This window comes from Papaver somniferum, unplaced genomic scaffold (genome assembly GCF_003573695.1).
Source record: "Papaver somniferum cultivar HN1 unplaced genomic scaffold, ASM357369v1 unplaced-scaffold_10, whole genome shotgun sequence".
NCBI classification, from domain to species: Eukaryota; Viridiplantae; Streptophyta; class Magnoliopsida; order Ranunculales; family Papaveraceae; genus Papaver; species Papaver somniferum.
In genome coordinates this window covers 9,499,945-9,572,033 of record NW_020618825.1, presented here as the reverse complement: position 1 = coordinate 9,572,033, position 72,089 = coordinate 9,499,945, and the positions used below count along the sequence as shown (strand labels likewise).

Below are 72,089 nucleotides of genomic sequence, written 5' to 3'. Positions count from 1 at the left end.
CATCCTTTCTCACGTCTGTGTACATGGTTCATAACCTTGGTGCTAAAGCACCTATGAAATCCTACTTTCCTTTTGTGGGTCGCGGTTCAGAATCGGGTCCAAGCCTATTATTGGATATAAAATAGAGCGGAACCCGTACCTTCTTCCTCCTCCCATCCTGTCCGCGTATGTGAACATTCTAGGGTTCATGTATTTCCTCCATTAAAACTCCTTTTGGAAAAATAAGAGAAAGGGGTTTTCAAGGTCCACTCCAAGTAAGTATTCTCTACCAATTTCTAGATCTCGTGATGAATTTCAAGGCTTCAAAAGGAATTTCAAAAAATTTAGGTTTTTCATCTTCTAGCATGAACTTGTCTATAGATCAAAATTCTCTTAGGATTAGATTTGTCATTGATTCGTGTGCTGAAGTTTTTGAACGAATTTCATCTAATGGTTTCATTCTAGAAAAAAAAATGGATTTCACTAGTTGACATAAGGAAGATTTAAGTTGTTTTGAAAAATTTAATCTTGGAAACATCTTTGATGGTCTTGGCGAAGGTTTGACACTCTTACTAGAATCTTCTATGCAAACATCCATGATGTTGATTGTAATGACATGGAATTCAAGACCATGGTTAATAGGCAAAAGGATTCATTTGACAAGAGAGTTAATTTCAAGAATTACTAATATTCTCCTTGAGAATTTTCGCCTTCCAATACCTTTTCATGAACGTCCTTCTTATGAAACCATCTTCATGGGTCTATGTGGAAAGAGTGTTGTTTGGAATGAAGGAAAATTTCCTACTAATGATCTTAGTCTTGCTTTGATGTCCTTTGGTAAACTTGGAATATCTAATCTTTGTCCCTCCATGATAGACACATTTTTGTGTCCGATTTGTCTCGATTCTATATATTATTATGGCTCATTTTTGTACTTATTTATGGTGTTTTATTTATTTGTAGGTATTTTTGGCTAATAAACATTTTTGGAAAAAATTGGCTCGAAAAGTTGACGGAAAGCACCTGAAGGAAACCTGCTATTCGGACCCCCTGCTTGGATTAGGGGAACCCCCAGGACACCCCTTAAAGCAGCTGCTAAAGGCACCCCTACTCTGGATTGGCGGGAAATATTTGGCAGTTTTGGCAATCCTGATTTGGAGGAGTTTGAGGTCGATTAAACCTATGATTTTCATAGGATAGACTCCTTATGGGTCTAGGAATCTGATATGGGTGTTTAAATCGATTAAACTGGGCTCAATTGATAGATTTTTATCACAACAGAAAATATGGAAAGTCACGTGTGTGACCTGTTTTAGGGAATTTTAGAGAGATTAAAGTGTTGTAAACTATCCCAAAGATTTGTATCTATCCAAGGAAGAGTTTAGAATAAAAAGGAAAGCTCAGAAACGCGTAGAAATTCTAAAACAAGAAATTGCCGCAACTTGGCCGTGAAGAGAAGGAAACAGATTTTGGAAGATTTGGGAGAGATTTAATCGGTATTTTTGATATAAATAGATGGCTTGGGTCATATAGAAGTGGTGTCAAGAGTTTGGGGACCTAAGGAGATCCAGAGAAGAAGAAATCAGAGCTTTACCAAACTCTGTTTCTGCTGCTGCTGCTGCTGAAGAGGAAGAACGCGAAGAACATTGACGCACGGGAAACAGTCGCAGAACAGTGTCGTGTTTAACAGCTGAAGAACATTAAGCTGTGCAGGACAATCGTATTCTAGGGTCTTAAATTTCTGATCCTGTAACAGTTGATTAGCAACGTATATCTTCAGTATTGCAACACAAATTGTAACAGTGACTTCTGTAACATCTATACACCGTTGCAGATCTGTTGTTTTATATATTCTCTTCAATAAAACCACCTTTTGAGCCATGATTTATTATTTTGAACCTGTTTTTGATATGAGGAGATAAACCCCATTGCTGAGGCGATAGAGGAAGCTATTTTTTCCAACAAAAAGCGGTACAATCTATTTAATTTAATTTATTGCAATTATTATTATGATTATTTGCCTTGGATTATTATTGAATATGATTTTTATTTGAGTGATTGTGATCTATTTTGATGGAGTATGCTTAGTTTATAGACTCTTGATGCTTCATGCTTGGTATTTACAATTATTTCTTTAGAAAATCTACTTGTTGCAACGGTAAGAATCAAATTGAACAAGAAAATTGCATGAATATAAATATTAGATTAAATCACTTTGAATTTGGAAAATAGTGGAATCTTAGCCTCAGTGTTCTTCTAATATTGATATCAACTTTGATTGAGTTTGCTATAATTTTTAGTGAGTTTTCTGTTTTAATATTAGAATTTAAGTCTAATTAATATGCTTCACAAGTCTGAGAATCGAACCACTTTTACCACTATATACAAATCACATTAATTTTTTGGCGCCGCCGACGCGGACTTGTTTTTAGGGTTTTAGATTTTTTTTTTTTTTTTTTTTTTTTTTTTTTTTTTTTTTTTTTTTTTGGGTATTTATCTTGTGTCTACAGGTTCTGGATCATAAAGAAAATTGAGCCAATTTTTTTTAGACAATTTTAGTTTGGGGTTTGTTTATTTTCTTTTAAAAAAAAAGAACTGTATTAGGGTTTATTATTTTTGTAATTTTTCTTTATTTTTTTGGACTTTTGGACTTTTGGACTTTGGGACATTATTTTTTTTTATTACCCCACGGAAGGGTACTTTAAATATAAACTGTTTGCAGAGAAGGAGGACAATTACGATATTTTCTCTGCACCTTGGGTTCGTACACTAGACATCGGAGTCAGTGGCCCGAGTCGACTACAACCGATTCGTCCCCCGTCTGGAACGGGAGGTAAGATTCTAAACACTTGCGAATCCCCTGTCAGCGAGTTACTGGACTCCTTCGTATGCATATATGTTGAGGACTGAATACAAATATTTATTTTTCTAGTAAAGGGCAAGGCCTTTCCATACAAGTTAAGGGTTCGGATTTCATTATTGTTCTCTTCTTGCCCGCTTTAGGAACACGTAACCTACGCGAACCTAAGACTAAAATTTTGACTAGAACGAGACCGATAGGGTAACGAGCTTAACAGGAAAGTCATTCGAAAAATATTGGTTACTCTTTTAAGCATACTTCGAAGTTCTTGACGGTTTCTGTAAGTTGAATGCGTGACTGCGCCGCCTTGTAATACCGGTGAGGCCTTGGGTATCAAAGCTCCACCGAGATTCCCTCGCCTCTATTCAACTTACGTTAACTCGGATTGATTCCAGAGGGGTTTGCTTAAATTGTAACGAATTCCCGTTCGAAGGATTAGAAGCTGGTCTAGAAACAATCTAAGTGGAGCCATCATGCTTTTTTTGCTAGAAATCAATAGGTTTGATTTGGTTGAGTCGGCCTTGATCTGTGTTTGCTTACCCTTCCAATTTAGAAAATTCTATTGTATGCCTGAACGTAAAAGAGACGCACTAGGTAGATTTGTTAAAGAGAAACCTAGTAGTTCGAAGCGTCTCGATTACCTTAATCTAGAAAGTCCGACTTTTTGAAGAGTCTTTTTGAACGTCCTTTGACTGAGGAGAGAATCCTGTTGCTCCGATAGCGCCAGAAATGGAAACTTTGAAAGCTTTGTTGAATCCAACTAGGACTACTCGTCCTTCGTGTATTAAGTTAGCTGAAACGGAGGCACCCTATGAACTGAAACCTGGGACCTTACAGATGCTCCCAATCTTTTTAGGGAAAGAAAATGAAAACCCTTATTACCATGTTAGGGATTTTGAGGAAATTTGTAGTACTCTAAGAATTAGAGGCTTAGATGATGATGCTTTGAAACTTAGGTTATTCCCATTTTCCCTGAAAGATAAGGCCAAGTCGTGGTGTATAGTTTGGACTCCGAGTCAATTGAGACATATGAACAACTTACATCTGCCTTTTTCAATAAGTTTTTCCCTAGGCACAAAACATCGTCTATTAGGACGCAAATATGCACATTTTCACAACAAGAGGGAGAATCTTTATATAGGTATTTGGAAAGGTTCAATGATTTATTATCCCAGTGTCCTCATCATGGTTTAGAAAAGGTTAGGCTAGTTCAGATCCTTTATGAGGGTTTAGATTATTCCACAACGACCATGGTTGAGTCTTATGCACTGGTGGATTTGAAAACCAAACTGTTGATGCGGCGATGGAATTTTTAATGAAATCGCCAAAAAAACCCAGCAATGGGAAAATAGTAGGGCACCCCAGAAAACAATTCTTTTAAGTAGAGGAAACGTTAATAGGGTAGAAGGAGGCTATGAATCAGATGCCAAAATTGCTGCTATAGCAAAAAGGTTAGAAGCCTTAGAAGTGGGCCAGACTAGTGGTAGAGTGGAGCCTTTTTGGGAAGGCCAGAATATTGAAGAGCAGGCCAATGCTCTTTATAATAACACTAGATTTGATAACCGTCAAAGATTGACCCATATTCAGAAACCTATAATCCTGGTTGGAGAAACCATCCGAACCTTTCGTGGTCTAAGGGCCAAAGTCAAGGTCAGTTTAGTAATTCTAATGCTCCCCCAGGTTTTGGCTATACTAAGAATCCTTCAGGACTAGCTCAGTTTCAGAATCAGTCAGATAAGAAAATCCTAAGTTTAGAGGAATCTCTCGCCTTGTTAACTCAGCAAACTGCAAAATTCCAGTTATCCGTAGAACAGAGTCTACAAGCTAGTAACAGGATAGGACAAGAAAATAGTCAGGCTATTTCCGAGTTAAAAACCCAGGTTGGTCTGATAAGTGATTCTTTGAGAGAAAAAGGTAAGTTTCCTAGTCAAACACAACCCAACCCTAGAGGAGTTCATGAATTAGGTGCAAAACCATCGAATCAATTGAATGCTGTTAGAACCCTTAGAAGTGGTAGAGTTGTAGACAATAAGGTAACCATGCCCAATAGTGAACATACTGTAGTTCACCCCTCAGGATCTCACCTCTCAGGACCAGTAGCTGAAGAGACTGATAAAGTTTCTGATGATGTGAATTCGGTTCCTGAAAGGTCTGATTTTAGGCCTAGAGCCCCATTTCCTCAGCTATTAGTACCAACAAAGAAGGAATCGAACTTTATTGACATAGTGGAGGTTTTTAAGCAAGTTACCATAAACCTTTCCTTATTAGATGCAATTAGGCAAATTCCTGCGTATGCCAAGTTCCTTAAGGATATGTGTATGCGAAAGCGAAAACTTAGCGTCCATAAGAAAGAATTTTTAGCTAGTCACGTAAGTTCAATCATTCAGAACACCACAACTCCAAAGTACAAAGACCCAGGTTCTCCTACCATTGCTTGCACAATAGCTAACTTCCGGGTAGAAAAATCTTTACTTGACTTAGGAGCCACTGTGAACTTACTTCCATTCCATGTATACTTACAGCTAGGACTTGGTGAAATGAATCCTACTCAGATGACACTGCAGCTAGCTGATAGATCTGTTAAAATCCCTCGAGGTGTTATCGAGGATGTTCTTATTGAGGTCGACAAGTTTATTTATCCAGTGGATTTCATGGTCCTAGATACCCAACCTGTCCCTGACCCATAGAACCAGATACCTGTGATTTTAGGTCGCCCATTTTTAGCTACGTCTAATGCGATCATTAACTGTCGAAATGGTGCGATGAGTTTATATTTTGGTAATATGACTATGGAGATGAACATTTTTAATGTCAATAAGAAACCTCATGAGCTAGATGACACATGTATTAAGGAGGTGAACATGATAGAAGCCTTAGTTCAGGAGTCATTACCAAACATCTTGTCTGAAGACCCATTAGAAAGTTGTCTATCCCATTTTGGTTTAGATTTTGACGACGATAGCACTATTGAACATGTGAATGCTCTATTATATTCCACCCATGTGTTAGTGATAGACGCATTTATGTGTCTAATATGTCTCAATTGTATGTATTGTTAGTGCTCGATTTTGTATTTATTTTGTTATTTTATGTCTTTGTAGGTATTTATAGAGAAATAAGCTCTTGTAGCAAAAATTGGCTCGAAAAGTGGTGTTTTACACCCCAGGATAAAGTACTAAAGGCACCCCAGAAATGCACCAGAAGCACCCCAAAAATGTGCCGGAGAAACCCCAGAAAAATTACTATTTACGCCCAAAAATTACTATTTGCACCCCATAAGGCAAGTGCTAAAGGAAAACCCGTACAAGATTAGGGGAGGATATCTTCTTCTCAAATTCAAAACCAATTTTGGCGGGAAAACATTTTACTTCACTGGAAGAATTTCGATCGAATGTTTGCAGGAGTTTTTGTGTGATTCAATCGCTGAAACTTCATGGGTAGTTGTGATATGTCCTAACAGAGCTATTATGGGTGTTTGTTTCGATCAAATTTGGCTGGATAACTTGGTTTAATCCAAACAGGGAGTTGGAGGAAAAACGTGAGCTTGCACGAGTTGTGAGGAATTTAAACGTGTACTGCACGTGTTTGGAAGAGTTGATCGATATTCTGGAGCGTGAAGAAGGTATAGAAGGAAAGAAATACAGCTGCAGACGCGTAGGAAAACGATATTTGGAAACAATATATTTTCGAGAATAAAAAAAATAATGGGATTAAATAAAGAGATTTTGGGAGATTCAATGTCACAATGATGTATAAATAGGTTCCTATGATCACATAGAAGGGGAGGGGACAGTTTGGGGTCGAGAGGAGAGCTCAGGAAGCGTGAATCAAGAGTTTTCAGAACTCTGTTGCTGCTGCTCGTGAAGAACAGGGAAACAGCGACGGTTTCTTCATCTGTCGTAACGGTTTCTTCAAATGCTTGTCACAGTTTGTTCAACTGGTTTGCAACATTTATCTTTATTGTAAAAGTTTTTCATCCTCTTCTGCAACATTTATCTTCATATTTGTAATGGTTATCTTCATCATAACAGTTGAGAATTGAAACAGTCGGTCTGCAACGCGCATGTGCTGTTGCAGATTTCCTATTTCACTATTTTCTCTTCTTGTAAACACTTTTTGAGCCATGAATACATATTTTGAGTGTGTTTCCAACATGATGAGCTAAACCCAATGTTCTGGGCGGTGGAGGAAGCCATTCTTCCAAAATTTATGTGGTAAAATTTATTTGAATTTATTTATGCAATTCTTTTATGATTATTTGCACCGAATGAAAATTGAGTAATGATTTTTATTAATTAGTTGTGTTTTCTCTTAATGAAGTATGCTTAGTTTAGGGCTTTTGATACTTCATTCTTGCGATTAACAATTGATGTTTTGAAAATCTAATTTAGGCAATGATTAGAATCACAATTTCTTTTGATTGGAGTTATATTGTCTAGAATTGCATGATAAAAATTAACATTAAATTACATGAATTTTGGTGAATGGTGAAATCTTGAACCCCGGTCTCTCTAATATAATCAGTTTTAATTTTCTTTATTTTCTTTAGTTTTAAAATTTAAATATAAAAGCACAACCTTCACAAGTCTTGAACGAACTCTATTATTTATTACTACAACAACTTTGAAATTACATCAAATTTTTGGCGCCGCTGCCGGGGACTTGTCTTTAGGCTAGAGTTTTTAGATTTTTTTTTTTAGGTTTTTATTTTTATTTGTTCTTCTTTATGTTTTTGGGTTTTTGTCTTTTTCTTTCAGATATTGGAATTTGGAGCGAAAGAAAATTTTGCCAAGGCTTTTGGTGAATACTTATAGACTGGAGTAAAAGGCAAAGCGAAAGGAGAAGATTTTTTTTTATAAAAAAAAGATAGACATTTTTATTTTTGTAGATTTTTTTAGACTTTCTTTTTCTTTTGCACTTTATATTTTTGGACTTTGGACTTTAAATTTTGGGACATTATTTTTTTAAACCCTACGGAAGGGTGGTTTATATATAAACTGTTTGCAGAGAAGGACGGTGATTACGATATCACCTCGGACCCTCGGGTTCGTACATGACATAGGAGTCGTGGCCCGAGTCGACTACAAAGGTTCATCCCCCGTCTGGTACGGGAGGTAAGTTTGTCGAAACACTCGCGAATCCCCTGTAAGCGAGTTACTGTCTTCCTTCGTATGCATATATGTTGAGGAATTGAAAACGGCTGCTTTAATTTCCTAGTAAAGGGCAAGGACTGGCCATACAAGATAAGGGTTCGGATTTCATCACCGTTCTCTTCTTGCCCGCCTTAGGAAAACGACACCAAACGCGAACCTAAGCCTAAAATTTTGACTAGAACGAGACCGATAGGGTAACGAGCTTAACAGGAAAGTCATTCGAAAAATATTGGTTACTCTTTTAAGCATACTTCGAAGTTCTTGACGGTTTCTGTAAGTTGAATGCGTGACTGCGCCGCCTTGTAATACCGGTGAGGCCTTGGGTATCAAAGCTCCACCGAGCTTCCCTCGCCTCTATTCAACTTACTTTGACTCGGATTGATTCCAGAGGGGTTTGCTTAAATTGTAACGAATTCCCGTTCGAAGGATTAGAAGCTGGTCTAGAAACAATCTAAGTGGAGCCATCATGCTTTTTGTTTGCTAGAAATCAGTAGGTTTGTGTGGTGGAGTCAGCCTTGTTTGTGTTTGCATAGAACATCCCTTCCGTTTTAGGACTTTTCTTTTTGATTTTGTTTTTCTAGTGTATGCCCGAAGTTTTTAAACGGGCTTGGAAAAGAAACACTCTAGGTCGTTTGATTAGTGACAAACCTAGTAGTTCTTCTTGTGAAGGCGGGGAGCTCGAAGACTCTTCTTTTGAGAGCCCCGTTTTTGGAAACTTCAGTTTTGAGAATCTGTCTCTTCGTGAGGAAAGTACCCCTAGTACTCCTAGTCCTTTGGTAGTGCCAGAAATGGCAACTTTGAAAGCTTTGCTAAACCCAACTAGGACCTCTCGTCCGTCTTGTATCAAGTTAGCTGAAACCGAGGCAAATTATGAACTGAAACCTGGGACTTTACAGATGCTCCCAATGTTTTTAGGGAAGGAGAATGAGAACCCCTATTTTCATGTTAGGGAATTTGAGGAAGTTTGTAGTACTCTGAAAATTAAAAACCTAAGTGATGATGCGTTGAAACTTAGGTTATTCCCCTTTTCCTTAAAAGATAAAGCCAAATCTTGGTGTATAGTTTGGACTCTGAGTCAATTGAAACCTATGACCAACTTACTTCTGCCTTTATACATAAGTTTTTCCCAAGGCATAAAACATCGTCTATTAGGACACAAATATGTACTTTTGCCCAACAAGAGGGAGAATCTTTATATAGGTACTTAGAAAGGTTCAATGACTTGATATCTCAATGTCCTCATCATGGTTTGGAGAAGGTTAGGTTAGTTCAGATCCTCTACGAGGGTTTAGATTATTCAACAACAACCATGGTTGAGTCCTTATGCACAGGTGGGTTTGAGAATAAAACTGTTGATGAAGCGATGACATTTTTGAATGAAATCGCCGATAAGACCCAAAATGGGAAAATAGTAGGGAACCCCAGAAAACAATTCTTCTAAGTAGAGGAAATGTTAATAGGGTAGAAGGATCTCATGAGTCAGATGCCAAAATAGCAGCTATAGCCAAAAGGTTAGAAGCCTTAGAATTAGGTCATTCTAGTGGTAGTAGTGGAAGAAATGAGCCTTTTTGGGAAGGCCATGCTGTTGAAGAGCAAGCCAATGCTCTTTATAACAACACTAGGTTTGATAACCGACAGAAGTTTGACCCATATTCAGAAACCTATAACCCTGGGGAGAAACCATCCAAACCTTTCTTGGTCCAAGGGCCAGAATCAAGGTCAGTCTAGTAATGCTCAGGTTCCCCCAGGTTTTGGCTATACTAAGAATCCTTCAGCTCCGGCACAGTTTCAGAACCCTTCGGATAAGAAGATTATGAGTTTAGAAGAGTCTCTTGCTTTGTTAACTCGTAACACTGTGCAGTTTCAGCAATCTGTTGCTCAAGGTTTAGAAGAAAATAAGAGAATAGGTCAGGCTAACTCTCAGGCTATTTCCGAGTTGAAAAACCAGGTTAGTCAGATAAATGAGTCTTTAAGAGAAAGAGGTAAGTTTCCTAGTCAGACTCAACCCAACCCTAGAGGAATTAATGAAATAGGTGAAAGACCATCTGATCATGTGAATGCTATTAAAACCCTTAGGAGTGGTAGAGAGATAGACAACAAGGTTTCCATGCCTGATAGTGAACATGCTGTAGTTCACCCTTCTGAACCAGAAACTGAGGAGACTGATAGAGTCTCTAAAGAGACCAATGAGGGTCATATTGAGCCCGGCTTTGTCCCTAGAGCCCCATTCCCACAGCTGCTAGTTCCAACTAAGAGGGAGTCCAATTTTAATGATATATTGGAGGTTTTTAAGCAGGTAACTATCAACCTTCCACTACTAGATGCAATTAAGCAGATTCCCTCTTATGCCAAGTTTCTCAAGGATATGTGTACGCGAAAGCGAAAGCTTAATGTCCAGAAGAAAGCCTTTCTAGCTAGTCACGTGAGTTCTATTATTCAGAATACCACTACTCCTAAGTATAAAGACCCAGGGTCCCCTACCATTTCTTGCACAATAGGTAAATACCGTGTTGAGAAAGCGTTGCTTGACTTAGGAGCTAGTGTGAACTTACTAACATATCATGTGTACCTTAAGCTAGGACTTGGTGAGATGAAACCTACCCAGATGACTCTTTAGTTAGCTGACAGGTACGTTAAAATTCCTCGTGGTGTGATCGACGATGTTCTCATAGAGGTTGAAAAGTTTATTTATCCAGTGGATTTTGTTATCCTAGATACCCAACCTGTCCCTGACCCAGAGAACCAGATACCGGTAATTTTAGGTCTCCCGTTTTTAGGTACATCCAATGTGATCATCCAATGTGATCATTAACATAGAAGAGGTGAACATGATAGGAACATTAGTCGACGAGTCATTACCAAACACTTTGTTAGAAGATCCATTAGAGAAATGCCTAGCTCACTTTGGGATTGATTTTGATGATGATAATGTGATTAATGAGGTGAATGCTTTGTTAGATTCAACCCCTTTGTTAGATACTAGTAATGGATGGAAACCTAAAGTCGAACCACTACCAGTTTCTGAGTCTACCCTAGTTCCTTCGTTAGAAGAGCCTCCTAAGTTGGACTTAAAACCATTGCCAGATTCCCTGAAATATAGGTTTTTAGGCCCGTCTGAGACTTTACCTGTGATTATTTCTTCCGTCTTGGATAATGACCAGGAAAGTAGGCTAGTAACCGTCCTTCAAAACAACAAGAAAGCTTTAGGGTGGACCATAGCTGACATTAAGGGTATAAGTCCCACTGTTTGTATGCATCAGATCTATTTAAAGAGTGATACCAAAACTTCTAGCGAGATGCAACGTCGACTAAACCCTAATATGAAAGAGGTAGTTCGAAACGAGTTCCTTAAGTTGTTAGATGCAGACATTATCTACCCCATTTCAGACAGTAAGTGGTTCAGCCCCGTTCAGGTTGTTCCCAAGAAATTCGGTATTACTGTAGTCCAGAATGATAAAAATGAGTTAATCCCGACCCAAGTGACCACGGGTTGGCGTGTTTGTATTGATTATAGGAAATTGAACAAGGTCACTAGGAAGGACCACTTTCCCCTTCCCTTCATCGACCAGATGCTAGAGAGATTAGCTGGACATAGTCACTATTGCTTTTTAGATGGCTATTATGGATGTAATTAGATCGTTATTGCCATAGAAAACCAGGACAAAACCACTTTTACCTGTCCCTTTGGTACCTTTGCGTATAGACGCATGCCTTTTGGGCTTTGTAATGCCCCTGCGACTTTGCAGCGTTGCATGATGAGCATATTTTCTGACATGGTAGAACGGTTCTTAGAGGTCTTTATGGATGATTTTTTAGTGTTTGGTTCGTCTTCCGATGAGTGCTTGCATCATTTGTCACTAGTGTTGTCTAGGTGTAAGGAAAAGAATTTAGTACTTAATTGGGAGAAATGTCACTTCATGGTTCGTTCAGGAATTGTTTTAGGGAATATCGTATCTTCTAAGGGTATAGAGGTAGATAAAGCCAAAGTTGACCTGATTAAAACTTTAGAGGTCCCAAAACCAGTAAGAGATATTAGGTCATTCTTAGGGCATGCAGGTTTTTATCGTCGATTCATTAAGGATTTTAGCTTAATTTCTAGACCTCTTTGCAATTTGCTTGCAAAAGATGTTAAGTTTGTCTTTGATGATGCTTGTTTAGAGGATTTTGAGAAGCTTAAGAATTTACTCACTACCGTCCCCATAGTCCAGGCACCCAACTGGAACCTACCCTTTGAGATCATGTGTGATGCTTCAGATTATGCTATTGGTGTAGTGCTAGGTCAGTGAGAAAACAAATTACTTCATGTGATTTAATATGCTAGCAAAACTCTGAATGATTCCCAGTTGAACTATACCACTACTGAGAAGGAACTGTTAGCCATTTTGTTTGCCTTAGACAAGTTTAGACCCTATCTCTTAGGTTCTAAGATCATCATATATATTGATCATGCTGCTTTGAAATATCTTTTGTCGAAGAAGGATACAAAACCTAGATTGATTAGGTGGATCCTTTTGTTGCAAGAGTTTTCTCCAGACATTAGAGACAAAAAGGGTGCCGAAAATGTTGTAGCAGACCACTTGTCTAGGCTAGTTGTTAGTTCCCCTGATGATTCCCTTCCTATAAGGGATAGCTTTCCTGATGAACAATTTTTCTTTGTTACCCAATTACCTTGATATGCGAATATAGTGAACTATCTTGTTACTGGTCGAATGCCCCAACATTGGGGTAAACAAGATCGTTCTAGGTTTTTAGCTGAGGTTAAGCACTTCTTCTGGTATGATCCTTATTTGTTTAAGTATTGTCCAGACTAGATTATTAGGAGATGTATACCTGAGAGTGACCAGTCCAGTATTATTTCCTTTTTTCATGATCGTGGGGGTCACTTTAGTGCTAGGAAAACTGCTGCTAAGATATTGCAGTGTGGATTCTATTGGCCTTCGTTGTTTAAAGACTCCCACAGTTATTGTGTGACTTGTGAACGTTGCCAGAAATTAGGAACCATTTCCCGTAGGAACATGATGCCCTTGAACCCTATTTTAGTTGTGGAGGTCTTTGATGTGTGGGGTATTGACTTTATGGGTCCGTTTCCTAATTATTTTGGTAACTTATACATCCTTGTCGTTGTAGACTATGTCTCTAAGTGGATTAAGGCGGCTGCGTGTAAAACCGATGACCATAGGGTTGTGATTTAGTTCTTGAAAAATAATATACTTACACGTTTTGGTACACCGCGAGCTATAATTATTGATGGAGGGTCGCACTTTTGTAATGGACCTTTTAGGCTTTTGATGAAGAAATATGGTATTACACATAAGTTAATCCAAATCGGAAAGAATGGTCGTCTAGGCTTACTGATGCCTTATGGGCTTACCGAACTGCGTTTAAGACCCCCATTGGAATGTCACCTTATCGGCTTGTGTATGGCAAGGCATGTCACTTACCTGTTGAGTTAGAACATAGAGCTTATTGGGTTGTTAAGCAGCTAAATTTTTCACTTGACAAGGCAGGAGCCCATAGGAAACTCCAGCTCAATGAGTTGGAAGAGATTCGTAGAGATACATACGATAGTGCTAAGGTGTATAAGAACAAAATGAAACTTGTGCATGATAGAAATATCTTAAGAAAGTCATTTTCTCCAGGTCAAAAAGTTCTTTTCTATGATACCCGCTTTCATCTTTTCCCTGGGAAGTTACATTCTCAGTGGACGGGTCCTTTTATTGTTCGCACTGTCTTTCCTCATGGAGCTGTTGAGATCGAGACACCGGATGGTAGTAGTTCTTGAAAAGTTAACGGTCAGAGATTGAAACCCTTTTTAGAGCCCTTTCCTACAGATGATACTGAGGAGGTCCCTCTGGAGGACCCTGTTTACCCTTGATTGACCATCGAGGCGATTGTATGTTGTTGTATATTAGTTTTTTATTTCTCTCTTCACCCAGGTAATATCTTTCCGACTTCTCTCTTTACTAATTCCTCATGTTACTCTACTGTTTGGTATTGCTCTTTCATTAGAAATATTGAGGACAATGTTAGATTTAAGTTTGGGGGTAGGGAAGAAACTTTTTGTTATCTTTTATTTGCAATAAATAAACTCCGGAGCCTAGAAATTTATGCCTATTAAGGATGGCACTAACCAATCTAAGTGGATGGAAGCATTTTGGTTATAGGAGTTGAGGAACCAATCTGACTAGATGGCAACATCTAAAGAGTGTATTCATAAAAGCACAAAGCTCAGGTGTTAGAAATAACATGATAGTTTCACCATATCTCGTTGAGTCCTTTTCACTTCTGTTTTTATTTTGTTTTGTTTTTAAACTATGTTTCTCTAAGTGATTAGGTGGGGCTCACGATTCAAGTTGTTACCAATACTAGGGTGAATTAGAGTGTTTGAGATACAAAAAAAAAAAAAAAAAAAAAAAAAAAAAAAAAAAAAGTGACCAGACCATTAGACCAACTGGTGAATAAATTCAATAAAGTCGACCACTGGAACCCTTGTATATGCCAGTTGTGTTGACCTAGAGTTAGTATTATCAACCACTGGTACCCTTGTATATGACAGTGTGCTGATATTAGTCAGACTGGTATCTCATTCCATTAGGATAGGTTCGTTTTGGCGAAAGCCTTCAGACAGATATGAGAAACACCGTTCACCTAGTAAACATCAAAACCATCTATGTTTTTCTATATCCATCTTCTTGATCTATCCATGTGATTAGTTTTGACTCCGGATATTGATGTCCATAGTGCGACTATCTGAGTAGAGCTCTGTCACTTCATATGAATTTTAGTATGCTTGAGTGCAAACTCGTGTACAACAATTGGAATTTCGCATCAGGGTACTTCCTCCTGTAGTCAATAAGTATGCCAACCAAAGAGATTCTTTAGTGCCTTCCAAGGTTCTGCTTACATAGCTAGGGTCTGGAGTAAAGGTTTTTTGGGTACACCTCTGGTAAACCCTCCGGAGACAACACTCCGCCGCTAGAGCCACCTAGCGGTTTAACGGCTTGCTGCACGTGCTAAGTGTAGTCATTTTTATTTTGTAGTTTTGATTTGCTCGAGGACTAGCAAATAATAAGTTTGGGGGTGTTGATAGACGCATTTATGTGTCTAATATGTCTCAATTGTATGTATTGTTAGTGCTCGATTTTGTATTTATTTTGTTATTTTATGTCTTTGTAGGTATTTATAGAGAAATAAGCTCTTGCAGCAAAAATTGGCTCGAAAAGTGGTGTTTTACACCCCAGGATAAAATACTAAAGGCACCCCAAAAATGTGCCGGAGAAACCCCAGAAAAATTACTATTTACGCCCAAAAATTACTATTTGCACCCCATAAGGCAAGTGCTAAAGGGAAACCCGTACAAGATTAGGGGGAGGACATCTTCTTCTCAAATTCAAAACCAATTTTGGCGGGAAAACATTTCACTTCACTGGAAGAATTTCGATCGAATGTTTGGAGGAGTTTTTGTGTGATTCAATCGCTAAAACTTCATGGGTAGTTGTGATATGTCCTAACAGAGCTAGTATGGGTGTTTGTTTCGATCAAATTTGGCTGGATAACTTGGTTTAATCCAAACAGGGAGTTGGAGGAAAAACGTGAGCTTGCACGAGTTATGAGGAATTTAAACGTGTAATGCACGTGTTTGGAAGAGTTGATCGATATTCTGGAGCGTGAAGAAGGTATAGAAGGAAAGAAATACAGCTGCAGACGCGTAGGAAAATGATTTTTGGAAACAATATATTTTCGAGAATAAAAGAAATAATGGGATTAAATAAAGAGATTTTGGGAGATTCAATGTCGCAATGATGTATAAATAGGTTCCTAGGATCGCATAGAAGGGAAGGGGAGAGTTTGGGGTCGAGAGGAGAGCTCAGGAAGCGTGAATCAAGAGTTTTCAGAACTCTGTTGCTGCTGCTCGTGAAGAACAGGGAAACAACGATGGTTTCTTCATCCGTCGTAACGGTTTCTTCAAATGCTTGTCATAGTTTCTCCAACTGGTTTGCAACATTTATCTTCATTGTAACAGTTTATTCATCCTCTTCTGCAACATTTATCTTCATATTTGTAACGGTTATCTCCATCATAACAATTGAGATTTGAAACAGTCGGTCTGCAACGCGCATGTGCTGTTGCAGATTTCCTGTTTCGCTACTTTCTCTTCTTGTAAACACTTTTTGAGCCATGAATACATATTTTGAGTGTGTTTCCAACATGATGAGCTAAACCCAATCTTCCGGGGCGATGAAGGAAGCCATTCTTCCAAAAGTTATGTGATAAAATTTATTTGAATTTATTTATGCAATTCTTTTATGATTATTTGCACCGAACGAAAATTGAGTAATGATTTTTATTAATTAGTTGTGTTTTCTCTTGATGACGTATGCTTAGTTTATGGATTTTGATACTTCATTCATGCGATTAACAATTGATGTTTTGAAATATAATTTAGGCAATGATTAGAATAACAATTTCTTTTGATTGGAGTTATATTGTCTAGAATTGCATGATGAAAATTAACATTAAATTAAATGAGTTTTGGTGAATGGTGAAATCCTGAACCCCGGTCTCTCTAATATAATCAGTTTTAATTTGCTTTATTTTCTTTACTTTTAAAATTTAAATCTAAAAGCACAACCTTCACAAGTCTTGAACGAACTCTATTATTTATTACTACAACAACTTTGAAATTACATCAGTTAGACACTGATAGATGGAAAGCTAGGTTCGAACCATTACCAGTTTCTGAGACTACCCTAATTCCTTCTTTAGAAGAGCCCCCAAAGTTGGACCTTAAACCACTACCTGATACTCTAAAGTATGTGGTTTTAGGCCCATCTGAGACTTTACCTGTGATTGTAGCTTCCGATTTGGATAGTGATCGGGAAAGTAGGCTAGTAAATGTACTTCAAGACAATAAGGAAGCTTTAGGGTGGACTATAGAATACATTAAGGGTATAGGTCCTACTGTGTGTATGCATCAGATTCATTTAGAGGAAGACTCCAAACCTTCTAGGGAGATGCAACGTCGACTGAACCCTAACATGAAAGAGGTAGTTCGAAAAGAGGTGCTTAAGTTGTTAGATGCAGGTATTATTTACCCAATTTCAGACAGTAAGTGGGTCAGCCCTGTTCAGGTTGTCCCCAAGAAATCAGGTATCACTGTAGTCCAGAATGATAATAATGAATTAATCCCAACCCCAGTGACCATGGGATAGCGTGTGTGTATTGACTATAGGAAATTGAACAAGGTCACAAGGAAGGATCACTTTCCCCTTCCTTTTATCGACCAAATGCTAGAGCGATTAGCTGGACAGAGTCACTATTGCTTCTTAGATGGCTACTCCGGTTATAATCAGATCGTTATTGCCACAGAAGACCAAGAGAAAACCACTTTTACCTGTCCCTTTGGTACCTTTGCGTATAGATGCATGCTTTCGGGCTATGTAATGCCCCTGCAACTTTTATGATGAGCATATTTTATGATATGGTAGAACGGTTCTTAGACGTCTTTATGGATGATTTTTCAGTGTTTGGTTCATCTTTCGATGAGTGCTTGCATCATTTAACATTAGTGTTGACTAGGTGTAAGGAAAAATTTTAGTGCTTAATTGGGAAAAATGACATTTCATGGTTAAATCAGGAATTGTGCTAGGGCACATCGTCTCTTCAAAGTGTATAGAGGTAGACAAAGCCAAAGTTGACCTTATTAAGACTTTACAGGTCCCAAAAACCGTAAAAGATATTAGGTCATTCCTAGGGCATGCAGGTTTTTACCGTCGATTCATTAAGGATTTTAGCTTGATTTCTAGACCTCTTTGCAATTTGCTTGCAAAAGATGTTAAGTTTGTCTTTGATGATGATTTTTTAGATGCTTTTGTGAAGCTTAAAACTTTACTCAATACTGCCCCGATAGTCCAGGCACCTAACTGGAACCTACCCTTTGAGATTATGTGTGATTCTTCAGATTATGCTATAGGCGTCGTTTTAGGACAACGAGAAAACAAATTACTTCATGTGATTTATTATGCTAGCAAAACTCTGAACGGTGCCCAAATGAACTATACAACTACCGAGAAGGAATTTTTATCCATCGTGTTTGCCTTGGATAAGTTTAGGTCCTACCTATTAGGTTCAAAGATCATAATCTATACAGATCATGCTGCTTTGAAATACCTTTTATCTAAGAAGGATACCAAACCTAGATTGGTTAGATGGATCCTATTGTTACAGGAATTTTTCCCAGACATTAGAGACAAAAAGGGTGCAGAAAATGTAGTAGCAGACCACTTGTCTAGGCTAGTTGTTAGTTACCATAGTGATTCCCTTCCTATAAGGGATAGATTTCTTGATGAACAATTGTTCTCTGTTTCCCAATCACCTTGGTATGAAAATATAGTGAATTATCTTGTTACTGGTCGAACCCCTCATCATTGGGGTAAGCAAGATCGTTCTAGGTTTTTAGCCGAGGTTAAGCATTTCTTTTGGGACGATCCTTATCTGTTTAAGTATTGTCCGGACCAGATTATTAGGAGATGTGTATCTGAGAGTGACCAGTCTAGTATTATCTCCTTTTGTCATGAACATGCATGTGGGGGTCATTTTAATGCTAGAAGACCGCTGCTAAGATTTTGAGTGTGGATTTTACTGGCTCGTTGTTTAAAGATTCCCATAGTCATTGGTTTCTTGTGAGCGTTGCCAGAAGTTAGGAACCATTTCCCGTAGAAATATGATGCCTTTGAACCCTATTTAGTGATTGAGGTTTGATGTGTGGGGCATTGATTTTATGGGTCCATTTCTATTTCGTTTGGTTATCTTTACATACTTGTCACTATAGACTATGTGTCTAAGTGGGTTGAGGCGGTTTACGTGTAAAACGAATGACCACAGGGTCGTAGTCCAGTTTTTGAAAGAGAATATACTTACACGTTTTGGTACGCCGCGACCTATAAATAGTGATGGAGGTTCACACTTTTGTAATAGACCGTTTGCTCTTTTAATGAAACAATACGGTATTACCATAAAGTAGCAACCCCATATCACCCTCAGACTAGTGGTCAGGTAGAGGTTTCCAATAGGGAATCAAACGTATTCCAGAGAAAACAGTTAATCCAAATAGGAAATACTGGTTGTCGGGCTTACTGATGCTTATGGGCTTACCGTACTGCGTTTAAGACACCCATTGGAATGTCACCTTATCGTTTAGTGTTTGGAAAAGGCATGTCACCTGCCTATTGAGTTAGAGCATCGAGCCTATTGGGCTATTAAGAACTTAAACTTTTCACTTGACAAGGCAGGAACTAAAAAAGAAAGAAAGCTCCAGCTCAATGAGTGGACGAGATTCGTAGAGATGCATACGATAGTTCTAAGGAGATAAGAACAAAATGAAACTTGTGCATGATAGGATATTTTACGAAAGTCATTTTCTCCAGGTCAAAAAGTTCTTCTGTATGACACTCGTTTGCATCTATTCCCCGGGAAGTTGCGCTCTCGGTGGACCGGTCCTTTTGTGGTCCGTACTGTTTTTCCTCATGGCGCTGTTGAGATTGAGACACCAGATGGTAGTAGTTCTTCGAAGGTTAACGGTCAGCGATTGAAGCCCTTTTTAGAGCCTTTTCCTACAGGTGATGTTGAGGAGGTCCCTCTGGAGGACCCTGTTTACCTTGATTGACCATCGAGGCGATTTTGTATGTTGTATAATATTTTTGTAGGTTTTTGGTTACACTTCACCCAGGTACTATCTTTCCGACTTCTCTCTTTACTATTTCCTCATGTTACTTATATTTTTGGTACTGTTCTTTGATTAGAAACATTGAGGACAATGTTAGATTTAAGTTTGGGGGTGGGGTAGAACTTTTTGTTACCTTTTCGTTGCAATAAATAAACTCCAGAGCCTAGAAATTTATCCCTATTAAGGATGGCACTAACCAATCTAAGTGGATGGAAGCATTTTGGTTGTAGGAGTTGAGGAACCAATCTGACTAGATGGCAACATCTAAAGAGTCTATTCATAAAAGCACAGAGCTCAGGTGTTAGAAATAACATGATAGTTTCACCATATCTCGTTGAGTCCTTTTCACTTCTGTTTTTATTTTGTTTTGTTTTTAAACTATGTTTTCTAAGTGATTAGGTGGGGCTCACGATTCAAGTTGTTACCAATGCTAGGGTGAATTAGAGTGATTGAGATACAAAAAAAAAAAAAAAAAGAGAGAAAAGAGAGACCAGACCATCAGACCAACTGGAATAAATTCAATAAAGTCGACCACTGGAACCCTTGTATATGCCAGTTGTGTTGACCTAGAGTTAGGATTATCGACCACTGGTACCCTTGTATATGCCAGTGTGTTGATATTAGTCATACCGTATCTCAGTCCATTAGGATAGGTTCATTTTGGCGGAGGCCTTCAGACAGATATGAGAAACACCGTTCACCTAGTAAACATCAAAACCATTTATGTTTTTCTCTATACCCATCTTCTTGATCTATCCATGTGATTAGTTTCGACTCCGGATATTGATGTCCATAGTGAAACTATCTGAGTAGAGCTCTGTCACTTATATATGAATTTTAGTATGCTTGAGTGCAAACTCGTGTACAACAATTGGACTTTCGCATCAGGGTACTTCCTCCTATTGTCAATAAGTATGCCAACCAAGGAGATTCTTTAGTGCCTTCCAAGGTTCTGTATAGATAGCTAGGGTCTGGAGTATAAAGGTTTGTGGTTATACCTCTGGTAAGCCCTCCGGAGACAACACTCCGCCACTAGGGACACCTAGGGGTTTAAAGGCTTATTGCATACGCTAAATGCAATCGACGATGCCTGCGCCAGTGAGTTAGGATTTTATTTCTATTTTATTTTTGCTCGAGGACTAGCAAATAATAGGTTTGGGGGTATTTGATAGACAAATTTTTGTGTCCGATTTGTCTCGATTTTATATATTGTTAAGGCTCATTTTTGTGCTTATTATGGTGTTTTATTTATTTGTAGGTATTTTAGGCTAATAAACATTTTTGGAAAAAAATGGCTCGAAAAGTTGACAGAAAGCACACGGAGGACACTTGCTATTCGGACCCGCGGCTTGGATAAGGGGAAACCCCAGGACACCTCTTAAGGTATCTGCTAAAGGCACCCCTACTCTGGATAGGGGGCCCCCTTTCTTCTTCACGATTTCAAATCCAGAAAATTGGCGGGAAATATTTGGCAGTTTTGGCAATCGTGATTGGGAGGAGTTTGAGGTCGATTAAACCTCTAATTTTCATAGGATAAACTCCTTATGGGTCTAGGAATTTGATATGGGTGTTTAAATCGATTAGACTGGGCTCAATCGACGTATTTTTATCACAACAGAAAATATGGAAAGTCACGTGTGTGACCTGTTTTAGGGAATTTTAGAGAGATTAAAGTGTTGTAAACTTTCCCAAAGATTTGTATCTATCTAAGGAAGAGTTTAGAATAAAAAGGAAAGCTCAGAAACGCGTAGAAATTCTAAAACAAGAAATTGCCGCAACTTTTCCGTGAAGAGAAGGAAAGAGATTTTGGAAGAGATTTAATCGGTATTTTTGATAAAAAAAGATGGCTTGGGTTATAAAGAAGTGGTGTCGAGAGTTTGGGGACCTAAGGAGAGCCAGAGAAGAAGAAATCAGAGCTTTACCAAACTCTGTTTCTGCTGCTGAAGAGGAAGAACGCGAAGAACATTCACGCACGGGAAACAATCGCAGAACAGTGTCGTTGTTTAACAGCTGAAGAACATTAAGCTGTGCAGGACAGTCGTATTCTAGGGTCTTAAATTTATGATCTTGTAACAGTTGATTAGCAACGTATATCTTCAGTATTGCAACACCAACTGTAACGGTGACTTCTGTAACATCTATACACCGTTGCAGATCTGCTGTTTTATATATTCTCTTCAATAAAACCACCTTTTGAGCCATGATTTATTATTTTGAACCTGTTTTTGATATGAGGAGCTAAACCCCATTGCTGAGGCAATAGAGGAAGATATTTTTTCCAACAAAAAGCGGTACAATCTATTTAATTTAATTTAATTTATTGCAATTATTATTATGATTATTTGCCTTGGATTATTATTGAATATGATTTTTATTTGAGTGATTGTGATCTATTTTGACGGAGTATGCTTAGTTTATAGACTCTTGATGCTTCATGCTTGGTATTTAAAATTATTGCTTTAGAAAATCTACTTGTTGCAATAGTAAGAATCAAATTGAACAAGAAAATTGCATGAATATAAATATTGGATTAAATCACTTTGAATTTGGAAAATAGTGGAATCTTAGCCTCAATGTTCTTTTAATATTGATATCAACTTTGATTGAGTTTGGTATAATTTTTAGTGAGTTTTCTATTTTAATATTAGAATTGAAGTCTAATTAATATCCTTCACAAGTCTGAGAATCGAACCACTTTTACCACTATCTACAAATCACATTACTCCACGATTGAGAATTCTCGTTGGAGTCGTGAGTTTATGGAATTCGTATATTTTCTTGTGTTGGAATCTCGAAGTGTCGACATTTGTGGAGTTATCATACATCAAATGTTGTTGATGACTTCTTCCAACAAGAAGATAGGATATCCTTGCTTGATTGAGTGAATTTATTGCACTTTCGCTATAGATCCGATTGGGAAATCCATTGGATATCCCAAGCTTGTCCGACCTTGCACGTTTAATCGGATGAAGGAAAACGCCTGCAAGAGACAAAGAAGCAACACACATGAAGGCTCATGTGATTCCTCCTCCATGAATCTTCTTCATCGAATTCACAAAGATGTTTGTAAGATTGGTGCCAAAGTAACGTGTGTTTAAGAGAAATTAATTGTTATTGCTACTAAGTTTCCGGATATTAAGGATGACATGGATAGGATTCAAGCCACTCTTATGGTTTCCGATGATGAAGACGATGTCTAGTCTTTCCTTGTATTATCTATTGTGTTAAGAGTTTTGATTTCTTTTTGAATATACTCTTATGATATTTTTGTCTATGAAACTTCTTATGAGAATTTTTATTTTTATTTTGTTTAGAAGGATTACTAGGTTTTATAATAGCCATTATTGTGTTTACACATAGCTAGTTCCAAACGTTTTTCATCTTCAATGTTTTTAGATTTATTCATTTAAATTCTATGTTATTTGGAAGATGATTTTTGCAATTTTAATCTTTATGGTTTTATATATTGTAAATTATTATGGGATATGTTGTTTACGTCCGTGAACCTTGACTGTCCCATACTTATTCAAAAATTATCTCTATTATATGTCGGTATGAAAGTATTGATAAAAGATAGAATGAACTTTTGACAAACAAAATTTATGCCTTTTATGTCATTATGCAAATATTTATGGAAGAAAGGATGAAATTTTGTTTACAAGAATTTTCAATTTTATGTCATTGTGCAAATAGAGATGGAAAATAGAGTGATTTCTTGTTTATTCCGCAGTATTGATCTTCCCGGATCCACATCTTTGTGTTTTTACTGTGTTGATCAGTAAGTTCTCTTATGTCGAGCATGTGCAATTGAATTGAGCATCTTGTGTAGTTAATTCTATTTATTTTTTTGATACAAATTCATTTTTTCATGTGATTTGGTTATATCCAAAGAAATCCTTCTTTTCTTGTAAAAGCAAGGTCGCCTTTGTTGTTCTCTCGGGAATGACATTTTATGGGGGAGAGTTTTTTATGAACTTGTGCTTAATCGCCATATCTTTGTGGGGAGTGCGACTGTGGAATTTTATAGGTGTTATCTTGTGTCTTTATAAACTCCTTGATAAATGCATCTAGCTTCGGATTTATGATTGCATCTAAATTTGTTGGTATGTTTTTTCTCTTTTGGTCATGAAGAATCTCTATGGAAATTTCATGAGGATCCCACTAGTTTTCGTACCTTTGCCAATTTTTATTGACAAAAAGGAGGAGAATTAATGTGTATTTACATACTACAAATACATATGGTTTACGGATCGTTATGTAAGGGGGAGTGGTTTTCATATTGAGATGATGTATTGACTAAGGGGGGAGTAATAGATATCACCGAAGTATTATTGTCAAAATTGTGATGCAATTGAACTTTGATATTGTGTAATAATACTATGACACTGTATAACAATGATCGACAGCATTTTTTTTCTCATTGTTATAGCTACGGATCTTCAACAACTATGATGCTGAGTTGAACACGTTTAAAATCATGGAGTACTTGGAATTGACGAAGTTTTCGATCCATATGGATGAGAAGCTACAAAGTTTTTATTTATTTTGTGATCCATATGTATTGATAGTTTTGTCTCTAAAATTGACAAAGGGGGAGATTATTTGAGCATTGCTCGGTCGAACTCGCATGCATTGCTATCTCAAGCATGTTTTTCAATGTTAGTGATCAAAACTATTTTTCTATCGAATTTAGATGTCTCGGACTAGGACATAGATTGTGTAGTTGAGCTTTAGACTTCACGGCGTTCATATCTTGAAGACGAAGAACTACTAAGGGGAGCTTGTGGAACTTCATCGACAAAAGGTATATGGAGACTGAAACTTATTTGTCACTTGGAAAGTCTATTTCTAATCTATCTCCTATATTGAGACATAAGTCGTGTTACGATATAGTTTTGTATTATACACATTTGAGATTTCGAGATGAGTTTACCTCGCTTATATATTTCTCAGAATATGTGTTAGCAAGCTTTCGCTTCGGCCGAATTCATCTTACATTCGTGACGAAAGTCCGAATAAGATCATATGAATGGTTTATGTGATACAATCATTTGCAGTTATCTTGGAATGTTCCACTATGATAATTTCAATAACTTGAAAATCGCTTTGACGAAAAATAATTTGTGAACAACAACTATATAACGTCCTCTAAGAAAGTTTCAATGTTTGAAATAAAGAGTTTAGAATCATGTAACCATGTTTGGATATAAACATAGTGTGTTAATCACATTAGTGTACAAATCCAAAACCGGGAGCCTGAAGTATGCGTACCTGTACGTGTACTGGTGGTTACTGATGTCTGGACAAGCGGGTACGCACACCGACGGAAATTTCACGTCCCTGAAAATCTGCTGGAGTTTGGAATATGTTGAAGTATGCGCACCGTACTCTACTGGCGTAACCAAACTCAAGTCCTGCTACTCAAGTATGCGTACCCGTTTGCGTACTTGAGTGGGTTACTTTCTAAAATCAGTTGTGTACATGAACTTAAACATAATAAGGAATGCAATATTTGCAACCCGTGGCTATAATGTTCATGAATGTATTTGAGTGAATCAAATCGATTGTGTTTCGATTGTGTTCTTGTATACTTCTATGGGAATATAGCAATTGAACGACTCTTTAACTAGTTTCATTTGAGTCATTTGAACTAGTTATGGATAGGATGAGTATGGTTGATATGAGAGTTATCATATGGATAATACTGACCTGTTCTTCAGGAATATAAGTCTGGTTTATCAATTGGTTCCTGTTCACCTTGATTTGTCAAAAGACGGAACAAAAACTCTTGGGTATTTATGTGGGAGATAGATTTATTCAATCCTATAGACTTCTCTGTGTGAGACACATCTGTTTATCAAGTCTTCGACTTTGGGTCGTAGCAACTCTTGGTTGTGGGTGAGATCAACTAAGGGAATCAAGTGCGTAGTATCCTCTTGGGATCAGAGACGTAAGGAGCGCAACTGTACCTTGAATCAGTGTGAGATTGATTAGGGTTCAATTACAGTCCAGTCTGAAGTTCATTGGTAGTAGGCTAGTGTCTATGTCAGCTTAATACAATGTGGTGTTCAAATTGGACTAAGTCCCGGGGTTTTTCTGCATTTGCGGTTTTCTCGTTAAAAAAATTATGGTGTCTATATTACTTCTTTTCCACATTATATTTTATTATATAATTGAAATATCACAGGTTGTGCGTTGTATCGATCAATTAGGAAATGCAACCTCTGGTTGTTGACTGAGATTGATTAATTCTTGAACATTGGTCTTTGGTACCGTTCAAGTTTACTCCACTTTTATTCAATCGTCCTCGTAGATTTCTATTCGATGATTGCGTATTGAATTAAGAGTTAGATATATAATACTCTTGTTTATACTTTTCTCTAGATTGAGTCTGACTGTCTAATTGATTCTCTAGAAAGTATATTAGAGTAAGTCCTCGCAGATTGTCAAACGAATTGTTGGGTGTGGTTGTTAGACCTCCGCATTTTCAGGTTTCAGATTCTTTAAATAGAAAGAGTTCAGTTCAGAGGAAGGTTACCTAAGATTTCCCAACTTAATCATGTATGATTGTATCATCAAAGATTTTATCTTTTCGAACTCCGTCTGTAACGCAATAGAGGCACGCAAAACAAAGACAAGATGTGTACAAATTAGATATCCAATAACAAGAACAAGGAAAAGGATTGAATTAGGGACTACAGAGCATTTGGTGATCTCATATGTATCCAAGAGCTTGTCGATTTTAAGGTTGGTTTAAATACGAACATTACATGTATTATTATAAGAAATCACATGTACGCAAACACTCAATATATGAGTAGTACTTTTATTTGAATCAAAATTAAAAACACGACGAACCTAAAATATATTCACCGCATAATTCAGGGGTACGCATAAACTAACACAATAGAAATCACCGCACAATTCACAGGTACACATAGAGTCACTCTGGATATATAATTTTACGAGTTCATGCCCTCGAACAACACATCCATACATACACTCACTTAATCTATATATAAGTTTATCTACATTACATGGCTTCGTCCTATGGTTTAGTGGCACTCTGACCCGCTCTAGGTATATATTGATTCGAAGGTTCTTCTAATTTTTGGAATTCATCCTATAGTTTTATAGTACACGTATATATATATATACACTTATTCGATTTGTATATAACCTCTAAACTTATATGTTTTTTTGCGCTGAAATGAAACACATGATTGATTATTTATTTATTTATTTTTTTGTCGGAAAGGAGTAACACTCGCAATTTCATATATTATATAATAAAATTATATACATCAATCAAGTACATCCAAACTAAACACAAAGGTATTAAATACATGTATTTTACTGAGGAAATTGAGGGACGGTGTTTGAATAAAAATTCCACCATTTGAAATTTTCTTCAAATCTTCTTTATTGAAAAATACTTGTCTTCTTCATTAAGACTGGACGCTCCTATGAAAAAGTAATCTGCACTATGCCTCGAAATCACGACCAAATCAGGTAGCCATGGATCTTCAAAGACATGTAGATCTACGTCAAGTCATTGTAGATAATCCTCAGAGATATGGTTGAAACGATTGATACAATCGATATAAGCGCCTTCAAGCAGGCTATATGAAATTATTATGATAATAGTATATAATAAGTGATTTGATTGTCTAGAATAGAGCATCAGATATATGAAAATAATATAGAGTACTATAAACAAAAACCCTGACAATCACATAAATGGGGATTGTAATTTATTATAAATAATAACTCATAGGTACCTAGATCCACCGATTAATCCGAGCCAATCTAGGTTGAGGATGAAAAAAATCGGAGGAAGTTTTCTAAAAGTTTTCCTTTATTTTGGAAAAACTATTTGGAGAGCGGAGAGCACAACACATGATTGATGGAATTACGAGTACACACTCAATATTTGTTTCAATAACTGACATGAAGGTTTAAAATACACTCCATGTTATAGTTCACGGGAATTTAAATACACTCAATACTAGTAATATTTATTTATTAAGATTAATTGTTGTTGATAGATTCATAGGAGGTTTTACCATCCGTCCGTCGTATGGTAATCGAACTACATTTGTTCTTATTCTTAATTTAAGAAATTACTTGAACTAATTACTTTGATCTAGAAATGAATAATCAGTGTAACCAACAACTGGGTCTGGAATGCAAAATGTATCACTATTACACTTATTAAGAGGCGCATCGACGGCGAAACGCTTAGGTAAATCAGGGTTCGCCAAAAACAATCGACCATATGAAATGAGATCTGCATGATTGTTATCGATCATTTTGTTACCATCGTCTTTATCATAACCGCCGCCAGAAATAAATGTCCCATTAAAAGCTCTCCTCATCGGTAAGCTTCTATACGGGGTTTCATGGATATGTTCATCAACCTTCATCATCTCTATCACATGGAGATACAATATTTCATAGTTGGTTAATGATTCAGCCACGAAAAGGCCGAGAGCTTCAGGGTTTGAGTCACCTGATTCCATGAAATCAGCGAAGGGGGAAATTTGAATCCCGACTTTCTTCGCTCCAATCTCATCGACAACAGCTTTAACAACTTCTAGAGCAAAGCGACATCTTTTCTCAATAGTTCCACCATATTCATCTGTTCTATCGTTCACTTGATCTTTCATGAATTGATCGATAAGGCAACCATTTCCAGCATGTATCTCTACTCCATCGAAACCTATAAAAAGAAAGAAAAAAACATTAAAAACTTTTATATGTATATGCTACAACAAACTTTGATACGACAATGGAAAGAAACTAAGAAAAAGTTCACCAGCTTCAATAGCATTTCTTGCAGCAATCCTGTAATCATCTACTACTTGTGGGATTTCATCTACACTCAATCGACGAGGAACTGGCCATTCCTTTCCTTGAAGACCAGGTGTACATCCCTTATCAGTTGAAGAGATCGGAGCCATTCCATTAGGCTGGGACTCTAAAGTTAATGTTCGTAAAATGAAAATGAACAAGTTCAGTCACTAAATAGTATATAAATATTTGAACATTGAGACAACTGAACAACCAAAAAACGAGCACTGGAAAGTACCATGAGTAGCAGCGCGGCCAGTATGCCAAATCTGGCAAAAGAAAAAACCACCCTTCTCATGAACAGCTTGGACAATAGGTTTCCATGCTTCCACTTGCTCTTTTTTCCAAATTCCTGGTGTTCCTGGCATCCTGTTGTAGAGATAAGCTAGAGCTGACTATGAACTCAAGATACATACGCGATTTAACAAGAAATGTCTAGAGAGGAAGAAAATACAAGATGGCATGAGGTTGACATGAAATGTCGAAAGGTTTCAAAACATGATCGACCTCCATGATCGGATATTATATATACGAACCCATGAGCTGTTTCTGATATTCCAGTTGATTCGCTAATGAGAAGACCTCCATTAGTGGTTCGCTGTGAGTAATACAAGATGGCATGAGGTTGAGGTAGACTTGCGAATGACCTACACCTTGTTAGAGGTGCCAAAACCACCCTACCAACAAAACAACCAAAGATCAAACATGTCTTTAATACGACGGATTAATGTTTTAATTAGTACTGATTACTTAAATTCAAAAGTACTCCTCTAAAGAATAATGGAAGTATAAGTAACATGTATTAAGAACCTGTGATTGATCTCAAAATTGCCCATTTTGTATGGTTTGAGCAGTGGTATCTTCTCCATAATATATCTTTCTTCGAAATTTCTTTCTCTTCTCTTCTCTTCTCTCCCACTTTATTGTGTTCTCTCCTTGTTCACAACACTCTATTTATAGTGGAAAGTACTCAATCAAACCCCAAACGGAAAGTTTAACGATGCAGCTAGGATGGTTATGACACGCATTCCACCACATTGTCAAACTCTATAATTTTGAAGACCACTTTTATTTTATTTTTATTGTTTTTTTTATTTTTATTTTTATTTTTTTTACAATCAAAGGCCTTCAAAAAGGACAATGGTCCCCCTCAACTTTTGGTGCTAGCCAGGCAGGAGGCACAGACCAGTACATGGAGGATTTCTTACGTTTTGCCCATTGACCTTGCTCATGAGCAACAAAATTACAAGTTCTAGGTTGAAAACTAAAAATACAAGCCGATAACTTAGAATAATACAACTTAATGTCTTTCAATATGGCATCCGTATTAGAATCACCATCAAAAAGTCCAGAAGAAAATTGTTCCACCAGTTTTTTTTTGCATCGCTTTCTATGATGATATGCGTCATCTTCTGATCCACTGCTTTCTTTAGAACTCCCCAGATAGCTCTAGCTTCCGCTTCTTCTGCAGATGAAACTTCAAACACCATAGCAGCACAGAAAGAAGTTTTACTAGTGAAATCTCTCATCACATAACCTGCACAATTTTCTCCAGTAATGTCATCAAAGGATCCATATGTGTTACACTTTATCCAACCAAACGAAGGGGGCATCCATTTGTCACTTAGAACTGTGGGGGTAGTAGTGGTAACAACAGGGATAGTTTTCCTGGTGAGTAACATGGCTCTGGCTCTTTCTATAACAACATTATGATTTTTAGACAAATTTTGAAAAATCAGGTTGTTTCTACTAGTCCAAAGAGACCAAAGGATAGCAACAAAATGACCTTGTCATTAGACAGTCTAGAATTTTGATCCAGAAGCCAAAACATAAGCCAATGATGGAAATTTTTTTGAGAAAAAAAAGAGGCATTTATGCAGAAGCTTGATAAAAACCAGACCTTAGAAGCAAAAGGACACACAACCAGAGCATGCATGATGTTTTCATGAGGATCGTTACACCTAGCACAATCAACAGATTGCATAGTAATTCTAGTGTGAAGGACAGTTCTAATAGGTAGAACATTTTTAGCAGCTTTCCAAAGGAATAATTGAATCTGTAATGAACTCTAATTTTCCAAATATGCAACCAAAGATTTTTACAGGGAGAGGGTATGATGCCTCTGATTTCTAAGTAGGCATATTTTGAAGAAAACTTACCATTCTTTGAAAGATACCAAGCCCTCCTATAAGGAGTGCAAAGCTGGCTTAAGGGAATAGTGACAATCTTATGAACATAAGCATCATCAAAGTGGGTGTTAAGTCTGGACACATTCCAGGTTCTATTGTTCTCATCAATTAAGTAGTCAACTTTGATACTAGGATCAGGTCGGACAAGAGGGTTGGGGGTTGCATAACCCAAAGATGGAATCCATTTCTCACACCAAGGATCAATGAACTTTCCATCTCCAACAATCCAGGAAATAAAAGGTTTCATCAACTCTTTTATAGCATGTAAGCATCTACAGGTCCAAGAACACTTATCAGGAAACTTAGCATTTAGAAAATCAGTTCTAAGAAAGTATCTAGCTTTTAAAATATTGGCTAACATGCAATCAAGGTTTTCAATAATTTTCCGGGCATTCCTGGCTAACATAGATAGATTGTTTATTTCAGCCTTTCTAAATCCCAAACCATCTTCAGATTTAGGAGAGCAAAGAGTATCCCAACCCAAAAGATGGAGCTTCCTATCTTTTGGGTCTAGGGTTTCTCTCCACCAGAATTTACAAAGGTGAGCATCCATCTTTCTACAGAGATGTTTTGGGATTAAGAAAGAACCCATCTGAAAAAGAGAAATGGCTTGACCAATGTGTTTGACCAGAGTAGTTCTAGCAGCCTGAGAAAGGAGCTTATGTAGCCAGATAGTAATTCTGGCATCCACATCTTGGAGAATACCCATATGGGTTTGGAATTTTGAATCCCGGAACACAGTTGGAGTCCCAAGATATTTCTTCCCTAGATATCTGTTTTGAATATCCAAAATGTTAGCTAAAAGAGCCTTCCTATGCTCAGGAATTCTTCTACTGAATAAAATGCATGATTTATCAAAATTAATTTCCTGGCCAGAGGCTAGGCAGTACTTTTGGAGGTAGTCTTTTATAACAGTGAAGTTTTATATGGTAGCATAAGTAAACATGAGAGAATCATCAGCAAACAGGAGATGAGTCATCTTAGGGACATTTTTACAAACTTTGATACCACTCATGGTACCTTTCCTTTGAAGATTATCTATATAAGAGGAAAGAGCCTCAGAACAGATGATATAGAGATATGGGGACAGAGGGTCTCCTTGACTAAATCCTCTTTCTGGTTGGAACAAGACAGTAGGACTACCATTTAAAAGAACAGAATAAGAAACTAAGGAAACACATTGGTTTATGAGTTTAATCCAGTTTTCAGCTAGACCCATTTTTCTCAAAACTTTTTCAAGGAAAGACCACTCTAATTTATCATAAGCTTTAGACATATCAAGTTTAATGGCAGCAGTACCCTCAACTTTATCATTATGATTGATAGAATATATGGCTTCATTAGCTAGAAGAATATTATCAGAGATACTCCTCTTTGGTATAAAGGCACTTTGGTTTTGGGATATGATATTGTTCATAAAGGGTTTTAACCTGTTAGCTAGAGTTTTAGATAGAGGGACTATACTGGTTAACTAACTATGAAATTACAGAGTCCTATGGGTCTATACTGGTTAACTAACTCAGCTAGAGGGATTTTTGGATAAGAGCAATGTTGGTATGGTTAAACACTTTAGCAATATGCCCTGTTCTGAAGCAGGTTTGGGTCATATCAATAATTGCTTCTCCAACATAATCCCAATTTTTTTCATAAAAAAGTCCTGTAAAACCATCAGGGCCAGGGGCTTTTTTTTTCCCCATTTGAAAGACAACATTTTTAATTTCCTCAGCTATAAGAGGTAGGTTTAAACTATCATTATCATCAGCAGAAAATTTAGCAGGCAAATCATTCAAAATCTCATCTTGGAATTGTTGTGGTTGAGAAGAGTAAAGATTTTTGAAATAATCTATGAAAGAATTCCCTATACTATCTCTATCAGTTAGAATAGTATTAGAGGAATCCTTGATCCAACTGATAGCATTTCTTTTTCTCATGAAAAGGGTGACTCTATGGAAATAGGGAGTGTTTCAGTCATCTTCCATAAGCCACACCTATCTAGATTTGTCTTTCCAATAAAGTTCTTCCAGAGTGTAAAGATACTCTAGCTTGGATTTAAGTGTAGCAGTAGTGTTAGTATCAGTAGGATCAGAAATATGCAAATCTAAAAACTCTTTCCTAATGGTATATATATCAGTTTGAATATTACCAAAAGAAGATTTGTTACAATCTCTGAGACCTTTTTTGGTACTAAGAAGTTTAGCTCTTAGTTTGTAGGCTGGAGATCCTATAACATTAACAGACCAGGAATTGGCTATAATGTCCCTGCAGGTGGGATCCTCAATCCACATAGCCATGAAACGGAAAGGTCTAGACATACAAATTATCCACCATTACACTTGCGCTTCCATCCACAGTTCCAAATGCTGAGGTGGCGTGGAAGATGGAAGATGGAAGATGGATGGATTCCACCATAAGACTTGTTCTTATAGAAGATATTCATGCTCGTTAGAATGCCTTTTCATCACCAACAAACGTTATCATAAGACAATGCCGTGCATGTTTTGTGTTGCGTTAGCAAAATAATCGTGTCGAGTCAGGATATGTTGTGCCCACACTCTTATTTTATGTTCCCAAATAAAATACTCTCGGATATTTAATTTCCCTCCAATGGTTACAACATTGAGTAAAATTATAAATGATTTCATGAGAAGGAGATCGATAATGATCTGAAGATGACAATGAAGAAGATACTGATATTGGTGGTGCTGGGAGACTATATTATGGAAGGCGCTCTGAACGCTCGCCTAGGCTACCTAGGCACACGAGTCATGCAAGGAGTGCCTAAATAATAAAGAGCCCTGGTGTGCCTAACACAACATTGGTGGGAGAGATCGAAGAGTTCCACTATGTCGGAATTAGAGTTAAAAACTGAAGGATCATCCTATTTGGGAAAATTGATCATGAGAATAAGATGGGATCATCAATGGAGAGGTTACAAACGGAAGAACAACTATCCATGATGAAATTTTTCATTGACATTTTTTCTTTGATGATTGCTTATTCTTGCTGCTAGCTGTTTGTAGCTGCGTACACTTACATTAACTATATTATGTGGTGGAAGATTAATAAAATAATTTTTTAGATCTACGTAAATATCCTCTTGGAATCATGCCTAACAACTACTAAATTTGGTGATATTAAATTTAAATCATGTTTTAGGAGGAAAACCTATTCATAAAAACCCAAGGTGATCAACCTTGTGGTACAAAAACCCCACTCAATTGTTGAGATCCATTAAAACTCCATCGTAAACAAAATTGATACAAAAATCCTAAATTTTTTAAAAATTGATACAAAAACTCCAAATTTAAATGTTGGTTTCATCAATTATGATGAAACCAAAATAAAATTTGATGAAACCAACATTTAAATTTGGGTTTTTTGTGTTAATTTTGTTTTGATGGAGTTTTTGTGTTACTTTTGTTTTGATGGGTTTTTTGTGGAAGGATGGTGACACCTCTGGGGTTATAACTCGCGGACCGTTTAGGAGGAGATTTATTAACCTGACTAAATTGGGGCCTATACCACTTAATTGGGGCCTATCAAATTTTCATTCCCACACCACCAAATTAGTCTAGGCACCCAAACTTCTAAAAAATACTAATTTACCCCCACATTAATTCCTAAAACAATCTCATATAAATACTAATCCTTACTTTTTCAGTAAATCCAAAAATAAAAATTCCTAAACCTAAAAAAACTTTCTATTTAAATCGTAAGCTTTCCGAATTCTCAAAACACTAATCAAAAAAAAAGTTCATCCTCTTCTACGACTATCTTCGATCCAACCAAGAAAAAAGTAAATTTCTATCAACCCATTCTATGATTTGCATTTCTTCATTGATTCACATGTTTAAATCTTCGATTTTCAAAAATCAAAATCTCAGATTAACCCAGAATCGGTCTGTGTTTTGGTTTCCGCCATGAAGAGCATGCACAATAATCGGTTTAAATGATGATTAGCATTGACCGATTTTAGGGTTAGAATTGAAAACATCACCAGAATCGGTTTATAAGTGCTTTATAATAATTCGATTCTGGATATATTTTTCTTTAAATATGCCATCCCAGAATCGGGTTTTATGTGCCTGCTAATTTACCGATTATGTTTGTATTTTTATATTCCTATTCATAATCGGATTTTATATATGTACCACATAAATTGATTTCGGATGCTTATACTCTTGTATGTTTTTGTAGTCAGAATCGGATTACATATGATTACTTATTTATCGATTCTTAACTAATTTTTTTTGTTTTGATTTTGTTTTATATAGATATGGACTTCTCACACCTAGCGTTTTACTCTCGAGAGCTCATATTGGAGGACATTCTTAGGAAACCACAACGAGTGCCAGAAATAAGCCTCTACAAGTTTGCTTATGGACGTGAGACCAATCTTGAACAAGCCCTCGCATTGATTGACAAGCTTGCACTATATGAGCTTTATGAGGTCATGAGGTTCGCTAGGATGAGGGGAAACATCATTAGAGCTGAGAAGGAGGTCCATGCAGAAATGGAAGGTATGTGGGAACAAATGGCTCAAGAACAAGTTGATGTTCCTGTTGATGTTGATGCTGGTGCTGGTGTTCCTGCTATTGGTGGTGCTGCAAATGTTCCCGGTGGTCCTGCTGCTGCTGATGTCGATGCTCCTGCTCTTTAAGTTTTTAAGTTTTAGATATTAAAAGTGTAAGATTATCAGACTTGTGGTTGCTTTAAGTTCATAACATTATTTTAAAGTTTATATTTTGGATGATCTTTGTGTTGAACTTAATGCACTTGAAGTTTTAATTATAATTATGTATTGTTGCTCAATAATTCTTGCCTGACATGCCCACAATCGGTATACTCGATATGTCAACATAAACCGATTGTGAAAGCTATTTTTCCTTCAAGCTAGAATCGGGATCACATATGCATATATATAAACCGATTGTGCAAGCTATTTTTCATGTATGTTTTTCAAGCTAGAATCGGGTCACATATGAATATATATAAACCGATTAGTTTCGGTGAAAATTCAATTTTTTTACATGTCTTTAATCGGTTTATGTTGGTCACAAAAAAGACCGATTCCTGATGGCATTAAAACAAAATCGGGTTATATATACCTTCTAGAAGACCGATTTAGCCAAATTATTTCACGTTTTTCAAAAAAAATAGACGTTAGGGACTTTCTCTATAAATAGAGACCTCACCCTTCGACCCCATTTTCCCCAAAATTGATCATTTTATTCCACCTCACTCCATATACTCCTCAACTAGTCATTTCATACATATACATACAAAAAATTGCATCGTTTGACCCCGCAGAAGATTTGTCAATCACCAAAGCATGGTATGCGGAAAATCGACTTAGACGTCAATCCTCCGAAAGGGAGGATTCCACAACCTTTTGGGTTAGGGTACACAACAAATTTAGCCAAGAGTTTGGGAATCCTAATGCACGAAGTGTTCAACAAGTCCATGATAGGCACCTAGTCATCGAAAATGCGATACTTGCTTTTTTAGCTCTCCAACCTCGGATTTTTAACACTCGTCCCTTCACCTTGTCCATTGCACAATTTTTAAGTAATATTGTGGGTTTTTTTACGTAACCCATATTGTTTTATATTCCAATGAAACACCACCAACAAATGTAAGTTTGTTTTCATGTTTTTGTAGCACGAAGTCGTGAAAGTGCGCTACTTGGTGGAAAAGAGGGAAGCATTCGCATTCGATAAAAGATATCACTTCTTTGCAGAAAGAATCCCAGAGGATAACCCGGACTACTTGGATGTTGTATCGTCTTCGGAGGAGGAAGATTGACGGCTTTAGAAGTTTTTGTATAGGTTTTGTGGGTAGACCTCTATGTAAACTCTCACGAGACTATAACTCTTCCACTAGGGTCGCCTAGGTGTTTAAAGGCTTGATGCATGTGTTAAATGCATCCTACAATAATAATGCAATGAATGAAAATTGGTAATGAAGGAAACAATCGGTTTATATACGTCATAAGTAAAATCCGATTACCAAGATCGGATTATAAACATGTCAATGTTAACCGATTATAGATGTCGTATGTTAATTCGTAAACACCAATCCAGAATCGGTTTACAAGTGAATAAACATAAACCGATTCTGGGTACTGTTTACGAGAAAAAAAATGTTTGATGTTTTGATGAACTCTCTAACATTAGTTAATCTCACATCCAAAACAAAATTAACCCCTAATACGATTAATTAGTGCTAATTATTCAGGGGTAAAATACGTAGTTAGGTAATTATTTTAATAAGGGGTGTGTAGGTGATTTCTAATGACATTTTTTGTCATCTATCTATAAGCCCCAATTAAATGTTATAGGCCCCAATTTAGCAAAGTTTATTAATCTTTATTATTACCTCCCTTATATGCTGGTTTTTAACTCTCATCGTATTTTTCATGTAAATTCCTAAATTAAAAATTTATACATTAAACCAGCTTTCTTTTTTTTTTTTTTTTTTTTGAAACAGAGGGAATAGGAAAAAATTTAAAGCCACTAAAAAAAAGTGGCCCAAACCAAAACATTTACATATATGTATTTACAACGACATACTAACTACATATAAAAATTGACAATGATAAACCGTAGAAAATATTACGGTTTATAGCCCAATTGAATAATACGTATTATGACTTGTTGACTGCATGTAAAAGTGTTGTTCTAGAGTTTATCAGTTCGTTCTTTGGGAGAGACCACCAAATGAAAAAGGGAAGCGAGCCCCAAATCCTCCTTAGGACTTTTTATCCCTCACCATAAGCCATTAATCTTATGGTGGTGGGAAGATGATTTTTTCGACGTTAAAAAAGTGCATGTTTGACTTGACACCTTAGAACGCAACTTTGTTTGTTTTTCTTTTTTTTTAGTATCTTTTGGTAAGTGAAATTCAACTCAAGTACTTTAGAGTGAATTTATGTTACGTTTCAAAGGGTGATATATTTTTCATCCAAATATATCTCAAGTGCATTAGAAAATTTATGTCTCGTGGGAATGATGTACTTTTGATTCCATAAGTGCAGACATTAAATCTTGTTTAATTAAATAATCAATTGGCCATGCAAAGTTCTTTTTGTCATTAAATTTGATGTCTAAAGTATTACTTTCCTATGGAAATTGGTTACGACTATGGTACCTGCATTGCATTGCTTGTACCAATGCCCGTAAGAAGATTCATTCACAACTCTTTGATAAGAGCTAGAATTACATCTTAGCTTCATTCCATATTCAATTGATACTTGTATTTTGATTTCATTACTGTTCGGGAAAATACATTTTTGTCTCATGATAATGTTCATGTTCACATGCTTTATATGAGTCGGTACGTCTGACCCTCATTACTTTGAGGTTCTTTCCAATTTTGCTACATTTAATAAAAGTTGAGAAATTTCTTTATCTCAACAGGCCAAGAGAATCTTACTACACATGTCAACAACTTACTTTAGGTTGAATAGATTACTAAATATAGTTCTCTTGTTGTTATACTTCACATATACTGGTTCGTTACTATCATGGATGAAGTAGAGGAATGGAAATTTTCTGACTCATATTACCTTTTGTGAGTTCTTCCAAAAAAATTAGAATACATTGATTTTATTTTGCAACGTATCATTTGAAACTACATTCCACGGAACATTCAAATTTGGGGAGAGAATATCAAATATGCAATAATGGTGCTCAAGTACTTCTAAATCCCAAATACATACATTTGAATCGAGTTGGTACAAACAATTGTACAAAATACATCATTCAACTATAGCCAATATACCATATTCAAGAGAACAAGATAACAATAAAACCAAAATTCTTTATGATCGAGATCAACAGTAATAGTTTAAATTGTTCGTTTAAATGATATGAACTTATCTTAAGGCAAAAATAAACAAAACCAGGCATGTTCTAAAAACAAATAAATACTCAATCTAGAAGCCATTATAATTATAGTGACATACCTCAGACTCAGACTTTGGTTCCCCTTATACATAGAAGGACCGGAACATCCTTAATCGCGCACGACCCAAAACCAGCCTAGAATAGGACCGAAACTGGGACTGGAACAGGGGCCGAGTTAGATCGCTGGATCGGGGCCGAGTTGGACCGGTTCGGCTGGGTCGGGTTACTCTGGACCGGTTGGGCTGCATCGGGCATAAATATTTTTCAACGGATTTTAGTTTCTCCTCGGAAGACGAACAGACCCTTCTCGTTTTCATGACTAACAAACCATTTTCATTCTTTGTTTTCACGAAAAGATATCTCCAACGGACATGAACAATCACCGACATGATGAATATACAACAATAAAAATAAATTATATTATAATATGTAATAAAATCACGAATCGAGAGTCCAATATGGATATATTTTTGATTTGAAAATCAAATGCCAAAATCAAAATCAGGGGAAAAAAATATAGATCCAACTTATCTGATTTGACGATAACGATTACAATGATTCCAACGATCCCAACGTAGTGTATTTGATTGAAAATAAAATAAAATGAAAATGAATACGGATCCAAGAATTTGATAGCAACCCAAAAAAAAAAATTAAAATCCATTGCCGCGGGGTTAGAGATCGTGCATGATAACGTTTTGCAGTGGATGGGAAAGATTAAAAGACAAAGAGAGAAGAATATTCCATTCATTAGAGTTAGTCTCTATTACATCGATATAGTTCCTTATATACAATATAGGAATAGAATCCTAGTTACTATATTGGGCCGTGCATCCGTGGCCTAAACCCCTACAACAGATTTGGAATTTTAGTTACCGAAAACTCTTGACTGCGTGTGAGAGAGTGGTGGGAGTGGGTTTAGCTATCACAACAGGAGACATGGCACATGAAGCACGCGACTTCGTTTGTCGGGCTGTGCCGGGATGGCACGTTTTACACCTCTACGTGTAGACCATGAAGTCCGAAAGTTAGTTGCTTGTATGCAGCTACACATATCACTGATGAAATGAAGATTTCAACTAAGACGCTTACTTTTGTTGGGAAACCGAGGTTATGTTCATCTCGAACCGGCATGTTTCCATAAAAGTAAATTTCATGAAACATCCTACTTTAGATAACTTGGCTCGAATCCTTTCCTTATATCTTTAGATTAGAATGATCGGATAATACTAGCACGAATATATAATCAATACGATAATAGACAATCACACACGACACAAAAATTACGTGGTTCACCTACCCGTTGTAGGCTACATCCACGGCCAAAACCACCCAGAGAATCTTCATTATCATAACAAGTTATTACATCGTCACACATCATATAATCAACTAGTTATGTAACCCACTAGCGCTAAAAGTTAGAAATAACAAGACATATTAAGAAGAGTTTACCTCTTCCTTTGTTCTTATTCTTTCATAAACCTTCACCGCCATGTTTGCTTCGACTTTAGAAAAGAACACAAAGAACATCATGAATTATAGCTTCTCCCATACGAACCCTAGAAACCCTAGATTTCTCCCATACCCGTTCTCACTACAAGTATCTCTTCTCACATAGATTTTACCCCATCACCCGGATTGTAGGACACAACGGTTGTGACGCAATATCTCGCATAAAGAAAGGATTCTACAAGAGAATGTATTTATACTTACACTATAAGCCTTCTTATATAGTAGAAAAATTCTTGCTCCCCAAGTCTTAGAACTCCTAAAAATAGACTCACACCTTATTAGGAAATCCTAAACTAGGAAACCACATAACTTGGAAAACACCCAAGTTACGTTCCAATAAGTTCCGGAATCTTCACGGAACAAAACCCCAACAATCACCACTTTTTGTAACGTGAAAAATACCTTCGTATTCACTCCAAAAAAGCATGAATGTTTACCACCTTATACAAGGACATCTTCTCAGACATCATCACTAGCACGAATAAAAATTGTCTTGTACTTTGAGCTTGAACCACCACCTAAGCCGAATTTCTCCTTTGCACTTGCACCACCGGAATCGCTATTTGCTGATCTTCTAGCATCACCACTAACAACTTTTTCTTATAATTTATACAAGTTTCTGCATGACTTGTATCAAACTACTTCGTCTCCATGATTACTCATTATTCCGCCTTTGTAGAATATTTCTTCTTCAACACATGTCTAACACTTGACATTATTTGAACTGAGCCATTTCCAGACGGACTTAACCAACTCCAAGAACCAACAATCTTGAGTCATCCTCCATGTAGAAAAAACATGCTACAACCTTCATATGTTCTGTATGAACGATTGTCACTTAACACCACCGTGATTCAAAATATTCTCCTGACAATATTTTGCAGACGCCAATTGAACCTACGAACGATCTTCTCTTGTAAATAAAATACCTTCAATACAAATCATATCCACATCAAGCAAAGTTGTCGAATCTTTCTTGATGCCGCCCTGTTCTTTTTTCGATCTTGATTTACTCATCATCTTCATGATCTATATCACTCCGCTATGAACCAAAACTTTTTCTTCTTTGAAAACTCTTGTTTAAATTACTGAATCACTGCCATATTTATCCACGCTCACCGCACCACTTGTTGAGAAACCGAGGTTATGTTCATCGCGAATCGGCATGTTTCTATAAAAGTAAGTTCCATGAAACATCCTACTTTAGATAATTTAGCTCGAATCCTTTACTTACATCTTTATATTAGCATGATTGGATAATACTAGCAAGAATATATAATCAATACGATAATATACAATCACACACGACATAAAGATTACGTGGTTCACCTACCCTTTGTAGGCTACATCCACGGCCAAAACCACCCCGAGAATCTTCATTATCATAACAAGTTATTACATCGTCACACATCATATAATCAACTATTTATATAACCTACTAGCGCTAAAAGTTAGAAATAGCAAGACATATTACGAATAGTTTACCTCTTCCTTTGTTCTTATTCTTCCATAAACCTTCACTTCCATGGTTTCTTCGACTTTAGACAAGAACACGAAAAACATCATGAATTCTAGCTTCTCCCATACGAACCCTAGAAACCCTAGATTTCTCCCATACCCGTTCTCACTACAATTCTCTCTTCTCACATAGATTTTACCCCATCACCCGTCATTGTAGAACACAACGGTTGTGACCCAATCTCTCATAAAGAGAGGATTCTACAAGAGAATGGATTTCTACTCACACTATAATCCTTCTTATACAGTATACAAATCTTTGCTCCCCAAGTCTTAGAACTCCTAAAAATATACTCGCGCCTTAATTAGGAAATCCTAAACTAGGAAACCGCATAACTTGGAAAACACCCAACTTACGTTCCGATAAGTTCCGGAATCTTCACGGAACAAAACCTCAACAACTTTCTTGAGATTTTATTTGTCGTTTACAATATGGTGGTGAGTATGGTTGGAAATAAATGGCGTTTTAATAGAGAAGAAACGAAGAAGAAAAACTTTAAATTCTCTTATATTGAATATCAAGTTGTTGTTACTTAGTTGGACTATTAATGTCGATTCTTGTAAGAACATGAAGCTTGATGATTTTGTTTTTGATTGGGTGAGTTTGTTTGGGGAGTAGTTCGTTGTAAACTCTCTATTCACCTCTCTTTTCGACTCTTTTCACCTTTCCTTTTGACTTTCTTCGTGTATTTTTGGAGGGTGCTATCTAGGCATTCTTTCTTATGTATTTTAATCTTTCCTTTTTCAAAAAAAAATCACTGATAAATGTTTTGGAGCGCCGTTTCAAGCGTACATTCCTTCCATGTTCGATACTTTTGGGTGCATAAACTTGGAGAAGTAGTTTTCCTCCTGATTGTAAGAGAAATTTTATGCAGCTCATGGAATACAATAAGAAAGGCCTCCCTAAAACTGGCTAAAACGTAATAATATCATTGCTTCCCTTATTGATGAAAATATAATGCAGGTTATAATTTGATTATTCGAAATCCTTGAAGAGGTATTGTAGGAACAGTGGCTTTCTAGGACAGAGTAAGGGATATACCCCAAGCTGGTAGTGTTTCTAGCTATTTCTGGGAAGATAAAACATTTTAACTAAGTGTCACCGTGTTCTTCAGAGTCTTTAATCTTGTATTGTGTCTTTTGAAAGAAGGTCATGTAATCCTACAACTGACAGATTGTAGCTAGAGTCAGTATTAAATGTCGGGTCTGGTAGAATACACCACCTAGTCTGTTGTGTTTTGTGCTGGACAATGATCTTTATATAAATTATAAATTTCTTTTTTCTTCTTTTGCTTAAAAGAAAAATAAAAGTAAAACCTAATATAAGTATTCATGTGTGATTTTTATTGAGATCATATGTTTCTTTTTTTTTTTTTGCTCGATGAAGAAGTTATTTTATTAACGGAGTAGTAAGTACAAAGCACAGACCCCAACGGAATGCTTCTCACTTGAGAGTGTGAAAAGCCCGGATAAGCTAATGTAAAATGTGAAAACTACAGGGAGACCCATTCTACAGATTTTCTACACCGTGAAACCCACGGGCGGAAAAGTTCACGCGCGCACCCAATTTTTGTGAGAAAATTTCTCCCAAACCCACAATTTATAAAATTTGGTTTCTTCGTATCTTTTATTCTTCTTCACGGGAATTTCTTCTTCAATTATTTTTCTTTTCTTCCTCCCAACTGTGACTTACGATCAATAATATTGATAGACAGTATAATCACATGAAGATTGGAAACAATAGATGAATGAAATCGAAAGTTAGGGTTTGAGGTGATGTTATGAGATGAATCGAGATCTTGTTGTTTGTTATTTCCGAAAGATGTATGAATAGGTTTTTTTTTAATTAGGTATTATGATTGAGAAGATGGATCTGAGATGTGTTCTGAGATGGAGATAGGGTTTTGTAATTGTTTCAATCAAGTAGAACAGGAAGAAAAGTTAATTTGAGATTTAGAAAATACAAGGAATAATAATAAAGATTATTTGAGCTTGGATGATGAACAACGAAGAAGAATAAGAAGATGTTGTTATGATTGCATAACATGTCATGAAGTCAAAAAATGGATGCATAACACATTAGCCGGCATCTTTGTTATTTTGTGTGAAATTCAAAATTGATGCATAATGCATCATGCAGTCGAGAAAATGGATGCATAACCTGATATGCATCCAAAATATGGCTGCATAATGCATTATGCAACCAGAAAATTGTTGCATAATATTTTATGCATCGAAAAAATGGATGCATAACCTGATATGCATCCTTAAATATGGTTGCATAACCAATTATGCATCAATTTTTTATGTACGGACTAAAATCAACCAAAACAATGGCTACATAACTCGTTATAGATGCATAACTTTGTTATGCAGTCGAGAAAATGGATGCATAATTCGTTATGCTTATTCATAATGTGTTATGCATCTGTTTTGGAGGCTGCATAGTGAATATGTAGTCAGTTTTCGAAATTTTTCCTTAAAACGATGATCACCTCCGACTTTTTCGTGAAAAACAAAAATTTGATATTGTTGTTTGTACTCGTTGTGTAGCTCTCTCAAAAAGATTTCCAACGATATAAAATTTGTAAAATTCCAAGGCGTGGATTTTTAGATATGTTATATCCAAGTTACGTTGCCAATTATACACCTGAAAAATTAGGCTGCATAACGAGTTATGCCTGAAAAATAGTATGCATAACGAGTTATGTATTGATTCTTAATAATTTCGGATTATTTTGGGTGTCACGGTATCTAAAATTAATTGTGGGCTGACAATAAGAATATTATTTTTTTTGGGCTTATGCCTAATTTTTCGATGTAAAATATAAAAATCACATTGCAAAGAAATGCAACTCACAAAAAGTTGTGAGAGCCCACCTAAAAAGTACAATAGAATTAGCTCAAATAGAGCCCCAATAGAATTAAGTAAAAACTACACCCACACCCATTTTCCCGATTTTCGACACTGTGAAACCCACCGACAAAAAAATTCAGGCGTGCACCCATTTATTCGGTCAAAATTATTCCTAAACCCAGAATTTTTAGAATTTCGTTTCCGTTTTTTAACAGTTCAATCTCCTCTTCTCTGTATCTCTCTTTGTGTCTCTCGAGAGCAAAGCAGTCAATAGAAATATGGGTTTGTCCCAGGTTCAGGTTTACATCAATGAAACTGTTTTTGCTGTTGTTGGTGACGAATTAAGGTTTGATGATTACAGTGATGAAATTGAAGCAGATTGATATTAGGGTTTGGAGAAGCTGATTCTGTTGTTGCTATCATGTTACCAGCGAGATTTATTGCGAGAAGATACTAGATTTGGTTAGATGGTCGAGTTGGAGAGAAACACATGATGGACAATTGACGCAGTCAAGAACACTAAGAAGAGGGGTTTGCTGGAGGTTAAATATGGAAGATCGGAGGTGATGGAGGTTGAATCCGAGATGAAATTGAAGATGGGTATGAGTCTAATTCGGTTTATAAGAAGCTGTGCTATCTAATTAGGGTGGCTGAACTGTGAAGATGAGAGGGGATGAGATGCTGTTGTAGGAGAAATCTGTGTGGTCTGAGATTTGCAATGGAGACAGCAAACAAATGAGCAAGCTAGATTTGTAATGGAGATATCGACTATGTAAACAAGTTATTTCGAGCGGAGAATTCGGTTGTATTCAATGAAAAATGTCATGTCCCTCTGAAAAATTCGACATTCAGTGATCCAACTCCCTTTAAACCTAGTTTGAGTGTTCGGGATCTACATTCTATTACAACTGCTCGAATTATAATGCAAAGTATGACAACTTCGCTTCTCTTGTGACTAGTTCTTGTGCAAGGTCTTCCTCTAATTATGACCTTGTTTCATTCTCTACACTTTTATCTCTGGAAGATTTTGGTATGGATCCATTGATATGCCAGTCTTCATTCATAGTACCTGTAGAACTGGATGGAGATCCCGGTTTAGGAACTGGAGGCCTGCAAGACAAGAATCATATGCTTTTTCTAGAAAATGGTTTCACTCTAGGATGGGATAAAGCATCGTATATTGTAGGTGGATGACAAGTTATGCAACCTTTTTTTTTTGCATAACTTGTTATGCAATCCAAAGAATGGTTGCATAACACGTTATGCAGCTACTCTTTTTTTAGTATTGAAACCAACAAAAAAAGGTTGCATAACACGTTATGCACCTATAATAATATCTGCATAACATGTTATGCAGTCGAGAAAATGGATGCATAAAGCATTATGCAACCATATTTTTGTAAGCGTTGAATTAAAAAATTAATGCATAATCTTTTATGCATGAAATGTATGATAACATGTTATGCATAAATTAATAGATGCATGTACCAAAATATGGTTGCATAATGTTTTATGCATTTTTTGTTGTGTCAGCATAATGTGTTATGCATCGTTTTTGGTGGCTGCATAATGGTTATGTACCAAATTTTTGAAAATTTTGCTTAAAAGAATAATCGCCTCCGACTTTTTCGTGAAAAACAAAAATTTGATATTGTTGTTTGTACTCGTTGTGTAGCTCTCTTAAAAAGATTTCCAACGATATAAAATTTGTAAAATTCCAAGGCGCGGTTTTTTACATATGTTATATCAAAGTTGCATTGCCAATTATAACCCTAAAAAATTAGGATGCATAACCCGTCATGCAATTTCATATAATTATGGGTGTCACGATTTGAATTTCATATAATTATGGATGTCACAGTATCTAAAATTAATTGTGGACCTGACGGTGAGAATATTAGAGCCTGTTTGGTAGCATTTTCAAAAATAGTTTTCTACTGTTTTTAAAACAGACCTTTTTTCATTGTTTTCATTTTCTAAAAGCTGTTTGGTATGGCTGTTTTCAAAAACATATTTTTCAAAACATATTTTTCAAAATTAGTTATATGTTAAAACTAATAATTCAAAAAGTAGTTATGAGCTTGCACAAATATTTTACACATAACAACAATTTTACATATTTGTATAAGCTAAAGGTGTTGGTGGTGATGTCGGCGTTGATGATAAATCCACATTGTCCCTGCTATGTCATCTCTAACATTATTCATCAGCTCAATATTCGCTGCGCTTACATCAATGTCAATTGATGTGCTTTCTTGACCAGTACTTGAACTTTCTTCATCTGCCACTAGAAGATCTTCTGCCATGAACTGACTAAACAGTTCGTCATTCCTTGAATTTAAGCGAATGAAGTTGTGTAAAGTACAACATGCAACGGGAATGAGTCTTTGTCTGCGAAGTGGATAATTTGGCATGCATTTCAATATTGGAAACCTACTTTTCCACACTCCAAAACAACGTTCAATAAAATTACGTAAAGAGGAGTGTCTATGATTGAATAATTCCATAGGACCCTTTGCTTGTCGACTTCTTCCCCTAAAATCACGCAAGTGATACCGTTCTCCACGATAGGGTGTCAGAAACCCAGGCATGTTTGTGTAAGCGGAGTCAACAACATAGTACCTTCCTACATTCAAATTACCAGTTGCTAACTTCATCAATTCAACATACAGTTGGAACATGAACATTTATCATCTTAAACACTATCTCAAGGTACAACAATTCAGATATTGCATGGACAGATTGATCTATTAAAGTATTAAATGTAAGCTAACAAGAATTAAAGTAATATGTATTCAATACCTTCTTTGGGCATTGGGAATTTGTTTTCTTCGTTCGATATGGCATCCATGAGTACTCTTGCATCATTGGCAGTTCCTTACCATCCCGTATATACAAATGTGAACAACATATCAAACGAGCAAGCACACATAATGTTCTGCGTGATTTGAGCTTTTCTGCCTCGAAATGGAATTTGTTTAGAAGCAGGTACACAAGCACTAATATGAGTTCCATCAATAGCACCAACACAATCCTGTTTTGAATTATCAATTGTAAAGGCTAAGCTAAAGATGCAAAAACCAAGATGAATATCAACTGTAAAGAAACAAGCATGCATATAAGATACATTAACAAGTAATATGGGAATGAGAGCCATACCACAAACCATGGATAGAATTTAGGATTTGTCATAATCTCTGGAGGTACCTCATCCATATTGGGAGGTTTAATTATGAGGCATCCAAGGAGATATAATGCTTTTAAAACCTTCTTAAAGTGCCTGTATACGGTCTCATTCGAATGTTGAAACATCTCTGCAACCACTCTATTGCGCATTGATTGACTAACAGTATCCAAAAATATTCCAACCGCCTCTTCGACACTTACTGATCTATCATCTTGTAAGAAGTCATTGGTCCTTAAAGTTGAACATAACAGCATAAATGTAGAAGGATCCATTCTCATCAAGTTGTACATTCGTCTTGGATGTCCATTCAGTAACTCCAAAATAAACTCTCTCCCACTAAGCACTGATGTCATCATTGGTATCTTAATATAACGCTTATGCAACTCCTTAACCATAATCAATTCCATAAACGAGTCTTCCGAGTCTGAGGATGAGTCACTTGATGAACTTGTATCCCTGGATTCCATTTTAATACTCTGGTAAAACACAAGAGTATTACTGCCTGATGCAAAAGATAAATGATTATAAGAAGAAAGGTCGACGCATCATGACCAAGCCTAAAAATACTAACAGGCAACAAATAAGTACTAATAAGAAGAAAACTAAAACTATTAGTAATGCTAGTGTTATGATGAGAAATATCCCATCCTCAATAAGGTGCACACACTTTCTCTAATATTCAAAGTTGTGGAGATGAGTTGAAACTAGACCCTAATCAACCAAACAACTGAGATATTCAAAGTTGATTACGGGGATTTTCATATTCGCACATATTCAGAAAGCAAATCACAGAAAAGAAATATGTACAAATTTAAAGCATCAGCAATACCAAAGCAAAAATGTATCCAACTGTTGCAGGCACCAAATTAGGCTTGGTATGTACAAAACTAGAAGACTGAGGAGGAAGCGTAGGAAGGCTTGAAAGATTTAGAGCATTAGCTACACCATTAATCTGGAAACTCTATATTATAGACAATATCAATTCCAACATGCGGACCCTGGACGGTGTCAAACTCTATATTATAGACAATATCTATCATATAATCATAGTGAAACCCAATATCTCTTCGTAGAACCGAACTGAAGTTTTCAGGGATCTACATAACAACGAAATATGATTTAATGATAAAAGTGGCAATGGAGAAATTCTACCTATTTCTTCTATCTCCATTTCTATAATCGCCACACACACTTCTAATGAAGTTTTTCTCTCAAATGCGGGTAAATAGCTAATACTAATGAGAGAACTGTGATGCTTCGAGTCTAACAGAACTAGTCCTTTTTATATAATGGAAATTGTATATCTATAGCAAGTTTACAGGGTACCGCACACGTATATTTCTTACAGATAATGATATTTTTAATTTTTCTATTGATCCTACACTGATTACAGAGAATGGCAAGGTATTTTCTATTGATCCTACACTTGTCCTGATGATGTGCAGTGGCGAATGACGAATGTTCTATTCATAGATTTAAGCTGGAAACAATGGAAAAGTAAAGCTACATACCTGGACTTTTGATATGCCAGTTAACAACCAAATCTCTTCCAAATACTCCCTTTGGTACAGTTCCTACACAAAGCAAATACATATTGTTATTACAAGCACAATGAATAACAATAAAAAATAAACTTTTACTGAATCAGCATAAACCTATTACTAATTACTATCAAAAAAAGCAAATCACACAAAACCAAGCTCACATTAACATAAATATTATGTCACAGTGTAACTTCAAGTTCTAAATCACAACACTCAACAACCCTTAACCGAGTTCAGTTTCTTAAAAAAAAAACATATTACAAACTCTTAAGCCACATAATTCTCCTTGATTCTTTCATTTTCTTAAAAATTCTCCTATAGTCAGGGTTTCTGAACTTGTCAATGGCTTTGAGATATACATCATCTTCCACTCCTTCCATGTTGTCCAATATATCCATACAATCTTCAATAGATGATATCTCGGTGCTGGTACAAAGAGGAGATGTTACTTCCTTATCCTTCTTACGTTCAGCCTTCGCTTTTGTTACTTCAGCTTTAACTTTGATATTTTCAGTCCATGCTACAAGTGCATCATCAAACCTTGATGATTTAGTCGCCTTTCGCCGAGGGATATCAATAGGAAGTTCTAAAGCACGTCGCTGTATGTTTGACTGTGTGTGTGATGAAGGGTGACTCGTGTCTCTAGAGCTAGCGGGTTCTACATGTACCCCTTTGCCAAGGAATTCTGTTTCCAAGTCTCTTTCGGTGTCTGAGTCAGGAGGAGACCGTGTTGATGCATTAGACATGCTTCCAGATGCTGTTGTGCTATTAAATATCTCCCCAAGCATATAATAATTGTCTAACCCCTTTTTACGGAAGGATTTTGCACCAGGATATTTCTGCATTTGGGAATGTTACACATGCATTATACTCTTGAACTACATTATGTACCTATATTATGTACAAGTAAATATCTTAGTGTAAACATTTATGCGCATACCTTCAAGTAACGCTTCCAAGCATCATCACTTGCAGTGACAGTGTTTGCAACTGGATCCCAACCCATACCGGTATCACTCACTAACCTTGCAAATTCCCTATGCTCTATACACAGTCGATTGAATTTAGCTTTCAACTTAGGAATGCTGTATCTCTTACCAAACTTAGCAAAGAGAGCATTATCTATTTCTCCCCATTTCTTCTTCTCCAATGTAGTGGTTTGTAACCCATTTTTGGCTTCATCATGAACCAATTGAACAAAGTAATCCACAATATACTGTGGCCATGTGCGGATATCATCTACATTATCATCACTTGATAGAGAAACCATCTTTTTTTCTACAGAATACATACTGTATAAAACTTAAAGAAAAATTCAGTGGAGTCCACCACATGGTACTTACGTAAGAAAAAAAAAGAATTGTAATAACAATATCCAGTAAGGATCCCTAGTTTTAGTTAATAAACTAGTTGTTAATAAACTAAACTATGTAAATAAATAAAAGCAGAAGAACTACCAAGTACTAACCTCGATGAAATTTGTTTATTTAGGATCCCTATTAACCACCAAACGATGAACCTGTAAAGTGAAATCAGGCTCAAAATTCTAAACACAGTTATAATGAGAAAACTAAGTTGTGTTACATGTTCATGTAACTGACACCAAAATAAAAGCTGAGGCTCAAAATTGTAATAACTTGTGGGAAACTAAGTTCTATTCAACATGGCTCATATCTGAGGTTGGGAAGGAAACTAGGAAAGACCTTGTCTTCAACAAAAGAAACCCAACTACCGGTAAGTGTTAACACACCTTTTCCTTCTTTTACGAAAAGTAGAAACCAAGAAACACCCCAACATATATGCCCTGTAAATACCAAACCTAACCAAATCACGTGGTAATTGTATCGTACCTATTGTTTAGATTCCGAAAATAGTAAACAACCAGGAGACATAGCATACTAGTAGATATGAATCATTGTACATTGTGCCATACTCCCATTCAGAATTAAACTCTTTGAGCTGAATCCACCTACTCATGGTGGATGTGTACCTTTTGAATTCAACTTTGTCTTTGAACCATGACAAACAATAGATAAACAGGTAAGCTGTTTATGATTTTGGATAAGCATGGAAATTAATAGTAGTACTGATTCACGTTCCAGAAAGTATTACCAATTTAGATATATCCACCTACTATAGTCCTATACAAAGTGCACACAAGTACACACTCTACAGTAGGGAGACATAAATGATGACATTATGATGATGATTCAGTGACGACTCATGTCAATCCCACTAGTCGATATCACACTCACTATCTGTATGTTTTTATTAAGAATCTCTACCTTTTTCCAGTATGTAAATTGTGGCCAACAACATATATATGGTGGAAGACTGAAAGAACCCTGAGCATGTAACATAGACTTTTATTTATGGAATATGACTAACAATATGTCTTACAGAATCATTTAATTCTAGATTAGGAGCATTGCAACTGCCCAGATATGAGCGATAGATTACCTCGTATTCAACCTTGTGCTTCTGAGATTCTTCAAGAGGAACGTAGTACTTTGCAAGACGAGTTTTCCCTTGTCTGTTTTGCAACAATATGAATCAAATCTGCAGTAACATACAAACAATTAAAAAGATGCAGGAATGGTGGTTTCTAATAACCGTATACCAAATCAATCAGTACATTTTTTTCAAATCATATACCCATTATTCCAAAAAGGGATTAGCTAATAACCGTAGAGAAATCGAAAAGAAAATCATACATGGAACCCAGAAATTGTAATAGATATTCATACCTAAAAATTGCTGCAAACCCTAGAACTTGATACCAAATCAATCAACCCATCTGCTTCAAATCAAACACCCGATTAGTCCAAAGGGAGATTCACTGATAGCCTAAAAGAAATCGAAACAAAATCATGAAAACGATCATGAAAACAAAATCAACCCACCTCCTTTGGGAACTGCTCGTTTCTGAAGGAGAAGAAGGAAAAAATGAAAACGATGAAAACGATGAAATGTTGTTTTCGTTTTAGGTGTTTTCGAAAACAAAAAACGGGTAAAAAACGTTTTTAGAAAAACTGCTACCAAACACGTTTTCCCATCGTTTTCTGTTTTCCCTGTTTTTGAAAAGTGAAAACTGTTTTGAAAAACACTACCAAACAGGCCCTTATTTTTTTTTGGGCATGCACCTAATTTTCTCTAAAATTAGCCCAAAAATAGCCCCATATGTTGTGAGATCATATGTTTATATAGATTGTTATTAGTTATCCAAGGGAGCGTCACTCCCATTGTGAGTTGAACTGATCAAGAAGATCATTATGACTAACAATGTGATTCTAACAATTTTCGTAAAGGTTGTCTACTAAAAATTGCGAAGAACAAAACCGACAATGTGATTTATTTATTTTGCTCATCGAGATAGCAAGTCTTTATATATTGTTTTTTATTTAAGTAGCTATCTATCACTTGTCCAGTTATGACTTGAGATGAAGAAGAGACCCCAGATAGCACTTAAGTGGGTTTTTTTGTTTCTTTGGTCTATCACTTGTACTTTTGGAATCGTTTAATTTGTTATTTCTCAGCACGACCCCATCATGCATTATGTCGAGCGAACCATGGTGAGCCCGCGACAGACTTGTGGCTTGCACCAAACAGTTTTAAACAGTGGATTTGAAGTTGATGAGAGTCAGCTGGGAAATGGTGGGTTATATACATGCAGTGTATTTAACAACAAGGATGACAAAAAGGATAGACTTCATAGTGATATATGGTTAATCTAGTTTCATAAGAATTTGGTGAGGAGTGGGTGATTGCCACGAGTATAGAGTTGTGATGTGGATATATATTGACTTAAAAAACATATGGAAGGATGAGGATGGATTTCTCGTATACTCCATTGTGACACCAGATCTTCATTATTTGGAATGTCTTGGAATTTTGGATTGTTTGGTGAGTTTGATTTAGACGATTGTACTCTTTTAAAATAAGCAAATCATATATACGACTCATCAGTGACCGACTGATGTTCCCACGGTACAGATCCTATTATTGCTCTTATTACACTTTTTGAGAAAAGAAAAAAGGATTAGAGTGGAGATTTGATCCGTTCCATTGATTTCAAGAATAAGAGTCAGAGTTGCCAAGAGTAAAAAAAACTAAGCATGCTCGTCAATGAAATTATTGGGTGCATGTGTTTGTAATTCCCACACACCTTTCTTCTCATTATCGACCTTGCTAAATTGGGGCCTATGCCACTTAACTACAGCTACATGACAAAATAGGATCATTAACAAGTAATTTCTAGAAACCCCTTAACCACTATTTTTGTTAATGCCTAATATACCTTTATTAAATTAGTGATGATTAATTAAGTTAGTATTAGTTAAATTAATTAGTGTTTGAGTTTGATTATAGTGTTAGGATTATAGTAGAAATTCATTTCCTGTTTTAAGGTTTGGAGGGAAAGAAGAAGAAGAGGGAAAAAAGAAAAAGTTAGGGTTTGTGATTTTTGTTAGCAAAAATGAAACTTTATAGTGATGATGAAGACTCTAGTAGTGATGAAGAAGTGGGTGCATCAGATTATCATGATTTCGATCCTACCGAATTGGATAATTTGTGGAAAGAAGAAGATAAAGTGAACCAAAGAATGCTTGAGGATGTTATTCAAGCACAAGAACAGATTCGTCGAGAAGAAGAAGGTTATAATGCTTCTAATAAACAGGTATGAGTTGTAACGATCTACAAACATGCATTTGCACGCCTCGATCGCCCAAAAAGGAAAAAAAAATTCAAAATCGTTTTCCAGAATCGGTTTATTTGATAACACCACATAAACCGATTCTGTGTAAAATCCCCAAATTGAGTATCATAATCGGTTTTTATTCCTCATTATATAAACCGATTGTAGTAAATTTTTGGGGAGTTGGGTACGTGACCAAAATCAGTTTATGTTGGTGATGTGCGTATGTCGATTCCTTAACTTGAATAACCACGTAGAATACCCGAAGTTGACAATCGGTTTATTTACGTGCAAATGTAATCCGGTTATGGGAAAAAAGGTTCCAGGAGAAATGTGAACGAAAATCGAATTACATGATAGGAGACATGAACCGATTGTAGACTTCGAAATTTTTTCCTCAATTCCTTAATCGGACTTTGTAGTTGCGCATATAAACCGATTATTTATAACCAGTTTTCTCGACTGTAACATATAAACCGATTTTAAATCCTCAACTTGTTGATACTTGTTGTAGATTGTTGCGGCGTTTGACGAAGATCAGCCCAAACCCGTAGGTGTTGATACCTCTTTCCACTATCACGTTGCGACGGAACAAATAGGCCATATTAGTTTGGCGGACCATGAGAACCTAACCCAATGTTAATACTTTAGAAAGATGATGGCCTTGCGCCTACAAGAAGACAAGGAACTTAATTTACATATCGATGATGAAAGAAGGAAAAACAAGAGAAGACAAATAAGTGATTTTTAAAAAAATGGTTGCTAGAGTACAAGGGCCAAAGGGGAATTGACCAATTACCCGAGAACATTGGATGCAGATGCCTCTATGTGGTCATCTCTTGGCGGAAACGTGGAGTTGCATTGTTCATCTATTTGGTAAGGGATCATGTTATACATACGCACCAAAATACACCATTTGGGATGAATCGCTTAAGGATTGGAGAATTGTTTTATTCAACCATAACAACATACATTATATCGGTCTTAGAGTACGTGATGATTGTCCATTACCACCGGTAGATAAGTTAAATGAGGTCTCGAAGCTCACCAAGGAGTGGCTTAAAAAATATGAAGCCAACATGAGGCGATGGAAGGAATTGATCGAGCCGGATCAATTCGAGGGTCTCCATTTATTGGAATGAGTATTTTCCTTATGTTAAAAACTTGATCTATCAGATGCTTATATTTTGTCGCTTTCTTATATTGTATTTTGCAAACTTGAACCAAGCTTAATGAATGAAAGTGGTTTTGTTTTTTTAGGAAACTTTGACTCATGAAATCTTTGTGGGGAGTGCGACTGTGGAATTTTATAGGTGTTATCTTGTGTCTTTATAAACTCCTTGATAAATGCATCTAGCTTCGGATTTATGATTGCATCTAAATTTGTTGGTATGTTTGTTTTCTTTTGGTCATGAAGAATCTCTATGAAAATTTCATGAGGATCCCACTAGTTTTCGTACCTTTGCCAATTTTTATTGACAAAAAGGAGGAATTAATGTGTAGTTTCATACTACAAATACATATGGTTTACGGATCATTATGTAAGGGGGAGTGGTTTTCATATTGAGATGATGTATTGACTAAGGGGGGAGTAATAGATATCACCGAAGTATTATTGTCAAAATTGTGATGAAATTGAACTTTGATATTGTGTAATAATACTATGACACTGTATAACAATTATCGAGAGCATTTGTTTTCTCATTGTTATAGCTACGGATCTTCAACAACTGTGATGCTGAGTTGAACACGTATAAAATCATGAGTACTTGGAACTGACGAAGTTTTCAAGTCGTGTTGAAGATGCCATGGAGATCAAGCATTTGGATGAGAAGCTACAAAGTTTTTATTTATTTTGTGATCCATATGTATTGATAGTTTTGTCTCTAAAATTGACAAAGGGGGAGATTATTAGAGTATTGCTCGGTCGAACTCGCATGCATTGCTATCTCAAGCATGTTTGTCAATGTTAGTGATCAAAACTATTTTTCTATCGAATTTAGATGTCTCGGACTAGGACATAGATTGTGTAGTTGAGCTTTAGACTTCACGGCGTTCATATATTGAAGACGAAGAACTACTAAGGGGAGCTTGTGGAACTTCATCGACAAAAGGTATATGGGGACTGAAACTTATCTGTCACTTGGAAAGTTTATTTCTAATCTATCTCCTATATTGAGACATAAGTCGTGTTACGATATAGCTTTGTATTATACACATTTGAGATTTCTAGATGAGTTTATCTCGCTTATATATTTCTCGGAATATGTGTTAGCAAGCTTTCGCTTCGGCCGAATTCATATTACATTCATGACGAAAGTCCGAATAAGATCATATGAATGGTTTATGTGATACAATCATTTGCAGTTATCTTGGAATGTTCCACTATGATAATTTCAATAACTTGAAAATCGCTTTGACGAAAAATAATTTGTGAACAACAACTATATAACGTCCTCTAAGAAAATTTCAATGTTTGAAATAAAGAGTTTAGAATCATGTAACCATGTTTGGATATAAACATAGTGTGTTAGTCACATTAGTGTACAAGTCCAAAACCGGGAGCCTGAAGTATGCGTACTCGTATGTGTACTGGTGTTTACTGATGTCTGGACAAGCGGGTACGCATACCGACGGAAATTTCACGTCCGTGAAAATCTGCTGGAGTTTGGAATATGTTGAAGTATGCGCACCGTACGCTACTGGGGTAACCAAACTCAAGTCCTGCTACTCAAGTATGCGTACCCGTTTGCGTACTTGAGTGGGTTACTTTCTAAAATCAGCTGTGTACATGAACTTAAACATAATAAGGAATGCAATATTTGCAAACCGTGGCTATAATGTTCATGAGTGTATTTGAGTGAATCAAACCGATTTTGTTTCGATTGTGTTCTTGTATAATTCTATGGGAATATAGCAATTGAACGACTCTTTAACTAGTTTCATTTGAGTCATTTGAACTAGTTATGGATAGGATGAGTATGGTTGATATGAGAGTTATCATATGGCTAACTTCGGTTGACCATTGTTGATCCAACATAGGTATACACGTTTGGGTACGGTTACATAAACCTAAATGAGGGTACATTTCATTTGTGTGTAACAAGCTAAGTTCTATCTAACGGTTGAAAGATATTAGCTTGGTTGAATCGGGTTTTTCATCTAACGGTGAATATTGAATGCTTTGTTACCAAGGTAACTTAGATTGCTAACCCTGATTTGAAAACTATATAAAGGAGAAATCTAGCAACTGGGAAACCTAATGTCCACACCTTATGTGTGTTACTAGTTGCATAATCTAGAGTCGATTCTCCTTTAACCTTAGGTTTTCCTAAACTTTGCTGGTTAATGACTTGAAAGACTTTATTGGGATTGTGAAGCAAGACCCAACTATTTCTCTTGTAGTTGCGTGTTCTAATCTTGCCCATTTCTATCGTTAGAGTACTATCTTCTTTAAGATTTGCTCGAGATTAATTTCTCCGATAGGAAAGATAAAACGTGATCAAAAACATCTTCGTCTCATCGTTTGCGATTCCACAATATCCAGTTTCTCCATCATACGATTTATATTATTGTGAGGTGATTGATAATACTGACCTGTTCTTCAGGAATATAAGTCTGGTTTATCAATTGGTTCCTGTTCACCTTGATTTGTCAAAAGACGGAACAAAAACTCTTGGTTATTTATGTGGGAGATAGATTTATTCAATCCTATAGACTTTTCTGTGTGAGACATATTTGTTTATCAAGTCTTCGACTTTGGGTCGTAGCAACTCTTGGTTGTGGGTGAGATCAACTAAGGGAATCAAGTGCGTAGTATCTTGCTGGGATCAGAGACGTAAGGAGCGCAACTGTACCTTCAATCAGTGTGAGATTGATTAGGGTTCAATTACAGTCCAGTCTAAAGTTCATTGGTAGTAGGCTAGTGTCTATGTCAGCTTAATACAATGTGGTGTTCAAACTGGACTAGGTCCCGGGGTTTTTCTGCATTTACGGTTTTCTCGTTAACAAAATTATGGTGTCTATGTTATTTCTTTTCCACATACTATTTTATTATATAATTGAAATATCACAGGTTGTGCGTTGTATCGATCAATTAGGAAATCCAACCTCTGTTTGTTGACTGAGATTGATTAATTCTTGAACATTGGTCTTTGGTACCGTTCAAGTTTACTCCACTTTTATTCAATCGGCCTCGTAGATTTCTATTTGATGATTGCGTATTGAATTAAGAGTTAGATATATAATACTCTTGTTTATACTTTTCTCTAGATTGAGTCTGACTGTCTAGTTGATTCTATAGAAAGTATATTAGAGTAAGTCCTCTCAGATTGCCAAACGAATTGTTGGGTGTGGTTGTTAGACCTCCGCATTTTCAGGTTTCAGATTCTTTAAATAGAAAGAGTTCAGTTCAGAGGAAGGTTACCTAAGATTTCCCAACTTAATCATGTATGATTGTATCATCAAAGATTTTATCTTTTCGAACTCCGTCTGTAACGCAATAGAGGCACGCAAAACAAAGACAAGATGTGTACAAATTAGATATCCAATAACAAGAACAAGGAAAAGGATTGAATTAGGGACTCCAGAGCATTTGGTGATATCATATGTATCCATATCAATGGAATGAGTGACTCATTATTTCGATGTAAAATTTTTATTTTGTCTGAGTTTAAAAAAAATTAAATTCTTACATCTCGACGACATTTAGGCCTAACTAGATACGATTCGAACCTATAGCCTTAAAGATGAGTACTATGATTGCTCCTACATGGACTTCCAGATTCGACCAACAGTGAATCTAGCAACCCATACTTAACAATATGAGTAAATTGAGAGACATATGCGGCGCAGTAGTGTTAAGGTTTCCTTGGTTTTATCGCATAGTTAACTGCTTGTGACAGCCTTCCTGATCACCCATATCTTCCTGCTTCTAAAGTCAATAGAGAGTAAAGAATGAGAAAAAACATGGGTAGGGTCAAAGATAAAGGAATATGAGCTCTTTGGTTGAACATAAGCAGATGATAACAAATAATAAAGTACTACATCATATTAATCAGGAGATGGTGATCGTGAAAGGGCCAGTGATAGTAGGTCATAATAGGCAGAATCGTCGACTGAGCTAGTAACCAGGTTTGAATTAATTGGTGGAAAATTTGAAGCTAAATTAGGGGCTTGGTCCCTTTATTCATTAGAAACCGGTTCAGATAGTTATGATGCCGAAAACTTCATTAGTTAGTCTTCTCGATTAGATTATGCTAGGTCAGGAAGTGCATTATTCCTTGGTACCGTAACATGGTTTAGTTCTCTTGTAGAGGAATCTACCTTTGTACTTTTTGTAGCATATCCTACTGGATTTGATTAAATACATGGTTTTCTTGGTTATCTTGTTGGGCTTTCTAGGCTTGAAAAATTAAGTAACCGAGAAAACAGAAATTTATCATTTCTTGGATCCTTGCATTTATGTATTAGAATAAAGAGAGGTTCAGTAGGAAAATAAAAGGTATGAGAATCAACGGAACCAAGAGCTTGTCGATTTTAAGGTTGGTTTAAATACGAACATTACATGTATTATAATAAGAAATCACGTGTACGCAAACACTCAATATATGAGTAGTACTTTTATTTGAATCAAAATTAAAAACACGACGAACCTAAAATATATTCACCGCATAATTCAGGGGTACGCATAAACTAACACAATAGAAATCACCGCACAATTCAAGGGTACACATAGAGTCACTCTGGATATATAATTTTACGAGTTCATGCCCTCGAATAACACATCCATACATACACTCACTTAATCTATATATAAGTTTATCTACATTACATGGCTTCGTCCTATGGTTTAGTGGCACTCTGACCCGCTCTAGGTATATATTGATTTGAAGGTTCTACTAATTTTTTGAATTCATCCTATAGTTTTATAGTACACGTATATATATATATATACACTTATTCGATTTGTATATAACCTCTTAATTTATATGTTTTTTTGCGCTGAAATGAAACACATGATTGATTTTTTATTTATTTATTTTTTTGACGGAAAGGAGTAACACTCGCAATTTCATATATTATATAATAAAATTATACACATCAATCAAGTACATCCAAACTAAACACAAAGGTATTAAATACATGTATTTTACTGAGGAAATTGAGGGGGTGTTTGAATAAAAATTCCACCATTTGAAATTTTCTTCAAATCTTCTTTATTGAAAAATACTTGTCTTCTTCATTAAGACTGGAGGCTCCTATAAAAAAGTAATCTGCACTATGCCTCGAAATCACGACCAAATCAGGTAGCCATGGATCTTCAAAGACATGTAGATCTACGTCAAGTCATTGTAGATAATCCTCAGAGATATGGTTGAAACGATTGATACAATCGATATAAGCGCCTTCAAACAGGGTATATGAAATTATTATGATAATAGTATATAATAAGTGATTTGATTGTCTACAATAGAGCATCAGATATATGAAAATAATATAGAGTATTATAAACAAAAACCCTGACAATCACATAAATGGGGATTGTAATTTATTATAAATAATAACTCATAGGTACCTAGATCCACCGATTAATCCGAGCCAATCTAGGTTGAGGATGAAAAAAATCGGAGGAAGTTTTCTAAAAGTTTTCCTTTATTTTGGAAAAACTATTTGGAGAGCGGAGAGCACAACACATGATTGATGGAATTACGAGTACACACTCAATATTTGTTTCAATAACTGACATGAAGGTTTAAAATACACTCCATGTTATAGTTCACGGGAATTTAAATACACTCAATACTAGTAATATTTATTTATTAAGATTAATTGTTGTTGATAGATTCATAGGAGGTTTTACCATCCGTCCGTCGTATGGTAATCGAACTACATTTGTTCTTATTCTTAATTTAAGAAATTACTTGAACTAATTACTTTGATCTAGAAATGAATAATCAGTGTAACCAACAACTGGGTCTGGAATGCAAAATGTATCACTATTACACTTATTAAGAGGCGCATCGACGGCGAAACGCTTAGGTAAATCAGGGTTCGCCAAAAACAATCGACCATATGAAATGAGATCTGCATGATTGTTATCGATCATTTTGTTACCATCGTCTTTATCATAACCGCCGCCAGAAATAAATGTCCCATTAAAAGCTCTCCTCATCGGTAAGCTTCTATACGGGGTTTCATGGATATGTTCATCAACCTTCATCATCTCTATCACATGGAGATACAATATTTCATAGTTGGTTAATGATTCAGCCACGAAAAGGCCGAGAGCTTCAGGGTTTGAGTCACCTGATTCCATGAAATCAGCGAAGGGGGAAATTTGAATCCCGACTTTCTTCGCTCCAATCTCATCGACAACAGCTTTAACAACTTCTAGAGCAAAGCGACATCTTTTCTCAATAGTTCCACCATATTCATCTGTTCTATCGTTCACTTGATCTTTCATGAATTGATCGATAAGGCAACCATTTCCAGCATGTATCTCTACTCCATCGAAACCTATAAAAAGAAAGAAAAAAACATTAAAAACTTTTATATGTATATGCTACAACAAACTTTGATACGACAATGGAAAGAAACTAAGAAAAAGTTCACCAGCTTCAATAGCATTTCTTGCAGCAATCCTGTAATCATCTACTACTTGTGGGATTTCATCTACACTCAATCGACGAGGAACTGGCCATTCCTTTCCTTGAAGACCAGGTGTACATCCCTTATCAGTTGAAGAGATCGGAGCCATTCCATTAGGCTGGGACTCTAAAGTTAATGTTCGTAAAATGAAAATGAACAAGTTCAGTCACTAAATAGTATATAAATATTTGAACATTGAGACAACTGAACAACCAAAAAACGAGCACTGGAAAGTACCATGAGTAGCAGCGCGGCCAGTATGCCAAATCTGGCAAAAGAAAAAACCACCCTTCTCATGAACAGCTTGGACAATAGGTTTCCATGCTTCCACTTGCTCTTTTTTCCAAATTCCTGGTGTTCCTGGCATCCTGTTGTAGAGATAAGCTAGAGCTGACTATGAACTCAAGATACATACGCGATTTAACAAGAAATGTCTAGAGAGGAAGAAAATACAAGATGGCATGAGGTTGACATGAAATGTCGAAAGGTTTCAAAACATGATCGACCTCCATGATCGGATATTATATATACGAACCCATGAGCTGTTTCTGATATTCCAGTTGATTCGCTAATGAGAAGACCTCCATTAGTGGTTCGCTGTGAGTAATACAAGATGGCATGAGGTTGAGGTAGACTTGCGAATGACCTACACCTTGTTAGAGGTGCCAAAACCACCCTACCAACAAAACAACCAAAGATCAAACATGTCTTTAATACGACGGATTAATGTTTTAATTAGTACTGATTACTTAAATTCAAAAGTACTCCTCTAAAGAATAATGGAAGTATAAGTAACATGTATTAAGAACCTGTGATTGATCTCAAAATTGCCCATTTTGTATGGTTTGAGCAGTGGTATCTTCTCCATAATATATCTTTCTTCGAAATTTCTTTCTATGATGATATGCGTCATCTTCTGATCCACTTTTTTCTTTAGAACTCCCCAGATAGCTCTAGCTTCCGCTTCTTCTGCAGATGAAACTTCAAACACCATAGCAGCACAGAAAGAAGTTTTACTAGTGAAATCTCTCATCACATAACCTGCACCATTTTCTCCAGTAATGTCATCAAAGGCTCCATATGTGTTACACTTTATCCAACCAAACGAAGGGGGCATCCATTTGTCACTTAGAACTGTGGGGGTAGTAGTGGTAACAACAGGGATAGTTTTCCTGGTGAGTAACATGGCTGGCTCTTTCTATAACAACATTATGATTTTTAGACAAATTTTGAAAAATCAGGTTGTTTCTACTAGTCCAAAGAGACCAAAGGATAGCAACAAAATGACCTTGTCATTAGACAGTCTAGAATTTTGATCCAGAAGCCAAAACATAAGCCAATGATGGAAATTTTTTTGAGAAAAGAAAGAGGTATTTATGCAGAAGCTTGATAAAAACCAGACCTTAGAAGCAAAAGGACACACAACCAGAGCATGCATGATGTTTTCATGAGGATCGTTACACCTAGCACAATCAACAGATTGCATAGTAATTCTAGTGTGAAGGACAGTTCTAGTAGGTAGAACATTTTTAGCAGCTTTCCAAAGGAATAATTGAATTCTGTAATGAACTCTAATTTTCCAAATATGCAACCAAAGATTTTTACAGGGAGAGGGTATGATGCCTCTGAGTTCTAAGTAGGCATATTTTGAAGAAAACTTACCATTCTTTGAAAGATACCAATCCCTCCTATAAGGAGTGCAAAGCTGGCTTAAGGTAATAGTGACAATCTTCTGAAAATAAGCATCATCAAAGTGGGTGTTAAGTCTGGACACATTCCAGGTTCTATTGTTCTCATCAATTAAGTAGTCAACTTTGATACTAGGATCAGGTCGGACAAGAGGGTTGGGGGTTGCAGAACCCAAAGATGGAATCCATTTATCACACCAAGGATCAATGAACTTTCCATCTCCAACAATCCAGGAAATAAAAGGTTTCATCAACTCTTTTATAGAATGTAAGCATCTCCAGGTCCAAGAACACTTATCAGGAAACTTAGCATTTAGAAAATCAGTTCTAAGAAAGTATCTAGCTTTTAAAATATTGTCTAACATGCAATCAAGGTTTTCAATAATTTTCCGGGCATTCCTGGCTAACATAGCTAGATTGTTTATTTCAGCCTTTCTAAATCCCAAACCATCTTCAGATTTAGGAGAGCAAAGAGTATCCCAACCCAAAAGATGGAGCTTCCTATCTTTTGGGTCTAGGGTCTCTCTCCACCAGAATTTACAAAGGTGAGCATCCATCTTTCTACAGAGATGTTTTGGGATTAAGAAAGGATCCATCTGAAAAAGAGAAATGGCTTGACCAATGTGTTTGACCAGAGTAGTTCTAGCAGCCTGAGAAAGGAGCTTATGTAGCCAGATAGTAATTCTGGCATCCACATCTTGGAGAATACCCATATGGGTTTGGATTTTTGAATCCCGGAACACAGTTGGAGTCCCAAGATATTTCTTCCCTAGATCTCTGTTTTGAATATCCAAAATGTTAGCTAAAAGAGCCTTCCTATGCTCAGGAATTCTTCTACTGAATAAAATGCCTGATTTATCAAACTTAATTTCCTGGCCAGAGGCTAGGCAGTACTTTTGGAGGTAGTCTTTTATAACAGTGAAGTTTTATATGGTAGCATAAGTAAACATGAGAGAATCATCAGCAAACAGGAGATGAGTCATCTTAGGGGCATTTTTACAAACTTTGATACCACTCATGGTACCTTTCCTTTGAAGATTATCTATATAAGAGGAAAGAGCCTCAGAACAGATGATATAGAGATATGGGGACAAAGGGTCTCCTTGCCTTAATCCTCTTTCTGGTTGGAAAAAGACAGTAGGACTACCATTTAAAAGAACAGAATAAGAAACTATGGAAACACATTGGTTTATGAGTTTAATCCAGTTTTCAGCTAGACCCATTTTTCTCAAAACTTTTTCAAGGAAAGACCACTCTAATTTATCATAAGATTTAGACATATCAAGTTTAATGGCAGCAGTACCCTCAACTTTTTCATTATGATGTATAGAATATATGGCTTCATTAGCTAGAAGAATATTATCAGAGATACTCCTCTTTGGTATGAAGGCACTTTGGTTTTGGGATATGATATTGTTCATAAAGGGTTTTAATCTGTTAGCTAGAGTTTTAGATAGGATTTTGTAAATGAAATTACAGAGTCCTATGGGTCTATACTGGTTAACTAACTCAGCTAGAGGGACTTTGGGATAAGAGCAATGTTGGTATAGTTAAACACTTTAGCAATTTGCCCTGTTCTGAAGCAGGTTTGGGTCATATCAATAATTGCTTCTCCAATATAATCCCAATTTTTTCATAAAAAAGTCCTGTAAAACCATCAGGGCCAGGGGCTTTTTTTTTCCCCATTTGAAAGACAACATTTTTAATTTCCTCAGCTATAAGACGTAGGTTTAAACTATCATTATTATCAGCAGAAAATTTAGCAGGCAAATCATTCAAAATCTCATCCTGGAATTGTTGTGGTTGAGAAGAGTAAAGATTTTTGAAATAATCTATGAAAGAATTCCCTATATTATCTCTATCAGTTAGAATAGTATTAGAGGAATCCTTGATCCAACTGATAGAATTTCTTTTTCTCATGAAAAGGGTGACTCTATGGAAATAGGGAGTGTTTCTGTCACCTTCCATAAGCCACACCTATCTAGATTTGTCTTTTCAATAAAGTTCTTCCAGAGTGTAAAGATACTCTAGCTTGGATTTAAGTGTAGCAGTAGTGTTAGTATCAGTAGGATCAGAAATCTGCAAATCTAAAAACTCTTTCCTAATGGTAGATATATCAGTTTGAATATTACCAAAAGAAGATTTGTTACAATCTCTGAGACCTTTTTTGGTACTAAGAAGTTTAGCTCTTAGTTTGTAGGCTGGAGATCCTATAACATTAACAGACCAGGAATTGGCTATAATGTCCCTGCAGGTGGGATCCTCAATCCACATATCCATGAAATGGAAAGGTCTAGACATACAAATTATCCACCATTACACTTGCGCTTCCATCCACAGTTCCAAATGCTGAGGTGGCGTGGAAGATGGAAGATGAATGGATTCCACCATAAGACTTGCTCTTATAGAAGATATTCATGCTCGTTAGAATGCCTTTTCATCAACAACAAACGTTACCATAAGACAATGCCGTGCATGTTTTGTGTTGCGTTAGCAAAATAATCGTGTCGAGTCAGGATATGTTGTGCCCACACTCTTATTTTATGTTCCCAAATAAAATACTCTCGGATATTTAATTTCCCTCCAATGGTTACAGCATTGAGTAAAATTATAAATGATTTCATGAGAAGGAGATCGATAATGATCTGAAGATGACAATGAAGAAGATACTGATATTGGTGGTGCTGGGAGACTATATTATGGAAGGCCCTCTGAACGCTCGCCTAGGCGACCTAGGCACACGAGTCATGCAAGGAGTGCCTAAATAATAAAGCGCCCTGGTGTGCCTAACACAACATTGGTGGGAGAGATCGAAGAGTTCCACTATGTCGGAATTAGAGTTAAAAACTGAAGGATCATCCTATTTGGGAAAATTGATCATGAGAATAAGATGGGATCATCAATGGAGAGGTTACAAACGGAAGAACAACTATCCATGATGAAATTTTTCATTGACATTTTTCTTTGATGATTGCTTATTCTTGCTGCTAGCTGTTTGTAGCTGCGTACACTTACATTAACTATATCATGTGGTGGAAGATTAATAAAATAATTTTTTAGATCTACGTAAATATTCTTGGAATCATGCCTAACAACTACTAAATTTGGTGATATTAAATTTAAATCATGTTTTAGGAGGAGATTTATTAACCTGGCTAAATTGGGGCCTATACCACTTAATCGGGGACTATTAAATTTTTATTCCCACACCACCAAATTAGTCTAGGCACCCAAACTTCTAAAAAATACTAATTTACCCCCACATTAATTCCTAAAACAATCTCATATAAATACTAATCCTTACTTTTTCAGTAAATCCAAAAATAAAAAATCCTAAACCTAAAAAAACTTTCTATTTTCATCATAAGCTTTCCGAATTCTCAAAACACTAATCAAAAAAAAAATTCATCCTCTTCTACGACTATCTTCGATCCAACCAAGAAAAAAATAAATTTCTATCAACCCATTCTATGATTTGTATTTCTTCATTGATTCACATGTTTAAATCTTCGATTTTCGAAAATCAAAATCTCTGATTAACCCAGAATCGGTCTGTGTTTTGGTTTCCGCCATGAAGAGCATGCACAATAATCGGTTTATATGATGATTAGCATTGACCGATTTTAGGGTTAGAATTGAAAACATCACCAGAATCGGTTTATAAGTGCTTTATAATAATTCGATTCTGGATACATTTTTCTTTAAATATGCCATCCCAGAATCGGGTTTTATGTGCCTGATAATTTACCGATTATGTTTGTCTTTTCATATTCCTATTCATAATAGGATTTTATATATGTACCACATAAATCGATTTCGGATGCTTATACTCCTTATTTACATATGATTACTTATTTACCGATTATTAACTAGTTTTTTTTGTTTTGATTTTGTTTTATATAGATATGGACTTCTCACACCTAGCGTTTTACTCTCGAGAGCTCATATTGGAGGACATTCTTAGGAAACCACAACGAGTGCCAGAAATAAGCCTCTACAAGTTTGCTTATGGACGTGAGACCAATCTTGAACAAGCCCTCGCATTGATTGACAAGCTTGCACTAGATGAGCTTTATGAGGTCATGAGGTTCGCTAAGATGAGGAGAAACATCATTAGAGCTGAGAGGGAGGTCCATGCAGAAATGGAAGGTATGTGGGAACAAATGGCTCAAGCACAAGTTGATGTTCCTGATGATGCTGATGCTGGTGTTGGTGTTCCTGCTATTGGTGGTGCTGCAAATGCTCCCGGTGGTCCTGATGCTGCTGATGTTGATGCTCCTGCTCTTTAAGTTTTTAAGTTTTAGATATTAAAAGTGTAAGATTATTAGACTTGTGGTTGCTTTAAGTTCTTAACACTATTTTAAAGTTTATATTTTGGATGATCTTTGTGTTGAACTTAATGCACTTGAAGTTTTAATTATAATTATGTATTGTTGCTCAATAATTCTTGCCTGACATGCCCACAATCGGTATACTCGATATGTCAACATAAACCGATTGTGCAAGCTATTTTTCCTTCAAGCTAGAATCGGGATCACATATGCATATATATAAACCGATTGTGCAAGCTATTTTTCATGTATGTTTTTCAAGCTAGAATCGGGTCACATATGAATATATATAAACCGATTAGTTTCGGTGAAAATTCAATTTTTTTACATGTCTTTAATCGGTTTATGTTGGTCACAAAAAAGACCGATTCCTGATGGCATTAAAACAAAATTGGGTTATATATACCTTCTAGAAGACCGATTTAGCCAAATTATTTCACGTTTTTCAAAAAAAATTGACGTTAGGGACTTTTTCTATAAATAGAGACCTCACCCTTCGACCTCATTTTCCCCAAAATTGATCATTTTATTCCCCCTCACTCCATATACTCCTCAACTAGTCATTTCATACATATACATACAAAAAATGGCATCGTTTGACCCCGCAGAAGATTTGGCAATCACCAAAACATGGTATGCGGAAAATCGACTTAGACGTCAATCCTCCGAAAGTGAGGATTCCACAACCTTTTGGGTTAGGGTACACAACAAATTTAGCCAAGAGTTTGGGAATCCTAATGCACGAAGTGTTCAACAAGTCCATGATAGGCACCTAGTCATCGAAAATGCGATACTTGCTTTTTTAGCTCTCCAACCTCGGATTTTTAACACTCGTCCCTTCACCTCGTCCATTGCACAATTTGTAAGTAATATTGTGGTTTTTTTTTTACGTAACCCATATTGTTTTATATTCCAATGAAACACCACCAACAAATGTAAGTTTGTTTTTATGTTTTTGTAGCACGAAGTCGTGAAAGCGCGCTACTTGGTGGAAAAGAGGGAAGCATTCGCATTCGATAAAAGATATCACTTCTTTGCAGAAAGAATCCCAGAGGATAACCCGGACTACTTGGATGTTGTATCGTCTTCGGAGGAGGAAGATTGATGGCTTTAGAAGTTTTTGTATAGGTTTTGTGGGTAGACCTCTATGTAAACCCTCACGAGACTATAACTCTTCCACTAGGATCGCCTAGGTGTTTAAAGGCTTGATACATGTGTTAAATGCATCCTACAATAATAATGCAATGAATGAAAAGGAAACAATCGGTTTATATATGTCATAAGTAAAATCCGATTACCAAGATCGGATTATAAACATGTCAATGTTAACCGATTATAGATGTCCTATGTTAATTCGTAAACACCAATCCAGAATCGGTTTACGAGTGAATAAACATAAACCGATTCTGGGTACTGTTTACGGAAAAAAAAAATGTTTGATGTTTTGATGAACTCTCTAACATTAGTTAATCTCACATCCAAAACAAAATTAACCCCTAATACGATTAATTAGTGCTAATTATTCAGGAGTAAAATAGGTAGTTAGGTAATTATTTTGATAAGGGGTGTGTAGGTGATTTCTAATGACATTTTTTGTAATCTATCTATAAGCCCCAATTAAATGGTATAGACCCCAATTTAGCAAGGTTTATTAATCTTGATTATTACCTCTCTTATATGCTGGTTTTTAACTCTCATCGTATTTTTCATGTAAATTCCTAAATGAAAAATTTATACATTAAACCAGCTTTTTTTTCTTTTCTTTTTTTTTTTGAAACAGAGGGAATAGGAAAAAAGTTAAAGCCACTAAAAAAAAGTGGCCCAAACCAAAACATTTACATATATGTATATACAACGACATACTAACTACATATCAAAATTGACAATGATAAACCGTAGAAAATATTACGGTTTATAGCCCAATTGAATAATAGGTATTATGACTTGTTGACTGCATGTAAAAGTGTTGTTCTAGAGTTTATCAGTTCGTTCTTTGGGAGAGACCACCAAATCAAAAAGGGAAGCGAGCCCCAAATCCTCCTTAGGACTTTTTATCCCTCACCATAAGCCATTAATCTTATGGTGGTGAGAAGATGACTTTTTCGACGTTAAAGAAGTGCATGTTTGACTTGACACCTTAGAACGCAACTTTGTTTGTTTTTCTTTTCTTTTAATATCTTTTGGTAAGTGAAATTCAACTCAAGTACTTTAGAGTGAATTTATGTTACGTTTCAGGGGGTGATATATTTTTCATCCAAATATATCTCAAGTGTATGTCTCGTGAGAATTATGTACTTTTGATTCCATAAGTGCAGACATTAAATCTTGTTCAATTAAATAATCAATTGGACATGCAAAGTTCTTTTTGTCATTAAAGTTGATGTCTAAAGTATTACTTTCCTATGGAAATTGGTTACGACTATGGTACCCGCATTGCATTGCTTATACCAATGCCCGTAAGAAGATTCATTCCCAACTCTTTGATAAGAGCTAGAATTACATCTTAGCTTCATTCCATATTCAATTGATACTTGTACTTTGATTTCATTACTGTTTGGGAAAATACATTTTTGTCTCATGATAATGTTCCTGTTCACATGCTTTATATGAGTCGGTACGTCTAACCCTCATTACTTTGAGGTTCTTTCCAATTTTGCTACATTTAACAAAAGTTGAGAAATTTCTTTATCTCAACAGGCCAAGAGAATCTTACTACACATGTCAACCACTTACGTTAGGTTGAATAGATTACTAAATATAGTTCTTTTGTTGTTATACTTCACACATACTGGTTCGTTACTATCATGGATGAAGTAGAGGAATAGAAATTTTCTGACTCATATTACCTTTTGTGAGTTCTTCCACAAAAATTAGAATACATTGATTTTATTTTGCAACGTATCATTTGAAACTACATTCCACGGAACATTCAAATTTGGGGAGAGAATATCAAATATGAAATAATGGTGCTCAAATACTTATAAATCTCAAATACATACATTTGAATCGAGTTGGTACAAACAATTGTACAAAAGACATCATTCAACTATAGCCAATATATCATATTCAAGAGAACAAGATAACAATAAAACCAAAATTCTTTATGATCGAGATCAACAGTAATAGTTTAAATTGTTCGTTTAAATGATATGGACTTATCTTAAGGAAAAAATAAACAAAACCAGGCATGTTCTAAAAACAAATAAATACTCAATCTAGAAGCCATTATAATTATAGTGACATACCTCAAACTCAGACTTTGGTTCCCCCTATACGTAGAAGGATCGGAACATCCTTAATCGCGCACGACCCAAAACCAGCCTGGAATACGACCAAAACTGGAACTGGAACATGGGCCGAGTTAGATCGCTGGATCAGGGCCAAGTTAGACTGGTTCGGCTGGGTCGGGTTACTCTGGACCGGTTGGGATGCGTCGGGCATAAATATTTTTCAACGGATTTAGTTTCTCCTCGGAAGACGAACAGAACCTTCTCGTTTTCATGACTAACAGACCATTTTCGTTCTTTGTTTTCAAAAACAAATATCTCCAACGGACATGAACAATCACCGACATGATGAATATACAACAATAAAAATAAATTATATTATAATATGTAATAACATCACAAATCGAGAGTCCAATATGGATATATTTTTGATTTGAAAATCAAATGCCAAAATCAAAATCAGGGGAAAAAAAATATAGATCCAACTTATCTGATTTGACGATAACGATTACAATGATTCCAACGATCCCAACGTAGTGTATTTGATTGAAAATAAAATAAAATGAAAATAAATACGGATCCAAGAATTTGATAGCAACCCAAAAAAAAAATTAAAATCCATTGCCTCGGGGTTAGAGATCGTGCATGATAACGTTTTGCAGTGGATGGGAAAGATTAAAAGACAAAGAGAGAAGAATATTCCATTCATTAGAGTTAGTCTCTATTACATCGATATAGTTCCTTATATACAATATAGGAATAGAATCCTAGTTACTATATTGGGCCGTGCATCCGTGGCCTAAACCCCTATAACAGATTTGGAATTTTAGTTACCGAAAACTCTTGACTGCGTGTGAGAGAGTGGTGGGAGTGGGTTTAGCTATCTATTCGTCAGTCAACTGGAGACGATTTTCGGTAAAATTTGTTAACACTTGTCACATCAGCAGCACATATATACATGAACGCCATCAGGAGTATCCATTTTTAGTACGTGTAGATAGAGGTGCAAATTGGGTTGTGCCAGCACGAGCACAGCCCAGCACATTACGCTAAAATCTGAGCCCAGCCCAGTCCAACACTTGATTTAGCCTAACACGGCCCAGCACGTTAGTTTCGTGCGATGTGCTAGGTTACTCTAATCGGCACAGTAGCACAGTATGCGGCACGGATAAGCACGTGACCCAGCGCAACATGTTAAAAAAGCACGTCATAACAT

The 72,089-nt window shown here is 36.2% G+C and overlaps 3 protein-coding genes and 1 pseudogene across 5 annotated transcripts; all 4 read right to left on the bottom strand.

Annotated features, from left to right (window-relative positions):
• Positions 1-3,931: 3,931 nt before the first annotated feature.
• Positions 3,932-4,031, bottom strand: LOC113327448 (annotated as a pseudogene).
• A 23,813-nt stretch (positions 4,032-27,844) lies between these two features.
• On the bottom strand, positions 27,845-37,799 carry LOC113326923 (putative 12-oxophytodienoate reductase 11). Of its 2 annotated transcripts, XM_026574584.1 has the most exons (6): positions 37,776-37,799; positions 29,381-29,433; positions 29,107-29,247; positions 28,809-28,939; positions 28,536-28,697; positions 27,845-28,439 (listed from the first exon to the last, which is right to left on the bottom strand). In XM_026574584.1, exons 1-6 carry the CDS (start codon positions 37,797-37,799, stop codon positions 27,850-27,852), a joined length of 1,101 nt encoding a protein of 366 aa, XP_026430369.1. In that variant the 3' UTR covers positions 27,845-27,849. The 2 variants fall into 2 exon arrangements, with proteins under 2 accessions (XP_026430369.1, XP_026430370.1); XM_026574585.1 differs by lacking the exon at positions 37,776-37,799 and having other exon boundaries at positions 29,381-29,448.
• Positions 37,800-49,541: 11,742 nt separating this feature from the next.
• On the bottom strand, positions 49,542-50,554 carry LOC113326297 (L10-interacting MYB domain-containing protein-like). Its single transcript, XM_026574049.1, has 2 exons — positions 50,225-50,554; positions 49,542-50,123 (listed from the first exon to the last, which is right to left on the bottom strand). Exons 1-2 carry the CDS (start codon positions 50,552-50,554, stop codon positions 49,542-49,544), a joined length of 912 nt encoding a protein of 303 aa, XP_026429834.1.
• Positions 50,555-60,900: 10,346 nt separating this feature from the next.
• Positions 60,901-69,965, bottom strand: LOC113326925 (putative 12-oxophytodienoate reductase 11). 2 transcript variants are annotated; one of them, XM_026574586.1, is made up of 6 exons: positions 69,942-69,965; positions 62,437-62,489; positions 62,163-62,303; positions 61,865-61,995; positions 61,592-61,753; positions 60,901-61,495 (listed from the first exon to the last, which is right to left on the bottom strand). In XM_026574586.1, exons 1-6 carry the CDS (start codon positions 69,963-69,965, stop codon positions 60,906-60,908), a joined length of 1,101 nt encoding a protein of 366 aa, XP_026430371.1. In that variant the 3' UTR covers positions 60,901-60,905. The 2 variants fall into 2 exon arrangements, with proteins under 2 accessions (XP_026430371.1, XP_026430372.1); XM_026574587.1 differs by lacking the exon at positions 69,942-69,965 and having other exon boundaries at positions 62,437-62,504.
• Positions 69,966-72,089: the final 2,124 nt, after the last annotated feature.

What these genes read in the sequence shown, in the direction of transcription:
- LOC113326923 (XM_026574584.1), bottom strand. Translation starts at nt 37,799, where the DNA reads ATGTCTGCACTTATGGAATCAAAA. An exon ending in CTGCACTTATGGAATCAAAA is followed by an intron (nt 29,434 to 37,775) that starts GTACATCATTCC and finishes TATATTATGGAG; the next exon opens with AAGATACCACTGCTCAAACC. An exon ending in ATATCAGAAACAGCTCATGG is followed by an intron (nt 28,940 to 29,106) that starts GTTCGTATATAT and finishes TCTCTACAACAG; the next exon opens with GATGCCAGGAACACCAGGAA.
- LOC113326297 (XM_026574049.1), bottom strand. Translation starts at nt 50,554, where the DNA reads ATGGTTTCTCTATCAAGTGATGATAATGTAGATGATATCCGCACATGG. An exon ending in CTTGGAAGCGTTACTTGAAG is followed by an intron (nt 50,124 to 50,224) that starts GTATGCGCATAA and finishes TCCCAAATGCAG; the next exon opens with AAATATCCTGGTGCAAAATC.
- LOC113326925 (XM_026574586.1), bottom strand. Translation starts at nt 69,965, where the DNA reads ATGTCTGCACTTATGGAATCAAAA. An exon ending in CTGCACTTATGGAATCAAAA is followed by an intron (nt 62,490 to 69,941) that starts GTACATAATTCT and finishes TATATTATGGAG; the next exon opens with AAGATACCACTGCTCAAACC. An exon ending in AATTTTGAGATCAATCACAG is followed by an intron (nt 62,304 to 62,436) that starts GTTCTTAATACA and finishes TTTTGTTGGTAG; the next exon opens with GGTGGTTTTGGCACCTCTAA.